Source organism: Pistacia vera, unplaced genomic scaffold (genome assembly GCF_008641045.1).
Source record: "Pistacia vera cultivar Batoury unplaced genomic scaffold, PisVer_v2 Contig564, whole genome shotgun sequence".
Taxonomy (NCBI): Eukaryota; Viridiplantae; Streptophyta; class Magnoliopsida; order Sapindales; family Anacardiaceae; genus Pistacia; species Pistacia vera.
The window spans coordinates 214,185-284,053 of NW_022196406.1; the positions used below are offsets into that span (position 1 = coordinate 214,185).

Consider the following 69,869-nt stretch of genomic DNA (forward strand, 5'->3'; position numbering starts at 1 on the left):
TTAATGCAAAATATCACCCTTACTTGAATTAGTGACTCTCTATTCTTCTTGATTCCAAATATTTCTATAATCAACGGATTATAAATCCATCACTCTATGATGTTAAACCAATTATTTAATAATATATATATATCAATCAGCTGAAAATGATGTCGTCTAAAGCAATAAAGAGAAACATCAAATCGAAAAAGATGGGGATCAAAACTGATTTTGACTTGTGTTACCCTCCAAAGTTAGTAAATTCGCGTTTTATACGCGAATTATACGGCTAGCCGTATAATTCCCGTATAAAACGCGAATTCACGTATGTTATGAGGGCTGCCGTATAATTCGCGAATTATATACCCTATCCGTATAATTCGCGAATTATACCCGAATTTTTGCCGAATTTTTGCCGAATTTTTGCAGACAAAAAAATAATTACATGATAAGGCAAAACGACGTCGTTTTGGTGGGGTTTGACTAAAATTAAAAAAAATCTCCTTCTCCTCTTTCTCGGTTCTCTCTTCCACAGTCTTCATCTCTTCTTCAAATCTTCAACAATTCAACTCTTTTTTCTTCATCTCTTGACTCTGAGTCTTAATCTCTTCTTCTCTTCTCTTTTTAAATTTTAACTCTCTTCTCCAAGCTTTAAGTCCAAGACTTCAACTCTTCAAGCCTCAAGCTACACACTTCTTCTCTTCTCTTTTTAACTCTCTTTGAATCTTGTATGTTGGTGATTTGTTTGTGTTTGTGTTGGTTGTGATAGTATAATAGGGGCTGGTGGTGATTGATGGATTTGTTATGTTGGTGGATTGATAGATTTGTTTGAAACATGTTTGATGAAATGCTGTGAGAGTTATATTTGGTATCGTTTTAACATAATATTTCATTTAGTTCTGTTGTTTTGTGTTGTATGGGTCAAAATGAAAAGACAAAGATCATCTATAAAAGCAAAAGGTAAAGGCAAAACAACAAAAAAAAGCATGAATTCATAAATAATATTGTCGGGCTTGGATTTGGAATTGGCAGATACTTAAAGAAGAAGAAAAGCAACAAACCATCAGTTTACAACCAACGCCAACTGCAAATTGTAAACCCATGTGCACTTTGTCATGTTTTTAGATTTCATAACACTATTATTTTTGACCTTTGAATGTACTGTCCATTAAATTCAGAAATAAAACAACTATACTAATTGGAATCCAAACTTTGTATGCGTAGCTATAAATTAAGGATAAAAATACTAGTCTTAGTTATTGTTCAATATACTTTAATTAAAAGGAAAATAAATTGTAGGGTCACCACAGGGATTTTTAAATGGGGATGTTTGAAAAGTGCTAAAACCAAGATTGCTATTGCCGTATTTTTCAAAACGTATTATTGAAATGTGTCGTATTAAACCCGTTATATCCGAATCGTATTTTTCTCGTATCCGAATTTTATGACCGAATTTTAACAAACGTATTTTTCACCATTTGCCGTATTATACCCGTAAAATTCCCGTACGTTTTTTTGCCGTACCCGTATTTACTAACTAGCCCTCCATTATTGAAATGATATACAATTTATATATTTTTTTAATTAAATTCTGATTTTTTTTATGTCTTGGCTTGTTTCCTTTTGTCATTTTTAAATTTTATTTTATTTATAAGTATTAATAATAAGGGTCAAAATGAAATTTTTAGTTATGTCTTTATTGATGTTTTTAACCCATTGGATTTGGAGCCGACTCAGCTCATGTGTTAAATAGCCTTTGTTCATTTATACCAAGAAATGGGACATAAAAATAAAATTATAATAATAACAAGAAACAAAAATAAATAAATTATCAAACTGAAATTCAATCAACATAGCAATATATCATTTTGGATTTAATATACTTTTTTATTTCTTTTCGTAAAGCAATATTCGCATGAGGTATAATATTTTCTCTTTTTAAAATTTTATGCGATTCCGATTTTAAATCCATATTTGTAAAGCGAGTTCAAAGATTTTCAAATATCAAAAAATTAATATTTTGATAGATAAAGTGTAGTTTTAATATGAAAATACTATGTAATTATAAGTTTTATATAAAGTTATTATCGCTCACCATTTTTTAAAATGTATTATTATCGTCTTGAAAACGGTTTAATAAAAATTCTCCGTAAAATATTTTAATTTGTGCATCATCCATCCGGCAGCATTGCTCAAGCTGAAGAATTCGTATTAGTAAAATCAATTAAGATTCCTTTTGCAGTTGAAATTACAAAAATTAATTATAATTGCTAATGTTTAATCATTTAATTAATTAATTAATTAATTAATTATCATTATGATGGCCGAAATGTGTAAATATTTTATGTAATAATAGTCAAAATAGAAAGGAAGTCACATTGTTGTTAGCCAAATTTTAAATAATATTTCTTATAATAAGAAAATTAATAAACTAACACTTCTATTAATTTAAATAATGGTGTATTTAGAAGCATTTTATACATAATTAAAGTTAATATAGAGAAAAATATTTTGAAGATAAAAAATAATTGTTATTAAAGGTTTTTTTTTTGTTTTAAATATAAAAAAAAAGGTTTTTAATGACATGTATTGTTGTTTTTTGGAATTAAAAAAAATACGATAATTGAAGTGTATTTCTTTTCATTAAGGAAAAAGACAAAAAAATATTTACATGTGGGTATTTTAAAAAATTCCATTGTTTTTTAATAAAAAAGGGTTATTGTTATTTTTTTTTTAAAAAAGGTTAATATTAATAATAAATAGAGCATGAACTGTATGAGTCAGGTATCGAGTTTTTGGGTTCTGGGTAATTTTACACACCCTACTTATCATAAGGGAGTACCCAGATGATATTTCTTTAATAGTTATATTAATGTATTAAAGAAATAAATTAAAGCTTTTTTTAAATTAATAAAATGGAATTCAATGTATTGAGTTAGAAGCAACAAAGCGTGGCCAGCAATGCCATAATTGGGAAATTTAATTTAAATGGGGTCAACATTCTAATATATAAACAAATATTTACTCAAAGTTTGCTCCTCAAATTCATGCCGCAAAAGGGGATTCAACTTATTTTATTTTATTTATTTTCTCAATTTGCTCAGTGGGAAAGGCATAAATTAATATTAATCACTATCATCAATATAACACCTGTTATTTATCTTTATACGGTGTGTTTTTCATACTTGTTTGATATAATTTTTAAAAATATTTAAAAGATTCCTTATGATAGAAAAATAATAATAATTATTTGTTGCAAGACTTTAACTCAACTTGATCATATAAACAACTGTATGTTTTCTATTTCAAGTTGCTTGTTAGAATTTGTTTCCAATCTAAGTTATTTTTTGTTACACATTTATTCATTCATAAAAACTATTATAACCACTCATAGAAAGAATCAACCAAATAACAACAGATCAAGAACAAGAATCACAATAAACACACACACAAAAACAAGCTACGTCCACGTTGAACTCGAGAATCACAGGAGCTCGCTGCACTATATCACTGTCAAGATTACAGATTACACACAGCAACACAAATCCCTCAAAACCCCCTTCTTCAACCCATAACTCACCCTAGAGATTACACCCTTGAATCCCTAAATACAGCGTATACAATACACCCTGAATGACCTGACCCAGTCACTCAATGAACAAGTTACAAGATTCACTCAGCCTAAATTGAAAACCCTAAAGACTCAAAATGGTGTTTAACGAAGAAGAGAGAGATTTGCGAAAATGACTCTGCTTTTATATGGTTGACATTAGGGTTGAATTTCAGCCGTTAGATCTTCTTTTCATCAACGCTCAAGATTGTTTCTTTCGTTTAGATCAAAACGACGTCGTTCCAGTTAAGTGTAAATACGACAGCGTTTCAAGCCATCATCCAACAATCTCCACCTTGATGGGTTGAAAATCAGCCCCTGTGCTAGTGCAGCTTGCCTTCAGTAAGTCCTTCATAGTTCTCTTGTTACTGTTGCTTACTGAATGGACAGTAGGTTCAAGCAATGCTTGAACTTAGCAATTGTAACAATCTTCATGCCCATATCTGCTGGATTGTGCTCAGTAGGAACCTTATTGAGTACTATCTCCACTCTAGTGATCAGATCTCTCACAAAGTGATAGCGAACATCTATTTGTTTGGTTCACTCATGGTACACTGGATTCTTACTCAGATGTATTGCACTTTGACTATCTGAAAAAATGGTTGGCCTCAGTTCAGACAGGTTTGCTTCACTCAGGATCCCTTTGAGCCATATTGCCTCTTTAAATACATCAGCTACAACCACATATTCAGCCTCGGTTGTTGATAGTGCAACTATAGGCTGTAATTGGGACTTCCAGCTGATGCAGTTGCCCCCCCAAGGTAAAGTAATATGCAGTGGTTGACTTCCTAGTGTCCCTGTCACTTGCAAAATCAGAGTCTACAAAACCATCCAGCTCAAGTGAGGCAGATCTTTTACAGTATTCTAGTCCCACATTTAAAGACCCACTAACATATTTGAGTACCCACTTCAGGGCTGTCCAATGTTCCATACCAGGATTGGACATGAATCTACTCAGCAATGATATCACAAATGATAGGTCAGGCCTAGTGCTAATCATAGTATACATCAAGGATCCAATCACATTAGCATAGGGTATGGTCTCCATTCTAATTAACTCAGCATCAGTATTTAGGCATTGAACCTTGCTTAATGTGAAGTGGTTTGCTAAAGGCATTAAGACAGTTTTGGACCCTGACATTCCAAATTTTTCTACTAACTTATGCAGATATGAACACTGGTGTATTTTCAGTTTGCATTTACTCCTATTTCTATCAATTTGCATACCTAAAATCTTCCTAGCATCCCCTAGGTCTTTCATTTCAAATTCAGCATTCAGTTTCTTCTTTAACTCATAGATCAGAGGCTTTGATTTGCTTATTAGTAACATATCATCTACATACAGTAGTAAGTAAATAGGTATTTCATCTAAAACAGCAAAGTAGAAACAACTGTCATACTTACTCCTAGTGAATCCTATACTTACTATAAAGGTGTCAAACCTCTTATACCATTGTCTAGGGGATTGCTTTAAACCATATAAGGATTTCAACAGTAGGCGGACATGATTGGGGGCCCTTTTATCTATGAAACCTAAGGGTTGGCTCATGTAGATCTCTTCCTCAAGATCTCTATGAAGAAATGCAGTTGTGATATCTAATTGTTCAAGCTCTAGATCCTGGTGAGCTACTATGGACATCATAAGCCTTATGGTTTTGTACTTAACTACTGGGGAAAAGACTTCATTGAAGTCTATTCCCTCTCTTTGGGTGAAACCCTTGGCTACAAGTCTAGCCTTATACCTGAGGGGATCCTTATCAGTGATTCCTTCCTTTAGTTTGAACAGCCACTTGCATTGTACAAGTTTCTGATCCTTAGGCTTTGGTACAAGCTTCCAGGTTCTGTTCACCTCTAAGGATTTCATCTCAGCTTCCATTGCACCCTTCCATTGGTCCCTTTCTTTTGTCTGCATGGCTTCCTCATAAGTTTTTGGTTCTCTTCTTTGTACTTCAGTACCTGTAAGGAGGGCAGTGTATATTAGATCAACATAGGAATATCTCATGGGTGCCCTTACCTGTCTTCTGGTTATGTCTCTTGTAAGCTGGTAGTCTTGCAAGTGTTCAGGTTGAAACTCAGTGTCATCTGTTGTTTCTATCTCATCCTTATGTTCTGGATCAGTTTGTCCAATTTCGTCTCCATGTTCAGTAACAGCTCCAGTTTCTTGGTTGGTTTGAGTTTGAACAGGAAGCTCCACCTCAATTGGTATAACTTCAGTTTGGGTGAAGGGATCATTTATACTTGACATGGGGTCAGTTTTGGTTCTAGTTTCCTTACAAGGCAAAACTCCCTCATTGAATATTACATCTCTGCTCACAATGATTCTGACCCCTAGAGTATCTCTATCCCAGAGTCTATAACCTTTGGTCCCTTCTTGATACCCTAGGGATATGTACTTGGTTGACCTTGGTTCCAATTTTCCTCCTGTGGTATGTGTATAAGCTGCACACCCAAAAACTCTCAAGTGGCATAAAGCTGGGACTCTACCTGTCCACATTTCCTTAGGGCTCTTTAAGTTTATTGTAGTAGATGGGCTTCTATTTACCAGGTAAGCAGCTGTTGTAAGAGCTTCTCCCCAACATGAGGTGGGAAGTTTGGAGGTTATTAACAGGCACCTAACCTTATCAAGGAGGGTTCTATTCATTCGTTCTGCCACTCCATTCTGTTGTGGGGTATAGGTTACTATCCTATGTCTTGAAACCCCGTGGTCACTACAAAACTTATCAAATTCTTAGTTACAGAATTCCAGCCCATTATCTGTTCTAAAAACCTTCACCCTTTTTCCCATTTGGTTCTCTACTAAGGTTTTCCAATCCTTGAACCTAGTTAGAGCCTGATCTTTGGTTTTCAATAAGTACACCCATACCTTGCGACTGTAGTCATCCACCAGAGACATAAAGTAGTTATTCGCTCCATAAGACTTCACTTTTCCAGGTCCCCAAAGGTCAGAGTGAATGTATTCTAGTGGTCTAGTGGCTAGGTGTATCCCTTTGGTGAAACTATTTCTATGTTGTTTCCCTAAAACACAATTCTCACAGAATTTGAGGGATGTGGTCTTGTCCTTACCAAACTGCCCTTTATTCTTCAGAATGTCCATGCCTCTTTGACTCATGTGGCCTAATCTCAGATGCCACTTTTCTGTATTGGACAAGTTAGTGGAAGTAATCACATAATTAAAGCAGTTTTGGGACTGATTCCCACAAAAGATATAAAGGCCATTTCTTTTCTCTCCTTTCAGTATCAAGTTGTTATCCCTATATATGTTCAAGCATCCATGTTCTGCTTTATAACAACATCTTGATTCATCTAAGGTGCCAAGGGATATCAAGTTTCTTTTAAGTTCTGGTATGTATCTAACCCTAGTTAGTTTTACCATTTTTCCAGTGTTAACCCTTGTGCCTATCCCTTTTACTATGCATGCATTATTGTTTCCCATGTAAACAGTTTCATTTTCAACATTTTTAAATTCCTGAAACCAGTCTCTCCTAGGACTCATGTGAAAAGAACAGCCTGAGTCCAGCACCCACTCTTCACCAGTGTCATTCATTGACATAGTAAGAACTTCAGGTTCCTCTACCAGGTTTCTAGTAGTGGCTAGGTTATTCTCAGTATTCCCTTGTTTCTACTTTTTAATCCACTCAAAATAGTTCTTTTTAATATGCTCATTTTTATTACAAAAGAAACATTTTCTGGACTTTCCTCTATGCTTGTTACTGCCCTTCCATTTTTTCTTATTTCTAGCCCCCTGATTATTCTGATTTCCCTTGCCAGTTTGACTAGGTTCTGGTCTACTCTTAACAAACATATTTGTTCCATTTCGTTTCTGTGTTTTCAACTCTAATTCTCTAGCCCTAAGTCCTGCTGTTATTAGGTCAAGATTTGGTACAGTACCCGAGTACCGTAGGGCATTTTTGACTACCTGGTAGTCTTCAGTCAGGGAATTCAGTAGAATCATAGATAGGCTGGTTTCTCCTAAGGCTTGACCTGTCCCTTTTAGGACCAAGGTCATTTTCAGAAACTCATCTAGGTTTGCATCTATACTCTTAGCACTATCCATTTTATAAGAGAATAAAGCCCCCTTTAAAAAAGCTAGATTAGGGGCAGATTGCAAAACATACAAGGTAGTGAGTTTACCCTAGAGTTCAATCGGTGATTCAATTCCATCTACCTTCCGGAGGACGCTGTCAGACAGATTCATGATTATCAGATTGTATGCCTCCTCATTGATCTCTTCTTTCTTTTTCAACTTCTCCTCCTTTTTCAACTTCTCCTCTGGCCATTTTTCGAAGTCCTCTTCCAGTGCGATGGCAACCTTGTTGTGAGAAAGCAATGCTTTCATCTTTTTCTTCAAACTCCCAAAATCGATCTTCCCATCATATTGAGAGATCTCCATATGAGTGGTACTCATTACAATATAATGAAAAATAAAGAAAACAACAAAGAATCTAAGAAGGTACGTGGCTTTGTTACACCAGAATTTGCCAATTACGGCCAGGCAGTTTTTAAGGCGGTTACTGGTTTCCAACCTATATAACTCTTAGAACTTAGCACTTACGAAGGTACGTGGCGTTGTTACACTAGAATTTGCCAATTACTGCCAAGCAGTTTTTAAGGCGGTTACTAGTTTCCAGCCTATATACCTTTAAAACTTAACCAAGATTTGACTCCCTAGATTCTATTGGAGACTAGAAGGAATCACAGTTTTGAAAAGCCCCAATTTCTAGAAACCCCAATTTTCGAAACCCTAATTTCATGAAACCCTAATTTCGCAACAAGAAACCCTAATCTTCCAAGAAATGGCTCTGATACCACTGTTATAACCACTCACAGAAAGAATCAACCAAATAACAACAGATCAAGAACAAGAATCACAATAAACACACACACAAGAATAACCAGATTTACCGTGGTTCACTTGCTCTATATTTGAGCAAGCTACGTCCACGTTGAACTCGAGAATCACACGAGCTCGCTGCACTATATCACTGTCAAGATTACAAATTACACATAGCAACACAAATCCCTCAAAACCCCCTTCTTCAACCCATAACTCACCCTAGAGATTACACCCTTGAATCCCTAAATAGAACGTATACAGTACACCTTGAATGACCTGACCCAGTCACTCAATGAACAAGTTACAAGATTCACTCAACCCAAATTGAAAACCCTAAAGACTCAAAATGGTGTTTAACGAAGAAGAGAGAGATTTGCGAAAATGACTCTGCTTTTATATGGTTGACATTAGGGTTGAATTTCAGCCGTTAGATCTTCTTTTCATCAACGCTCAGGATTGTTTCTTTCGTTTAGATCAAAACGACGTCATTCCATTTAAGTGTAAATACGACAGCGTTTCAAGCCATCATCCAACAAAAACGTTACGAACCTTCTTGTTAGGGTTTTTTTTTTTTTTTTTTTTCTTGTTATATAATTTTCAGAAAGATTTGATAGTTGAACCAACTTATAAGAAAGCAAAAAGTGTAATTCTTTCTTTAAAAAAATGGAAATTGATTAAATTAAACTATTGAAAGTCCACAATTGTGATCTCATTAATCAATATACAAAGTTGTATTAAATAATCCAATTGGAAGCGTGATAAGTGATATAAACGACAGGGATCATCAATCATCCCGAACAATCATCAACTTGTGCACAAAATTTATGTAGGGATAACTCCTTTAACCCCTCTGAGGTTTGTTTAAATCAATATACTAGTAATGATGTAAAACCCTCTGTCGTTTGTCATATGTTAACATAATTGACAATTTACATAGTTGTAGAGGTTAAATACTATTTTCATCCTTAACGGGTGTGTTTGGTTCACGAAATGTTGTATTATTGAGAATGTTATATCAATTGAAAGATAGATTACTTTAAAGATTACTAAATATGTTTAAAGAAATGTGTTTTGTTTTTTGAAAAAAATTGGTGGGTATGTTATATTAATATGTTTGGTTGGGAGGAATAAATTAGTGGGTATCTTATATAATTTACTAAATTGCCCTCGTTTTCAAATATTAATATAATAATTTTTTTAATATTTCTTTTAACCCCCTACATTTCAGATTTAGCTAAAACACCCCAGCAATAAAAAAAGTTTGAAACTTAACAAAACACCCTCACTCACCCCAAGCCACTGCTGGTGGCTGTGAAAGTGGAGATATGGCCATGAAAGACTAGATTTGACTGTTTTCGACCATGGATATGCTAGAAACAACCTTATTGCTGCATGGCCAGCTTGATATGGCCGGTGGTGCGCTATTCTATTGCTGGTTTTCGGTGGCTGATGGCCAAATTCAACCACCACCCTTAGGTAATTTTTTTGAATTTCGGGGGTATTTATGTCCTAAAAACCTTATATATAAGGATAAAATAGTCAATTGGTATTTTTGTAAATTGTTTTTAAAACAAGGGCATTATGTCCTAACATTTTATTAATGAAGGGTAAAATTGTAACAAAAATTAGATTATCAAGTAATTTTAAAATACCTAAGAAAATTGAGGTAATCAAATTACCTCCTATATTACCAACAGTAACTGCTATTAATATTAGAAGATTACTGAGATCTTATATTACTTGATAATCAAATATGGTAATAAAGTAATATAAAATGATATTACCTCAGTAATCATATATAAACCCCAACCAAACACATTGTAAGTATTTGCTTATAACAACGTAAGGGATAAGTTCTATAAACCCCCCAAGGTTTGCCCAAATATAAATCGCTCTCAAGTGTGTGTGTTATGACTATTTTACCTCTTATCTGACAACTTTGGCGGGATATTATTAATGTTTGACAGATGCATGGGGTTTTGCATCATTAATTCATTATCGCTACTTGAGGGGGTTTTAAAGTTTGATCAAACCTCAAGGGGTTTAAAGTTATTATTCCAATATATATATATATATAACACATCACGACTATATTATATATATATAAATGAGAAATAATAATTGAAGAAAGCGTGCATTGTTAGGTGAATATGAGATGAAATCCAATTGGATTGAAGTATGGTCAATGATATGAGAATTAATAATTAAATATATGGTATTTATTAAGCTTAAGCAAATTTATTTAAAAAATTGTCCCACGCCTCTCCATGTTTCCAATTACAATCTACAAGTAATCGATTAATTTTTATATCATATAGGTACGTTGAATTATCAGATCAGAATGATAGGTGGCCTGATCCACGTGATTAAAATATGTTCCAACACATTTTCCACGCGTGATTTCTTATCTAACATGAAAACAATGTTTTAACTATTAAATTACAAGATTTTCTAATTTCATCACTAACTCATTTAGACTATATAAGAATTTAGGGTTGTTTGATATAGGATTTAAATATAGTTTTTTGTTTTTAAAATAAGGGATATAATAAATCTTATGAAAATATGTTTGATAAATAAAAGTAAAATTGTTTTCAAAAACAATTTTTTAATATAATCATAAAAATTAATGTAAAATTAAAAAATGATTAAAAGTGGTTTTCACAACTTTCTACAACTTTTAAATTTTATATCAAACACATTTATAATATTGAAAATATTAAGTTACAACTCAAAAATTTGAATTATATTACTGTCTTTTAAAATTATTTTTGAATCACAAATCAAACATATAATTTTCCACGTTTCTTTTTAACACGTACACATCCAAAATAATGGGATAATACGACACAAAAATATTTGGTTAATGTTAATCTTATATGAGTAGACACTATAATGACATGGATCTCTTTAATAATCCACTATATTAAAAAAAAAAAAAAAAAAGTAATTGAGGGGACTAATTTTATTAAGTTTATTTTTATTATCACTGTAGAAGTATTTTATCTTTTTATTTTGTGTGGTTAAATTTATTATTTTAATAATTTTATTATACTAACTTGAATTTTGTATAAACATAATTGAACAGATTGACACGTAATTATTTATAAATGTGTCATACTTAGGTTGAAATATTTCACATGATTAATTAAACAGATTTAAAAACAAATACAATATGGACACAATTTGTTAACACGAAATATCACCCTTACTTGAATCAGTGACTCTCTATTCTTTTGTATTCCAAGTATTTATAGAATCAACGGATTATAAACCCATCATTCTCTATTATGTTAAATAAATTATTTAATAATTTAAAAAGAATAAAAAACTATATATATTGAAAATGACGTTGTTTAAAACAACAAAGAGAAATATCAAACTGAAAAAGATAGGGATCAAAATTGAATCGGACTTGCGCTAGCTTCCATTACTGAAATTGATATACAATTTATATAATCTTTTTAATTAAATTATGATTTTTTGATGTCTTGGCTTGTTTCTCTTTTGTCATTTTCAAATTTTATTTTATTAATAAGTATATAATATATAAGGGTCAAAAATGAAATTTTAGTTATGTCTTTATTGATGTTTTTAACCCATTGGATTTGGAGCTGACTCAGCTCGTGTGTTAAATAGCCTTTGTTCATTTACACCAAGAAATGGACACAAAATTATTATAATAAAAAGAAACAAAAATAAATAATTTATGAAACTGAGATTCAATGAACATAGTAATATATCATTTTGGATTTAATACACTTTTTCGTTTCTTTTTGTAAAGCAATATTCACATGGGGTATAATATTTTCTTTTTCTAAAATTTTATGTGATTCCGATTTTATATCCAGAATTGTAAAATGAGTTCAAAGATTTTTCAAATATATATAAAAAAAATAAAATAAATTGTGAGGTAACGTGTATTTTTAATATGGAAATACTATATAATTATAAGTTTGGTATAAGGCTATTATTGCTCATTATTTTTTAAAAAGTATTATGTATTGTCTAGAGAACGGTTTAATAAAAATATCTCCAAAAAATTATAAAATTAGATTATTATTTAGGGTCTATGTTGACCCTTAGATATCTTATAAATTATAGTATTTATAAAAGTTGATTTAAAACTGCTTGTTTTATTTATTTACTTTTTTAATTACTACAATTTATTTAAATAACTTATATTATTCTATTATAAGAGATCTGTTTAGAGTATCTCCAAAAAACTTTTGATATGACCGAAACTCTTTATTATAAAGAGTCTATCCATAAAAACAAGAGTACAACAAATTTTTTATCTTTTAAATATAAATTAAAAAGTGAGTTTGATTATCTATATTTAAAGAGTCAAATTTCACTTTCTATCATAATTTTAATTAATAAATTACAAATTTTTATGTATTTTATTTATTAATTATCTCTTCGATTAAGTTTTTTTTTTTTTTTTAAATAAGAGTATCTTTATTAAATTTAAAAAACGTATTGGATTTAAATAAAAATTTTATTCTTTATATTTAAAAATTAATAAATATATTTTTTATTTACACCAATGACGATCCTTATTTTAAAGAGCTGTTGGAGATTCTGGTAAGTCTTTATTGTTGCGGCTCTCTTATTTGATTGTGATTGGCTTATTTATTAGCTATTTATTACAGTTCAACTAGAACAAAAATCCTCCCTTGGTTTTTATGATATTAATTATTCCCCCAAAGTTTTGAAATTGACACAAACTTCCCTAAAAATTTGTGAATTGACGAATAAGAGTAACATTAGCATCATGCAAATTTTGTTAACATAGTTTAGATCAAAAAACAAACAAACCCGTAAATTGATAAAGGCAACTAAAATCATATTACTTCAAATAAAAGAAAATTTTGAAAAACAAAAAAATTATCGAACGAATTATCTCTATAATTAGATTGTTGTCTACGTTAATTACCGATAACACCTTTAGAATCATATAATACCATCTATGTGGTTAGTTGTTACTAAAAGGAAACACCAACCATTAACGGGAAATCGAGTTGTCTCTATCTTCTGTGTTCATTTATCACTATTAACACCATTGGTACACTAATATCAATAAACAAATTGACGTGTTGCTCCATGCGTGTCTTCTAGGTGTGCGTCAGTAGTGACATATCCAATTGTTAAACATTTGAGTTTTATAATTTTTGAAAAAAAATTAAATTAATCTTTAAACAATAAAAAATGAAAAAAAACAATTCTTTATGAATCTCTAAAACTTGATGGGTTGACCAGGGATCCTTCCCACTTTATCAAAGCTACTCTTTGCTCCCTTGTTTGATCAGCCTACTTTGTTGAAAGTCCAAATTTTATTAAACTAAGTTTTGATCGTTACAAGTTGAGATTATGTAAATTAGAATTTAATCAACACAATAAATTAATTACTTTCGGTTCCTTGAAATCCAATTGATAAAATTTGTATTAGTATTTATTTTCATTTTTAACCTTTTTAAATTATGCCCAATAGCACATAATTTTGTGTCTTATTGTTAGAACTTAGAACACGCATCTATTCGTTCTCCTAGAAGAGAGGCCTCTCTAGTGTTTGTATTTGTTATTGGGTTTGTCCTTGTACACGTGCGTGTTAGATGGGGAACACGTGTTAAAGTATGTTAATTGAATGCTCCATCAAGTTGGTGCGTTCGTAAACAAAGTAATGCAAGTAATTCTTTTGAGTTACGTGGGAATCAATTTAGATTTGGGGAAGATTCTCTTCAGAAGGGTAATTTCGTCATTTAGACAGAATCTCTCTAGATTCTTCTTAACCATTATTTTTTCAATTAACCTTGGTATATTCACAGAATATCCGAAAAGATTGGATTAATTTATTCCTATTGAGTCAGAAGAAAATATAATAATTTTGTTTTTAGTAATGTTTGGGATATTTTTACTTTTGAAAATCATAATATATATATATTTATTTTATTCAATATACTTGTAATTGTTATTTTGTAAATATTTTTCTTTAATCAATTTGTAACAACTTTTTAGTGTTCATCATTTTTATTCAATTAAGTTTTCTGTGTTAGATTATGAAAATAAGTAAGAAAGAAAAAATTCAATTTAGAATATTATACAAGTAAATGTACTTAAAAATTGGGTGTTGAAAATATTTTTTTAAGCCTTTTATTTTAACGTGTATCTCATGCTACATAGTACATACATACCTTTACGAAAAAAAATTCAATCTTATAACAATTTAAGCAATTACCATGAATGCAAAGGATCGTGTCGTTTTAACTTAAATTTTTTCTTTAATTGTCTCAATGCAATGTCAAAGGTAATATTTATTTTCAGTCTTTATATAAATAAAACAAGAAAACCAAAATACTTAAGAAGTAAATTACAGAAATACCCTTAGGCTTTTCAATTCAGAAATGTCGATTTCATGTCAACTTGCCAACTCTCTCTTTGTGGTCCATAAACATTTTAACTCAATGCTGTTTAATATGAATGGTACCTTCTCTGTACTGCTAGCGGAAAATATTTATTAGTTTAATATATTTTAATAATTTAGAGATATCGGAACTGCCCATATCATAGGTTATATTATATTTTATAATAATATAATAAGCTTGATACTGATACACGCACAGAGACTACTGTAGCGTGACCCAGATGAAACTCAACTGTGGAGTTAAAAATTAAATTAAATTAATTATTTAAACCTAACCAATTGAGAGTGAGTTATGAGGTTCACGGGTGGAAGTAGCAGACTGGGAGAGTTTTTCAGAGAGCAAGTCAATGCATTTATATTTTAGGGATTATTTTGACCCTCCCCTTAGGTTATGTTAAATAACATGTTCCCCCCTCTACTAATTAATATAACAACCATTACGGGCATTAGCCATGAAGGATTGGTTTGATGGTCAGGGTTTTGATTGGTTGGAATAAGGTTTCAAGTCCAAGCCGCTCCATGGGCATCTGTATGGTTAAAAGTCATTGTTTTCTGTTTCCCAAAAATTATAAGATTTGACAAGAGTTACAGTTTTGAATTAAATTGTCAAGGTCCCGTTTCTCAAATATAGATTATAAGATTTGACAAGGGTTATAGTTTTGAATTAAATTGTCACGAGTTCTCGTTTCTCAAATATTGTATTAAACTCAGGAGTTTCCATTTCTTAAATATTGTAGGATTTGATAGGAGTTTTGGTTTCAATCTTAAACTTATAAAGCAAGTTTGGAGGATTTTTAGGTCATAACAAAAAAAAAAAAAAAAAAAAAATACGATTGATGTATTAGAAAATAACCTAATGTCTACAAAACTAATTGATATTTTGATTTCATAACATATGATGTTTGATTTACCTATATAGTAAAAACTTCAATTCTTAAATCTTTTGTAAAACCCTTTTAAACTATGTTGATGCAACGATTCGCATTAACAAGAAGTATGCAGGATTCTAGACAAATTTGCGTAGGAGCATGTTTAAGACTTGAAGGTTTGATACATAAATAATGAATGTAAAGACGAACAAAAGAACAGAAAAAAAAAATAAAAAAAATAAAGATTTTTAAAGTGGTTCATATATTAAAAGCAAATACTTCATCTACTGTTATGTTATTGTACTTGTTACATAATGAGCTCACTACAATGTATTTATTATGAGTATTCTTTAACCTAATTTTGTGACGGCCACCAAAACTAATTATAAGGGGGTTTATGTAGGACCAATTACATGTTTGAATTGGAAATAAATATTAAATCTGTTAGAATAGGAGAATAGTACGATCTTCAACTCACACTCGGGAATCTATATCACCAATATTGCTTTACCATAGTAGGAATTATCTTTTCCTAACTTGTCGTTCCACTAATTGGAAACAAAACCAAACTTGATACATTAGGCGATGCAATCTTTTGCCTTGATTCACGAAATATATATTTCGTGCCAAATTAGGATGTATTCTTTATGGATTTTCCGCACATCATTAAATGATTTAGACACGTGACACAAATCTGTGCTTCATAATTTGACGCCCAACAAATTAAGTCATTACTAATTTATTTACAAAATAGATTAATAATTTATATGTAATTTATTTTTGCATAGAATGTGCCCATTCATTACTCATTAGTCATTAGGCATTACATTAGGGACCACTTTGCAAACGTACACTAACATTAAGGTACTTGCCTTATTTCGATTACTTCGAGGGGGGAAAATGTTATTGAAGCAAGGATTAAATTAAAATAATAAGCTAACATAAATTACTTATTACTTAAAAAAAATTAAACTAATTAATTAATAAAAATAAATTTGAACAAGTTAAAAGTAATTAACTAAAAAAATTACTATATTTAAAAAAGAAAATCTCAAAGATCTATAAAATAATTAATTTAATTTAATTTTGATTTCCTTTCCCAACAAGCTGTAAACGGGTCATGAGTAATAATGACCCCAACAACCTTGTAGAGCCAAAAAGGCCAAAACAAAATTAATTAACTTGTAATTAAATTCTAAAATATCTCAGCTAACCTCAATTAATGAGTCAAACTCTCAAACGGATAAAACAATCCCAAGCGTCTTGTCAGAACCGGTGTCGTTTTCTCCAAATGGACACACTCCTCATATTTCTCCTCGTGCTCCCACCGGCTATTCCCGGTAACCTTCTCTCCTCTCTTTCTCTTACAACATTTTTGATTCAGATGAATGACAGTTTTATTTTCTTTCCCTCTCTCTCACTATAAATACAACCACTTCTCAACATGTACTCTTTTTCTCTCTTCTTCCTCTTCTCTCTCTTATTACCGTTTTCCCCCTTCGTCCCCTCTCTTTCGCCGACCGTTTTCCGGCAAATCCGCCGGCGATTTCGTGCACCGCCGGTCGTCAAACTCTCTTGCTCCTTCTTCTTCATCTTCTTCGCGCTCTCAGGTTCGGCTTGTTGTTCTCCCTCGTTTTCTAGTCTCTCCTTTGAAGCTTCAGATCTGGCTCAATTTTCTTCTTTCTTGAAAATTCTTAATTTTAGATCTTGATCTGATTTTTGTAAATTTTTTTGTTTCTTTATTTTTTTTATGTTATGCGTGTTTTGTTAAGACGAAAAGATGAAGAAATTATATGGTGAAAGAGAAAATTCCGATTCCAGATAGGACAAATGGAAAAGTTACATCAGCTTAAAAATCATTTAATATTTTATTCTTGTTTTTTATTTATATTAAAGTTTGCTAGAGAAATACAGATTTCTTATCTTTTTTGGCTTTCGTGTTTTGTTGAAGACTTGCTGATAGAGGAGACTAATAGTGCTATAAATAGAAGAAGATTTCAATATTTCTAAAAATAGCTTTTTATTTTTTACTTTGTATGTATATTAGGTTGCAAATTTTATCAAGTGTTTGTTGTTGAATTGTTTGATTTATCATTTATATGAGAGTTGCTTGCAGGAAGCATAGTTTGAAATGGAGGGATTGGGACTGAAAAATGTGAGTTCGCATTGTTCAATATCTGAAATGGACGACTATGATCTGTCGCGCCTTCTTGATAAGCCAAGGCTGAACATTGAGAGGCAGAGATCGTTCGATGAGAGGTCGCTTAGCGAGCTTTCCATTGGCTTGGCACGTGGAGGCATTGACAATTATGAGAGCACTTACTCGCCCGGTGGCCGGTCAGTGGTGGACACGCCGTTGTCCTCTACTAGGAACTCGTTTGAGCCCCATCCAATGGTAGCCGAGGCCTGGGAGGCTCTTAGAAGGTCCCTCGTGCATTTCAGGGATCAGCCTGTTGGTACCATTGCAGCATATGATCATGCCTCCGAAGAGGTTTTGAATTATGATCAGGTAGGATTTTGATTATTTTTTGCGTTGGGGTTTGTGTAAATATGCCATCTTTTGTGAAATTACTTAGAGAAATTTCTAGAACTGATAATTATGAATTTTGAATTACGGCAAAGTAAGAAAAGAAGGGATTAAATTGCATAGTTTGTTTTATTACTCCTCTTAAGGAGATTATGAAATTTTATAATGTTTTGAATGGTTTGATTTGGGGTGAGTTAAAAAATATATGTCCAAGTAAATGATACTGAAACTTTTTTTAGTTTAAATTTGATATTTCTTTTTGTTTAAAATCTGACACGTTCCATCTTTGAGAAAATACGGAGAGGTTTTCATAGAATTGATAACCATGATCTGAGTTCAAGGAGTCATATTATGGAAACCATTATACTTTGAAGGCTGATGTATTGAAGAATATATACGTTGGAAACTTTGAGTGAAGTCAAAGGGTGTGTTAATTATGACAAAGCGAAAAATAAATTTGGAACTACACCAATATAAGAAAAAGAGAGGGGTTGAATTCAATAGTTTATTCCCCTTATATTTTGGGGATAATAAAATTTTATAAGTTTAAAAATATTTGTCCAAGTAAATAATATTGGAACTTTTTTAGTTTAAAATTGATATTGGTTTTTATTTAGGTTTTTGTACGAGATTTTGTGCCCAGTGCTCTGGCATTTTTGATGAACGGTGAGCCTGATATAGTGAAGAACTTCCTTTTGAAGACTCTGCAACTTCAAGGATGGGAAAAAAGAATAGACCGATTTAAGCTTGGGGAAGGTGCAATGCCAGCTAGCTTCAAAGTTCTTCATGATCCGGTTCGGAAAACAGATACTATTGTTGCAGATTTTGGTGAGAGCGCAATTGGAAGAGTTGCTCCAGTTGACTCTGGTTTCTGGTGGATTATTCTGCTTCGTGCATATACAAAGTCAACTGGGGATTTATCTTTAGCTGAGACACCAGAGTGTCAAAAGGGAATGAAGCTGATATTGACACTCTGTTTGTCAGAAGGGTTTGATACATTCCCGACGCTGCTTTGTGCTGATGGATGCTCAATGATCGATCGAAGAATGGTAAGCTTCCATCATGATCTTATTTAGCTTTTTGTGAACTGTGCATGTGGTTGATCTTTTATAGCTGTTGTTGGATCAAATAATATTTTGTCTGGGATATTATTGAATTTGTTTGCGTATCAATTTTGTGTAAGTGGGAACTGTTGAACTTGTATAAAGATTTACTTTGAGTTGCTTTATGACCATGCTTGCTGATGTGAGTGCTTGGTTTGATTCAAATATATGGACAGTTTAAAGCAACCAATGATCTTGTTACTGTGAAAATATCAAGGAGACGCTCATTCTTATTTATAATGTCTTAATAGTAAGACCAAGTATTAAACACTTATGGTATAAGTACTCCATTCTGAATAATTAAACCCTTGTTTTGTTTTTGTTTTTGGATGAATGACAGTTATCATAGATTATGAGCACTAAATTCATGTGACCTAAAACAGGATTGTGCTGTTTATTGCCCCTGATGTGAGATTTACTCCTCTAATCACATCACTAGGATTCTACCTATCAGAGGACTGGAGACTTCTTATCTTGTCCCTGAAATATGTCTTGGACTTGATCCTTGTGAATTGAAGGAAAGCTAAATTAATATGCATTTGGCTGGATAAATTTTGCATTTATGTTCTTTCATTTTGTTTTCTTAGTCTTAGTTATTCTACTCTTTGGTCCTGCACCTCTGTGCTTGGCTATTTAACATGTGAACTTGCATTTCATCATGAGTGGGGATGGGGTAAGGGAACTTTTCAATGCGAATAAAGGATCAAACAGTTTACTTTCAAACACTTTCAAGGGGTCAACATAAAATTTAAAACATTATGGGGCCCTATTGTCAGCTTTATTGCTAATTTTCAAAAGATTTACAATAAATGCTTATGTGAAGGAAAATGTAAATGTCTCTTCAAATTGCAACCTTTAATTCAACAACCGTTACTTAAAACTTACAGGTTTCACCTATCCCCATGACTCCAACAATATTTGTATAATTTGCAATTCATTGACTTTTTCTCGTTCTGTAAATCAGTAATGTTGTTACTGCAGGTCTTTTGGCTCATAACTATCAACTGTCATGATGACATTCAACTTTTTTATTCTTATATTTTTCATTATAAACATTTCTTAATATGTTTCCCATCAGCATTGTATTTTTAAAAATATTTCTTATTGTTTTTCTTTCTCATTATATTTATAATTTCAAATTGTCAGTAATTGTATGCAAGAAATCTTATATGCTTTTAAAACAATGTCAGTTTTTCTTCAATTAACACATAGTTTTCTTGTGTTATACTGTCCAATTGATGCAGAAATATTAATGCTTGTCATCATTATTAAAATGAGTTAAAAAATGAACATAATATTCATAAGAATAAACCACAATGTTCTGCTCATATTTGCCTTAAAGCCATTTATTTAAGTAAACTATTTAAGTGTTGTTGCCATGTTTAACTTCCTCATAACAAAGATTATACAGAAGCTAAATTATTATATACTATTGTTGACATTCTAGTTTGTTGTAAAGAGAAAGAATTAATGTGCTTACCATTATCTCTTATGTTATTTAACTTTTAGCTATAACTCTTGCTTTTTCAGTATTATTGGATTCTCATCTTTTTCAAGTTTCAACTGGTTTTATTCTTTTCTAAAGTTTTTAATTTCTTAAATTCATTTTGCAGGGTATTTATGGTTATCCTATTGAAATTCAAGCACTTTTCTTTATGGCACTAAGATGCGCTTTGTCACTGTTGAAACATGATGCTGAAGGGAAAGAATGTATTGAGAGAATTGTAAAACGTTTGCATGCCTTGAGTTATCATATGAGAAGTTACTTCTGGCTTGACTTTCAACAGCTAAACGACATATACAGATATAAAACAGAGGAATACTCTCACACAGCAGTAAATAAATTTAATGTTATACCTGATTCAATCCCTGAGTGGGTTTTTGACTTTATGCCAACACGTGGTGGCTACTTCATCGGGAATGTGAGTCCTGCAAGGATGGATTTCCGATGGTTCGCTTTGGGTAACTGTGTTGCGATTCTAGCTTCGCTTTCAACTCCCGAACAATCAATGGCGATTATGGATCTTATTGAAGCTCGCTGGGAGGAGCTGGTTGGTGAGATGCCATTAAAAATAACTTATCCTGCTATAGAAAGTCACGAGTGGCGGATAGTAACTGGTTGTGACCCCAAGAATACTAGATGGAGTTACCATAACGGAGGTTCTTGGCCAGGTCTGTTTCTTCCTCATTGATGTATTTAAGTTGATAATTTACTATTGGGACAAGCACTTTTTGTATGATTACCAAGGTCCTGAGGACAGTTGTCATAGTTCCCTTTATTGTTTTTTGTGTTATAATTAGGTTACAGTTTGATGCCAGAATATGTTAAATTTAGGTGGATTTCTAAATAACTGTGAATCTGGTGAGTGAAGTATAATAGGGCTGACAGGCTTTCATAAACTGATTAGTTATGTTTGTTGGTTTAGATGATCTTGGTCCATAATTTTGTTGCAATAGTGAAGTTTCCTTACGAGCATAAAAACATGATAATATTTTTATGGTGCTTATTAACAAATGGAGAGAATGTTGGTATCATTATGTGAGACTTTTTTCTTTTTAATTATTTATTTTTGCTTTGACGCTAATCCCCATTTCAGAATAAGCTGTCTTAGACAGTAATGATAGTCTTAGCTAGACTAGTGCTAGATGTGTTCATTTTGGACCGTAAATGATGAAGTTGTTTGCTCTGGTTTCGTATTCTTTTGCCATTTCTTATCATTGACTCTTCTACCTTGTTTCCTTTTCCAAACTATTAATTGGCAAGCATCCCTAATTTTTCGTAGTAAAAAATTGTATTTGATGGTTGTAAATTTTTGTATCATTCTACAATAAAATTTTCTTCTTGTTTATCTTAAATGCAGTGCTTTTGTGGTTGCTAACGGCTGCTTGCATTAAGACGGGGCGACCACAAATTGCAAGACGAGCAATTGATCTTGCCGAGACCCGTTTGCTAAAAGATAGCTGGCCAGAATATTACGATGGGAAACTGGGGAGATATATTGGTAAACAAGCAAGGAAGCATCAGACGTGGTCTATTTCAGGATATTTGGTGGCAAAGATGATGCTGGAGGATCCGTCACACCTAGGAATGATTTCCCTGGAAGAAGACAAACAGATGAAACCGGTGATTAGAAGATCATCGTCCTGGACATGCTGAAAAGCGTAAGTGGGCAAGAGCAAATTTGCCGGAAAAAGGATAGCGAACAAAATGGAAATTTCAAAACTTCTAATTGAAAAAAGCCAGTATTCTTTAGGGTCCATCATCCTTCTAGGTCTGATTTTAAGAATTCGGTTTTTGTGTACAATAGGATCTGCTAAAGACCAGACCGGAGTCTTTGCTTATAAAATTAAAGATACATTTTGCTGTTTGTTTTTAAATATTAAAAGTGGCATTTATCTTGTGAATGCCATTGTTGTTAAGAAGTTTCATGAGCTTTCGGTGGCGAAAATGAAGCAAAAATTATGTTTCATTCCTAAAGACTTGAGTGGATAATTTTTTTTTATCCATGGACACTTTTGGGATTCACTTCGGTGTGTATCCTTTCTGTTTACCCGTATTGGGCAGCTAAAGTCATTTTTGTGTTTTATTTTCACTTCTAATTCTAATTCTAATATACTATTTTCCAAAACTGGAATAATGTTTATGTAATTCATTTTATTATTCCAAGTTTTATATAAAAATAATGTTACATTTCTTGCAATACAATCTCAAGTATAGGCTAAAATAAAAAAATTATCCATTGAAGTAGGAAGTCAGTATTGATGAAAGATGGAAACTGGGAAATAAAAAAAAAAAAGGTAAATAAGGAAGTCAAATACAAATAAGGTTCAAGGGATGATGCATAATTTGGATTGAAGAATTGCAGCACTTTTAATGTGATTTTCAAGTGGATGCACCATGCTGATGTTGGTAATATAAAGGGAAGTGATTTTTAGCACCGTTATTAAATTTACCTCTATTTTTTTTTTTTTTTTTTAAGTTTCTTAATATTTGGGTAGTCAAGTGGTTCGATAGACATTCTTAGGTATATACTCAAAAGGTCTTTAGTTGAATCCTCTTCAGTTGCTAATAGGGGGGCCACTGAGTTTTATCGATTGGAATTAGAGTCCCAATGAATAATAGGTAACGTAGTTAGCCCCCACTAGTCATAACAAAAGTCTCTTAACCTATTTAATACGAAAATAATCATACTTAACTAGGGTTTTGTTTGCACTTCTTTTCTCCAATTTCAACTTAATATGGTTTTTGTATATACCATTTTTCCTTAATTACAAAATTAATAGGGTCTTCCCAATTTCTTAATTAGGTTTTTTTGTTAATACCCTTTTTTTCTAATTTTAAATTCAAAACTTATTTTGTCTTCTTCATATATATTCATCATGTTGTGTGATTATTTCTTCATAACTTAGCAATATATTTCATTAACAAAGAAATATTTAAAAAAAAATTCAATGATTTAAAAGATTCAGAGTTAGGGTTTATGTTAAGATAAAAGAAAAATATAAAATAGAGTATAAGTGTATTTAGAAATTATATTTTAATAGTTTTCTTAAGGTTAAAAGGGGCTAAAAATCACTTCCCGAATATAAGATATCAATAAAGTATAATTATTCTTATTAGACTTTTTTTTTTTTTTTTTTTTTTTTTACTTTTACAAAGACCCTAAATCCTAATAGGTATATATAATCCTTTTCAATAAAGTAGATAAAATGAAATCCCTAATATATACTGAAAAGAAATTAGAATTGGGCCGGGCCATTGAAACTTATTGGGTCCAATAGGATAAGTGGCCTAATAAATCTATAAAAATGGATTCAATTCTTACTCACCCATTACCGTAAGTAGCTTTGGAAAAAGGAAATGGCGTCTGTAATATCTTGTTCATCTTCTTCCCCTGTCTCGTTTGGATTACCCCAAACTCGCTTAACTGATTCAGATAAAATTAAACTTACTTCTCTTTCATGCCTCTCTTCATTTCCCACTCTCAATATCTCCGTCAAATCCCCATCTCCCACTCTCTCCAACAACAACAAGGTATCTCGTTTTTCTCACCATTTCTCCATTTAGTTCATTCTTCTGAACTCAAGTTTTGTTTGTTTATTTATTTTATTTTTCTTTCAAAAAGAACTATTATGAATACCAACTTTGTGCTGGATTTAAGCTATGTTTACAAGTCGTATGAAAAACTCTGTCCCCGCTTGGTTAATGGGGTTAGTTAGAGCTTGTTGATGTGGAAGAATTTATGAGATTTTGGGTAAATAGATGAGCTTTGGGGCTCTTCAAATGAGGACAAATTAGATATAGAATTTAATTTCAGAATGCCCAAAAAGAGTGCTCTTGTATGGTTCAGTTTGTTGGGTTTTTTTAAGATTTTATTTTGTGGGAATTTGGTTTTGGAAGGAGAGGCAGTTGTGAAACAGCTTTTGCTTGCTTCGGATTCACGATATTGTAATTGCTCTGTTTATCTTTTTTGAACACCCTTGCTTGAACTTATTCATGCTTTACAAGAAGTTCTTTATTTATTTATTTTTAAATATCATTTATATGTGGGATATGCAGTAATGCGCCTAATTTAGGCTTTGAAATCTTCGAACAATGCATACAAAATTTACTATTGGTTAGAAAACTTGGAGCTTTGATCTCCATATATAGAACTTATTATTTTAGTCATTGTGTTCCAAAAGATTTCATTGTGCACCTTCATGGCCATCAAAAACCATTCTTGATGTCTAGTTTGACATAAGTACTTTCCTTGATTCTTGTGATTGTTTACTCGGAGGATAATAATTTTTGTGATTGAATTTTGCATAAATGGCATGGTTGTTGATTCCAAAAAGAACAATTTACAATATGGTTTTGGTTGATTATTTTCTGAATAGTTGTGAACCTATATTCCTCAGTTTATACTTATAAATAGTTCCCATGTCTAGGCATCAAAACTAGAGTAGTCCTCTCTTTCTTTGAAATTTCCACTTTTTGGTGATGGCAGGATTTGATTCTAGGTTTCCTGTTATGATGCCAAGAGACCTTACCAGTAGGATAGTTGGGACCTTCCAACAATAAGTTATTTACTAATCTTTGCTGAATGAGGGATGAGAATTGACTAATGCTTATATATGCAATTTCTTTCAGGGTTCTTTTATTCAGGCTGCCTGGACCCGAAGATCTCGGGGTGAACTTGAAAAGAGACCCAACCGGAAATCATGGAAGCAAAGGACAGATATGTATATGAGGCCATTTTTACTTAATGTTTTCTTTTCTAAGAAATTTATTCATGCAAAGGTGATGCATCGGGCAACAAGCAAAGTGATATCAGTTGCTACCACTAACTCCAAGGATCTCAGGAACACTTTACCATCTCTAACTGATCATAATGCATGTAGAATCATAGGGAAGCTAATTGCTGAGCGATCAAAGGATGCTGATGTATATGCAATAGCATATGAGCCTAGAAAGGATGAGCGGATTGAAGGTAAGCTTGGGATTGTTCTTGATACCATTAAGGAGAATGGTATCATATTTGTTTAAGCAAATTCCTGATCATTGTTTCACACCTAGTAAATGAAAATTGAATCACAAACATGGATCGGTTCCCCAATGCATTTTATGCAGAAAATTGTTTGTAGAATTTCTGGTGATTTTTTATATTATTCTTTTTAAGCTTGTACTAGGATTTTTAGCTCTTCAAATGATATGGGGCTGTACAAAGACCACTTCAGGAACTCTATGATTAGATTATATGTATCCATATGATGTTTCAGTATTCCTCTCTCATCTTTTGTGATGGTTGTCAAAAAACTTCCTAAATTAACTTCAAATCTAGAAGGATGCATTATTGTAGTCACATCATGTATCTGTAGGACTTGTAAATTTCTTGTTCAAAGTGTCTAAATGGGGTTTTATTGCAGGATCAAATTTCGCTCCTATCTTATCTTACCTAAGCTTTTGAAGATTTCATGACAAGCTATAGTTATTAGATTCTATGACCCATATTTGTCGACTGAGAATCTTCCCATTTCTTTTTACTTGATTCTTATTCATAATTTTTAAAAGCTCTCTCTTGGTGTTTGGTCTTCTTAAATTATGAACAACTTTAACTTCTTCAACATAATATACCTAAATTTTTGTCTAGTTTGAACTTGCTTTGTTACTTTTCCTTTTCTTGAAATTGTATGAACTGTAACTGTATGATCTGGATCCAAATTCATATTGCAGACCACCATTAAATTATTGAATGTTGACATGGTTTCAAAAAAAAAAAAAAATTGACTCCTAATTTCGTTTAAAATGATCGGCTTTGTTTGTTACTTGTAATTAGTCTAGAAGTAATTTCAGGGACTAAGTTTTAGTTCCATATTTTGCGTTCATTTTATGATAGGATTAATAGTTTTTGGGACAAATTTAGTTTCAAATTCCAAAGGATTGGGAAATGGTAGAACTACTTGTCGAAGATGTTAGATTGATTTAATTATATTTTAAATATTACTTTAGACTACCAGAAGAAAAGCCTCGGACTCGGACAAACATCTCTAGCAATGCCTTGTGTAACAAATCCCACACTGGAAGCGTATTGGGGAGGTCTTGGGCTTATAAATGGGGGGAGTCCCTCCACCTAACAGGTTAGCCTTTTGGGTATGAAACTCCCAGCCCGTGACAAGTGGTATCAGAGCAAACCCAATCCGTCTTTCGATGTCCCACTAAGCACCCACGCAGGGACGTCCACGTGTGATTGTGGGTCCACACGAGAGTGAGGTGGACGGATAGACAGGGGGTCCCACCTGTGACGAGGGCGTCACAGGATTGGGTGGGGGAGAATGTAACAAATCCCACACTGGAAGCGTATTGGGGAGTTCTTGGGCTTATAAATGGGGGGAGTCCCTCCACCTAACAGGTTAGCCTTTTGGGTGTGAAACTCCCAGCCCGTGACACTTGGCAGTGCTTAATTCTTCATCCTGATCAGAACCTTAGTACAACCGTAACCTATAGGAAATGCAACTCACTGATAAGGCAACAGGATTACAGGACTGCAGTGCAAATTTTAAAAATATGATGAAAAACAACAGTAAATATCAGAGCATCTCTCCATTGCAGGGGATCAATGCACTATTTTGTTATAAAACAAAATGCATAACAAATGCATGACAAGCATTATTTGAGCCCAACATTTGACATTATTATTAAATGCAATATAAGAATTCCTATTCAACATTTACGAATGGAAAAAAAATAGGAGCAGAGCGAAGAAAAAGGAAACCCTTGAAATTGTAGTATTGTCATCAACTCAAATTCGTAACAACAATCAGCAATAGATGCATTTCCAAGTTGTTTCTATTATTGCAACCAAGAAACTAAAACATCATCACTCAGCCAGAAGCGGTCTTTTTCTGCTGGAAAATGACAGCATAAATGGGAACGCCAACACCAATGCTGAAGGCAGTGAAAACACCTAGAGACATCTTCAGCGCTTGATGTTTCATCCTATCCAAGTTATACATATGCTTTGAATGTAGGTAGTATGGTTCATCATGTCCATGTCCTCCCATTCTCTTCACCCCAGTTGAGTGGAAACCCCGGTTCACTGTCAATACAGACCTTAATTCAGGCAGGTTCACACATCATAGTATACCAGAAACATAATCTAACATGGAAGACAAGCATAGTTTTGATTTAAAGCACTAATGCTTCTTAAAGGTGATTTTGAAATTGTACATTTTCTACTAGTTTAGCTTGAGTATTCTGTTTTAAGTTTCAAAATATATCTAACAAGCGGCCTTAAAATGACAACTACAGGTACCCACGTGAACAATTTGCTCTTCTCTCTATTCTGTGGATCTTCCAATCACCAACAGAATCATGCTTCTTAATTTGGGATTGAATTATCCCAAATAGAATACTTATTTGAGCAATTTTATCTGGGTGCGCAAAAAATATAAAAAAAATAAAAGCTTTTGCGCAAGGTAATAAGCACAACCCTGAGAAAAAAGTCCTTAGGTCAAGGGTTTAGGATCAACAACCATATGACAAAATAAGCTATAGTGGCCATCACTAATCTTCATTTAGTACGATTTTGAATGCAAACTCATATAGCAAAAGAAACAAACATTTGCTGAAAATGGCAAGTTATGCCATGAAAATAACAACTTAAGAGTTATCTATCCCTATAAAATTAGCAATCATGCTAAACTTTGCAAACAAAGGACATTCAAAAATGATAAATTAATTCTTCTTCAAACTAAAAGTTCTTTCCCATCCACTTTTAGGTTGATGCAAAACCTTGAATCCAGGTTAGAAACAAGTCTTTGCAAAGAATCATTTGATATTAGCCACAGATATTTCCCATGTTTGAAATAAACAAACATACTGATGCAACTTCTTTTCTAAATTAGACAAATTCATATTGAAAAGAGGTTAACAATATGTTCTTTACAGAAAAGAAAAGAATTTAACCATTAAAAAGCTTGAACTTAACCAGAACACAAACACAAGCCCCTATATCTCTTCAGTCAAGCTTTAAAAGATTTTTGTAGAACCTGACTCAAGCTCAAGGGAGAAGACTAATATACAAACTAACCAGATTTGAGCAATAAAAAACCCAGCTTGTTTGCAGCCTCATGATAATAAAATCTGACATTATTAAGCATACATATTTTCACAATAACCAAGCATGACACTAAAATTGGTTTTAAATGGAAAAAAAAAGTATATGTTAAGAAAATAGTTTCTGATTTGAAAGAGAATGAAAATGAAAAAAGCAAGTTAATCTCGAAATTCATCAAACAACAGCTATCACAAAGAGCGCTAATTTGAATTTGAACTAATTAAATTGGAAAAAAAAAATCATTTTGTTCACCCAAAAAAAAAAAAAAAAGGCAAGAACCATTGATGCGCGCGAAAGGATAGCAACAGATACAAAGACATATAATGAAAAATAAAACACACATATAAACCAATACCGTAACAAAATTACATGAAAACTTTAAATCTAGGAAATGTTTGGCACACAAAATTAGACTCTATAGAACATTAAGTTACACTTGACACCAAAAATATGACTCAGAAACACATTTTCTAAGTACATCCACTATGAAACTCTCAAAGTTCAAACTTTTAACCCACATATTTTCATAATTCCAGCAAAAAAATATAATTTGATTAAGAAAAATCGTTTCAAATTTTTCAATCGGTTAAATCTTTATTCAATTGCAACGCAACGAGGGAACAAAATCCTCCAATAAGAAGATTCGAACATAACATTCCAACATCAAAATAAAATGAAGGCGAAACCCTAGGATTTATATCTGAATTGGAGGAATATATAGAAACCGATCGTGTAATGAAATTAGATCTAAAGAGTAAAGTGACCTGAGTTGGAGAGAACCGATTGAGAAGAGGAGATGAGCTTTGAGGCTGATCTGAGGCCATTGTTCAACGCCATGGATGGACGACGATGGATTTGTTTCAAAACAACCAAGACGTAAACAGATTATGTGTTCTCTCACAGTTAGGGCAGCGGATGTTATACTAGAAAGTTGCCAGAGGCCCAGAGCCCGCTATTGCACATGTGGTGGACCGCTTGTGTTTTGGGTCGAGCCCAATTTTTTTTGTTGTTTCGTCAGATTATTTTTGTATTAAAAAATAAAAATTATGCAAAGTGATTTTTAAACCCATTAGTATTCTCCACTTTTAAATGTATTTTTATTTTGACAATTTTAACTTTAATAACATAATAATTTCTAAACATGCTCGTTTATAATTTAATATTTCTGTTTTAATTTTAATTTTTTTTACTCTTACATACACCCTCAATTTAAAATTTCTAAATTATTAATTTTTTTCTATTTCAAAATATTATTTGTTTGATGAAAATATCCTGCCAAAGCTATTAAAAAAAAGTAATCACACAATAACACGAGTTTGAAGAATAACAAGTAAGTTTTATATTTGGAATTGGGAAAAAGGGGTGTAAACAAAACAGGGAAAAATGGTGTAAACAAATACCTTAATTAAATTTAAAATTAGGGGAAAATGATATAAACAAAAAACCTAATTAAGTTTAAAATTGGGGGAAATGGTGTGCAAATAAGGACCTATTTAAACCAAATTAAGTAGGGTTATTTTCGGTATTAAATGGGGTTTAAAGAGAATTTTTGGAAATATAATAGAGTTGTATTTAGTAATGAAGCTAGTGATCAATTAGATGGAGGCTGAAAATCACTACCCAAAATTATTGTTTGGTTTATATTTTATCACTCATTATGAAAAATTTAAAATCGAGGTCTTGTTCGATTTGCCGTTTAAAAAAAGTTAATTGCATTTACCCTTGAATATTAGGTTCGTTAGTTCAAGTCCCATAGTTTAAACTTGAAAGTACTAAATAAACTCGATTTTCAAATAGAAAATCCTCATAATCAACCGATTATGTAAAAATTAAATTCAAGAGAATGAGTATTTTAAACTGCAAGACCCAAAATAGTTTATTGAAACCTCAAGGTGAATAAAATCTTCCTCACGTTTGGACAAATAAAGATTAGGAATTTTGCTAGGGGCATTGTTGGACGAAACTAGAAATTAATTTTTGAGTGGATTAACAAAATTGTTAAAAATCCATAAGTTAATTGGTTTTTTTTAACCAAGAAATTATATTAATAAAAGAAGAAGACAGAAAACTTATTTTTTATTTGAATTTAAAAATTTATAAGGGGAAAGGACAAAAACAAGAAAAAGAGTGTATACTGCATTTATAAAAAAAATTTCAAAAAAATAATAGTTAAATGATAAAGATATATTTTTTTATAAAATAAAAATAAAAATATGAAATAAAAATGTTCCTTGTCCAAGAAGTTAATTACTGTGAGTGTATTTAGAAATGGGCTGGGGTTAATACAGGATTTTTGTAAAATATTATCCTGAACAAAATGGCCGAAAGCCTTTTCAAGTTTTGCCGCCAATCTCTCCGAGGGTTTTTCTCTAAAATCCTGAAAGAAGACCCCCTTGGTTTAATTTAATGGCTTCAACTACTAACACTAACAGTAATACTCCTCTACAGATCATCGATGAAGACGACGATGTAAGTTGAATTTCGCTTCTCTTTCTCTTTTCATTTTCAGTAAAGTGGGTGATAAATTAATTTTCTTTTAAAAAAAAATTGATTAGGAGTTTGATTGGGAAGCAGCTGTCCGAGAAATCGATGTGGCTTGTGAAATCAAAAAGCCTTTTACTTCAACTAATTTATGTTCTACGTCTAAGCAATCTACGCTCGATAAGTTTCTCGGAAAGGTTCAATTCAATCAACGTCGACAACAATTTAATGAGCCTGAGCCTGAGTCTGATGAGAAGATATGCTACGTTGATATTGATGCTGAGGCGGCTAAAACTTGGATATACCCGCGTTAGTCTGTTCAATTTTTTTTTTTTTATGTCAGAGTAGATTACTGTAGCAATCTAATTGAGTTTCACATTGCTAAGACTAGGCAATTGAATTTATAATGGGTACTATTTTCTGTAAAGCCAGTTTTTAATGCGTGTAACGATTGGCATCATAGATGCGGGGCGGGCCATCAGGGCGACTGAGGACTGCTAGCTAGTGTGTGCATAGACAGTTTTGAAAGAGTGGTGAAGTTTTAGTTTAGGAATGTGGGAGTGGGACTCAATTGGGTTGTGACAGGTAAAATTGATTAATTTATGGGTGATTGTTATTTCTTAATTATGTTTGTTTGTGTTGTGGCAGTTAATGTTCCTGTTCGAGATTACCAATTTGCTATAACAAAAAGGGCACTTTTTTCAAACACATTGGTGGCCTTGCCGACAGGCCTTGGGAAAACACTTATTGCTGCTGTTGTTATGTTTAACTACTTCAGATGGTTTCCGCATGGTAAGACTAACACTCTTCTATAAACCATTTCCTTTTTCAGTTTCATCTGTGAGGTTGGCTCCCAAAAATGCTAGGTATCCTACATTCTAAGTGATGTAATATTGATTTAATGTCACGTATGGATTTTGTGATTTTGTTGTCCATGATTTGTACTTCTGAATCATTTATCAGATGTCATCATTAATTAAATAAAAGGAAGATAGGAGGTTTAGGAGATTGAGGCCTTCAGTCACCAATTTGCAAATCCTATTTCCAAAGTTGGCTCAGATGTCGTCATTAATTAAATAAAAGGAAGATAGGAGGTTTGGGAGATTGAGGCCTTGAATCATAATTCTGCAAACCCTATTTCCGAAGTTGGCCGAAGAGAGTCCCAATGGTGAGTTTCAGCCTTACAATATGGTGTAGGAGGCTAAAGGTGCCCTTGAAATACAAGTTTTTGTTTAAGCTTTGGTCTATGATGTGTGGAAAAAGTGGAGACAATTCTTCTGTTCGTAGCCTTTACAATATGCTAGAAATTGTTTGTTTTGGATCTTGATTGCTATTTTGCACTGCAAGATTAACAGAGTTTTTCGAAACGAGTTTTGCTTATATGGGCAACGCTATTCATCATAAGCATCAAAAACTTCTCCTTCCTAGGCAATGTGATGTGTCACAATCACTCTCTCAAGACCTAAGCACTAGTCAATTCCTTTCTTAGTTGGTGGCTGATATTGAAATACTCAAAATCGAAAATCTAGTGTGCTGGTACTTATTTTTGCTCCACAATTCTGGTTGATGTCGTTTTCTGATTCCATAACAATGCATTGCCCACTAGTAAAGATTGAAATTTAGGTTCACATATCCTTTATGTCCGTTATAGACAGATTTTCCATTTCCCAAAGAAGGATATTGGATAATTTTGAAATAGCTTTAGATGGAGCCTTACATGTACTACGTCCCTGCAATGTGGATTTCTCTTGTTCAGTTGGAGGCTTCATCTATGATAAGACATCTGTTCTTGGTCTCTCTGTAACAGGGAAAATAGTGTTTGCTGCTCCTTCTAGACCTCTTGTCATGCAACAAATAGAAGCGTGCCATAATATTGTAGGGATACCACAGGTAAGATTCTTCTTTTTTTCTTTACACTGGAGTGACTTGCTCATTTATTTATTTTAATTGGGAAAATTACTTTATCAGAATCATTAATAGATTTGAGAAGATTCTGATCAAATGATTGCAGGAATGGGCAATTGATATGACCGGCCAGATAAGTCCTAGCAAAAGAGCTTGCTTTTGGAAAACTAAGCGAGTTTTCTTTGTTACTCCACAAGTGCTGGAGAAGGATATTCAATCTGGTGACTTTTTAACTTTTACATTAGTTTACTACATATATAGAAGATTATAAAATATGATACTCTTTTTTGTAAAATTAAATATCACCGTTGTGTTGTTTGTCCTATTACCACATTTTGCTCATTAAGGAAATTGTTTTAGGCACATGTTTGGTGAAATACCTGGTGTGTTTGGTTATTGATGAGGCTCATCGAGCACTTGGAAATTATGCATATTGTACGGCCATTCGTGAGGTTTGTTAGACCAAAATTTTCTGGTTTTTCTTAACTACTTTTGATTAAATTGTTCATGGTTGTTGGTTTAGAGATTTATCTTGGATGCATTTTCTGGCTCTTTATACTAGTGAATTTTTAAATTTGTAGTTAATGTCGGTGCCAATGCAGCTGAGAATACTGGCTTTGACTGCAACACCAGGGTGTAAGTACAATTATGTATTTGATTTTTGTGAGTTTTCTATATATTAAATCCTAAATGTTAAATGTGGTTATTTAGCGAAGCAGCAGACTATTCAGCATATTATTGATAACTTACATATATCAACACTAGAATATCGCAATGAAAGTGATGATGATGTCAGCCCATATGTTCACAACAGGAAGACAGAACTGATTCAGGTATATACTGGTTTTTTTACCTAAAAAGTGTTACCATGCAACTATGTTTTCTAAATGTGCTGTACTGATAGGTTCCAATGGGACAAGAGGCTGCAGAGATAAATAATCTGATGTTGGACATAATACGCCCTTATGTGAATAGGCTTTCCTCAATTGGACTTCTTCAGAATAGAGACTACCGAACTGTATGGTTCTGTATCTTCTGAATTCCTTCAGTGTTTATTTTGACAGTAAACTCTATTACATTAATGTGTTTAAATGTTGCTTACTGTTCCATTTTGTCATATTCTTTACATTTCATTAAATTTAGTTCTTGGAAGTTTTATTACAGTTCAAGGTACTCTTTAATTCTTAATAAAGTGTAATTGGAAAATCTTATTGAAATGCATCTTATCCTTGTGCATCTTCACCATTTGAGTTGATGTATATGTACATTGGTATAAAATTTTTCAGGTTTCTTTAAAATTATTGTGTAAATTGCTTTGGGTGCTATTTTATTTTGGGTGATTCCTAAATATAGTGCTTCATTGTTTATTAAGGATTTTTGTGAATTCGAGGTAGAAAAGCTGTTGGTTGTGACTTGTGAGTGATGACTGTTTTTTAGGTTATTTGACTAGAAGGCAATAAGACGAGTTTTGATTAAGGTAATGAGTAAGTGGTTGAATTTTGATGGGGATAAGGCTAATTTTCTTGCTTCTCTTGAGGGCTTCAGTTTTTACAGGGTTCAAGGATAATCCATTCTTTTTATAAAGGAGAATTGGGGAGTTATTAATTAATTGATTTGTATTTCGTAACTCTATATTTTATTTTTTGGATTGCTGGTTTTCTCCTTTCTAACTCTCCGTTTTTCAATAAAGTTACATGTTCACTATCAGAGAAAAAAAATAAAAGAAGGTGAACCTACAGTGATATTTCATTGGATAACAACAGCCCTGGAACTACTCTTTATTGTTATATTAGATGATTGCTTCCCGTAAGAGGATAAAGATCAAACTTTAATGTTGGTGAGCGACAGTGGTTTTCTGTGAGAACTATCTTTTGTAAACTGGATGATTCTGGATATCTGAAAATCTTTTGACTATACCAATCTCTGATCCTGAAAGGGACCCTTGAAAAAGCAGTTGGCATTTGTCTTACAAGGTTGATAAATTTGGAAGCATGTCTGATGAATGCTAAAAATTCAATCTATTTGATGATATTTGATGGTAGCTCCCAGTTCCTTGAATAATATCATTTCTGATCTTTGATTTATACCTTTAGATGCTGAAAAGAATAGAAAATAGAGCTAGCAAATTCAATGGCATGTCCAATTCCTTAGTGAAACTTCTAAAGTATATTTTACAGTATTATATGGTACTTATTTCGGCATTTTCTCAGTTTACCATTTCAAGCCATTTTGGATTTCTGATTTTAATCAATTTCAAGATGTTGTGTTGCATCATTATTGTTACACTACTTTCCTGAAAAACGTTACTTTGACCAAAGATGTTATTTGAAACTTTATCTTGGCTGCTTAATAAGACCTTAAAATATATAAAAAATTTCCTGCTATGATTTTGGGCTCTGATGCTATTTGATCTCTTTCTTGTTGTACTCTGTGAAATCATACTTTCTCTGTTTTTCTTACTTACATTTCATTTTGGCATTGGACAGTTGAGCCCAGTTGATTTACTCAACTCTAGGGACAAATTTCGCCAAGCACCTCCCCCAACCCTTCCCCACATTAAATGTGGTGAAGTAGAAACTTATTTTGGAGCTCTTATTACTCTCTATCACATACGTAGGCTGCTTTCAAGCCATGGAATAAGACCGGCATATGAGATGCTAGAAGAAAAGTTGCAACAGGGGTACGTTCTTCTGCGCCCTCCATTTAGACGTTAGGAGGCTGCCTTCAAGTGATAGGAGGGTACTGTCCTTATCAGTAAAAACATATTTCAGTAACTGTGCGTCCTTTAGGTATTATTTCATTTGAATAGAGCCTTTAACTTGCTCTTAGTGTATTGTAAAGCTGTTTAACTGTCAAATTAAGCTGAATACCAGAAGAATATGTTGTCTAGCTTTAGATTGAAACTCCTAAGTATGTTGGAATAGAGCCTAAATTGTTTTCTTATCTGGAGTCAGACAAATTCAGAGGAATATGACATGATGGTAGAAACTCCAAACAGTAAATATTTCAATTTTAGATTTTAAATTTTGAATCTTTTATTTAATTTTAGAGTCATACCATCCATTGACCAGCACTAGATTTCATTGTACAATGAGTTGACAGTAACATTAATATTTGATTTGAAAAGAAATACTCAAAACTGTTAATCGAGTTTGGGCTTCTGATGGGGATACTTAGTAGTTTTGTCTCCACTGTATTAAACGCTGATAATGTAAACATGCTAATGCAGTTTCAAACAGCATTTTTAAGTGTCTGAACTTAACTATTGCAGGTCATTTGCAAGACTTATGAGTAAAAATGAAGTTATTCGGAAAGTAAAGCTCTTAATGCAGCAAACTTTATCTCATGGTGCACCAAGTCCCAAATTGTCAAAAATGTTGGAAGTACTGGTTGATCATTTCAGTATGTAACATGTCACTTCCTCTTACTTCCATGGACATATTTTTGATTCACATGACCAATTTAATTTTTCCTTTGTGCTGCTGCTCAATGCTGGTATTATTTTTTTTTTATTATATTGAGAAATTCAATTTGAATACCATTTATTTATTCCAGATATGTTAACAAAACAACTTTAATATGCGAATTGGCTTTTATTATTATTATTATTATACTTGTTCATTTATTTCATTTTGTTAAAAAAAAGGGGGGGCTGTTTTTGTAAAGATTTCACTTAAAGAATGATAGGACTTCTCATTCTTTACAACAAAATTTGTTTGCAATTGTCTTAATACAAATTTCTGTAGGTTCACTGTTCAATGGAATATTCAGATTACTTCTCAATCCTACTGATTGTGGTGCTTTCTTTCATTTTCAATTGGCCATGGTTGTTTCTTTGTTGTCAGCACTCACCAGTTGGCTCTCGTAAATCTTAACATTTCATTTTCTTTATAGTCAAACTAAAAAGGTTTGACCTTAATTTTCATTCAGTTGTTACTTTGATGGGAGGTTTTGTTTTGACCTATGGTTTGCATCTAAAAGCTTGAAGAAGTCAAATTTCATCTCTATTATGACTCAAGAAATTATATAAGTAATTATGGCATGTCTTGCAACAACCTTGCTTACCAGTTGTTTGACCAACCAGTTCCAGATAATTTTCAGAAAAATTAGCATCTCAAGGCTTCCACTAACTCCCATTTCTTAATTTGTCATTAAACAGTTCTGTCAAGCATCAACCAAAATTTCATTATTGTTAATTTTTAATCCGAAGACATGATTGCTTCTTAATCAAGTTTTCTGCATTATTGTTGATTTTCTATTTTCTTGGCGTATTCTTGAGTTTGATTGTAAACAATGCAGAACTTTGTTTCAATCTTCATCCTGTGAATTATGTTTACCGTTATAATTAATCAGTGTATTGAAGTTTTTGTCTCAGCTCCTAATATTAAGTATGATTGAAAATGATTGAGAAATATGTGGTTGCAGAAACAAAGGATCCAAAGTGTTCAAGGGTTATCATTTTCTCTAATTTTAGAGGAAGTGTCAGGTGCAAAAAGATTTCTTTAACTCAATCTGTTTCTGATGCTTGTTGCATGATGGCTGAAATTAGGAAAACTTTCTTTGGCCTAATAATTACTCATGTTTCAGGGACATAATGAATGCATTAGCAAACAACATTGGTGATTTAGTTAAAGCAACTGAATTTATTGGTCAAAGCTCAGGTTAGTCAGTTAGTATTTTGGCACCTTTACTCTCTTCCCATAATAGCAACTTCCGTTGTTTCTTTTCCTGGTAAGAAACCTGAGAAGTGATTTCTGTTTTTCTGAAATCTATAAACATTAACAGTAGAAAAAATGTTGTTTTTGTAAAATTCCTTTCCTTCGGAATATATCTGTTAATCATGTTTCATACAGGAAAAGCACTGAAAGGCCAGTCACAAAAAGTCCAACAGGCTGTTCTGGAGGTAGCTATGCTACTGTGTATTGATTTTTTTTAGCTTCTTCTGCTGGCTTACTTTATGCACTTGCAGAAATTTCGGGCTGGTGGATACAATGTCATCGTAGCCACATCAATTGGTGAAGAAGGCCTGGATATCATGGAAGTTGATCTTGTAATATGTTTTGATGCTAATGTTTCTCCATTGAGAATGATTCAGCGGATGGGGAGAACTGGAAGGAAGCATGATGGACGAGTTGATATCCTTTTCTCATCTGGTTAATACAGTTGATGAAGTAGGCTGTCAGTCACATTGACATGAGCTTACAACAAACTCTAATAATATAATTTTTTTTACTTTTTGAAAACATTAAATACTCATCATTTTGTTATGTTCGAACACTTATTCTAGTGGATCCTTGACAAATGTTACTAGTTTTAGCTTGTGAAGGGTCAGAAATGAAAGGTTATATGCGAAAGCAAGCAAGCAGCAAGGCTATAAAAAAACACATGCATAATGGGGGAATGAGTAGCTTCGATTTCCATCCTAGTCCGAGGATGGTAAATTCTTCTAAAAGTTGCCTGGTCTTATCTCTTAGTGTTGTTTTGTTATATTGCTAAACCTACGAGTTTTATTATGTTTGGTTGTAGATACCCCATATTTACCAACCAGAAGTCCAATACGTTGAGCTGTCAATTGAGCGATTCATTTCTCGTGGAAAGAAAGTTAAAGATGATCATGCTATTGAGACTCCTGTTTTCAAAGAAAAATTAACTGTCACCGAGACTGATTTAATTGCCAAGTATTTCCAGCACACAAATGATACAACTTCAAGATTATCTCTTATTGCATTTCCACACTTTCAGGCATTTCCCTCCAGAGTTCATAAAGTAAATCATTCTTATAGAACAGGGATGCTGATTGACATGATGCAACATTTGCAAGGATTAACTTTTTCAAGTGACAGCAGAACATTCTTTGCTGAGGTTTCCTCTCTATTGCAAGATTAGATTTCTGCTAATATATTTTTATTGTGATTGCTTGTAACTTTACATAATGGATTCAGGATGAGGTTTCTTCAGGCAAGTGCTTGGGAGTTCAATCGTTTGTACAACGTGAAAATGATAACAAAGGTAATTCATCTTTTACTTCTAACATGGCATGCCCTCTCAAATTTGTATTCAGGAGGATTTCTGTAGTTTTTTCAGTTTAGTTACTGCTAGATCATATAAACCAAAGTGTTAGTGGGGTATTAAAGCTGTCCAACTATCTTAAATGTACTGCATTGCTGGAATTTCCATATGTATGATATCACAATAATGTAAATGATATGAGAGTATGTGAGCGATCTTATAAATTTGTTTATACTTGCTGTCAGTCATACCTCAGTTTGCACCTCCAGGCCGAATTTTAGCTATAAAGTGAGTGGTTGAAACATTTCATTATCATACCGACATTGAAAGTATTTTACAGATAATGATAGTTTTGCAGTTTGCCTCATTGAAATGTAACTGAAGTACGTTAAGCCTCAACTTGAATTCATCAACAGAGTCCCATGTTTATCATCTTCTCCAACCAGATAATTAGTAACTGTCGATGTTTAGAATACTTATGCAATGCAACAGTATATGTTTTTGATTGGTCTATAATGAAGTTCCCATAATGCTGTTGCAGATTCGTTCATTTTGGATAACTTTGAAGGACCCAAATCACCAAAAGAAGTAACAGAGCCTGAATTATCTCCTATAAGGACCTTAAACACTGAGAAGAAGCATAACATGCTTCAGTTCTGCAGCAAAAATTCTGCAGCACACTCTTACCTTTTTGGTTCAGATTTCGTATCTGTTGATGCTCTGGGAAAGGTCTTAATTGTATCTCTCCCTGCTTTTCGCTTTCAAGAATTATCACATTCTAAATGTATAAGTGGTAGCAGTACACTGCGGCTGAATCATTGGAAAGAAGATACCTTCCATTTGAAGACTTTTGACAAAAACTATGATGAACTTGATATGGGAGCTAAAGCTGTTGTAGAACAACCAATTTCCCAGGCACCATGCATAAGAAGTGTTAATCTCCAAATATCTAGTCCCAATTCTGAAGCCCAGCAGGAGAAAGCAGTTGATGGGTCTGAGAAAATCCTTGAAACTCCTATTTTGAAGAGAAATCAATTAAATGAAGAAGGAGATATGACTGATGAGATATTTGAAGTGGAAATTAAAGAACCATCCCCGCAAGCTGATAAATACAATGATGATCTAATAGATACTGAACTTAGTCCCAGGCTAACTAATTTGATCAAAAGTGGTGTTGTTCCAGAGTCGCCTATCAATGACAGAGGTCTGTTTGCACCCCAAAACTAATATTATTTTATATATCCTGAAGTCAAGGTATACTGTACGTAGCTGACTAACTCATGCTGAATAAACTTTTATTTTGCAGGGCGACTAAATAATGAGGGACGAAATGAATTTCTGATACCAGATTTTGCTTCACCTGTCAAATTGTGTTCTGAACAGCAAACTAAGTCTTTAAGTGTAGGGGAAAACAAATGGGGTATAGACAGTAGTGACAGTGGAAGAAATGTCCCTGTTTCTCCCATTAATATTGAATGTCAAACTCCTTTACTTAAGTTTAACCATATTGCCAGTGCAAGAAGATGTAACTTTGCTTCTCCAGTTGCTGAGGAAACCAAAACTTCCCTGAAAAGTATTACATCCCCTAGCTGTAGTAGGGATTGGCAATTGAGTTCTGAAGACAAGTCGCAAAATGTTAAACCGGTGCGTAAACTTAAAAGGCTGCGCAAAGCTGCAGATTGTGTAGAAACAAGGCATTTGCAAGACATGAAAGAAAAGACTGTAAGTTCTGGTGTGAATCTCGCCAGACCTTTTTCTGGTACCAGTCCTATCCAAAATAAGCATGGCAGAGGTAAGTTGAGTTTATTTTGTGTTTTTTATCTTTTATTTGTCTGTTTGTCTATGTGTTTGATGGAGTCCTGAGTTTTTGTTTCATGTCTCTAGTTGTTTGTACTTTCCAGCGCAGAACTTTCTAATTTTAAATTGACTTTTTCTCAGACTGAATTGTTCTAAACATTGGTTTTGTTTGATTAGAAACTTGGTTATGCTAGAATTATATTGCTTCCTCAATATGTTTATGATAAGATTATGTATGATACCTGGTTATTGAATTCAGGTAAAAGGAAACCAGTAGACAAGGTCAGATCATTCATTGAGGAGGAAGCAGAGTAAGTTTATTTATGTTATGAAGTTTTATTATTTAAGATAGTTCCTGTTAGCTTATATAGGCATATTATAATGAAAAATAAAAAGGATTTATGTTCAAAACCTTCCGCTTGGATAATAATGTCTAATTGTTTCTGTACAAAGGAATGGAGTAATATTAAATTTCTTGCCAAAGGTTCTAAGTTGGAATATTGTCTGGAATGCGTTTTTGATTGCCTCTTCAGGGTGTCTTCAGAAGCTGAAATTTCTGATGATGAGGAAGATGACCAGGACGACTTGTATGAGGATAGTTTCATAGATGACAGGATAAATCCTACAGCAGCAAGTACTCAAGCTGAATCTAGTGGAGTTGACATGGTGGCAATATATAGGTATTTGATTCTCTCTCCGTCTCACCTGCACATACAATGCACAATTCTGTTTGCTAGCATTTCAGACATATGTATCGAAGTCAATATATTATAATATGTTGATGGAACTTTTTAAATTTAACAATTAAAAAATCTTTTCATTTTTCATTTCGAATCCAATATTTCGTAGTGAAGATACCGGGCAACACTTCCAATATGAAATTGCATCAAATAGTGTCGGAGCAATGTTACTGTTTATGCTTAATTTGAAGTCCCCAGTAAGGGACCTAATTTCGCTTTTGTAACATTTATAACCATGATTTAATGTTTAGCTTATGAATTTCAGTTACATATCGAAACTCGAAGTGTGTTGATATGGGTATTTTGGGTTTTGGATTTTTGTTTGCGGAGTGTATTCTCTTCCTTTTTTCTTTGTTGGCTTCGGTGAAAACCAGGATTTTGTTTTTTTTTTTTTTTTTTTTTTTTTTTTTTTTATTTTTTTTTTTCTTAAGTTTCCATCAAATAATTTTTTCTATTTTTAGTTTATTGTTTGACTTTCCACACTGATGGAGCCACGATCTAAAAACTGATTGATTTCCTACAATAGGCGTTCTTTGCTCAGTCAATCACCGGTGGTGAGGCAGCCAAATTTTTCTGCCACTTATAGTCCTGATTGTGCAACTCCTATGACCAGAACAAGTGATAGCAGAAGCTCCTCAGGAAAGACATTGCCCTCTGTCCAGACACTTCAGACCGAATCTAAATATCAGCCTGCTTACAAAAATTCTGAGTCATTTCAGACAAACCAAGAGAGAATCACCTTAGAAGCCAGTGCTTGTAAACCATCTGATTTAAACACAGAGAATGAGAGGAAACGGAAATTGAGTTTCTATCAGTTAGAATCTATACCAGCAATCAACTTGGCGCGAAAATTTTCATTCCAGTCAGAGGCCACAGGCAAAGAACCTTGTCAGGAGGGTCACGCTGAGAACACAGAAGCAGATACACTTGATGATGACGACCAATTCTATGAGCATCTCGATCTAGACGCCGTGGAGGAACAAGCTGCCTTGCTTTTGAAGCAAAAGTCGGAATTTTCACTTCATGACCAAGAAACAATTCCTCCATCAAAACTGCAAAATATTGGTGTTCAAGGTTCACCATCTTTTGATCTTGGGATATAGACATAGTATACTTTTTTAGGGGAAATCTAGAATGTTTGTGCCGAAATTTAATCAGTACAGACGGGTTGTAAATTATCTGTGCAATTGTGAATAGATGTAATTATATAGTTAATTTATGTCAAGTCCGCCTATGACAGATGAAATAACGTATATTTATGTTACTTACCATTCATTCAATGAACTATGTTGATGCTTGATTTTGAACACCAACGATTCGCACGTACAAAGTGTTAAAAAAGTCCTAAAAATTACGCATGATAAATCCATGAGATTTGAATATGATGTTGAGATTATATATGTTGCAGAAAACATAAAAATAGGTTGACAAGAAAGGTTTTTATAGTGGTTCGGATACTTAAAGCAAATCTTACATCTATTGTTATTGTATTATTTTCTGGCTATTTTTATGATATTGCTCGTAAAGCATACAAAGATAGAACAAAGCTTTGTTTACAAAGAGAAATAATGAAGCTCAAATCTATGCCTAATTTTCATATGTCCAACCCCCCTTTTTTGTGAAGAGAAATGTCAATTTATACACCTCTGAAGTCAATGTAATGAGTGTTTTGCAAGTTGCCTTGACACATGAACAGCTCTCATCCGTTCTTCTCTTAAAATGAGATAGGGTTGGTGTAAGATATCTTTGAGGCGGTATGGGCTTGACAGGAGATACAATTTGTCTTTTAGGCACTTATTGAGCTGACATCAGCATGACTTTTTAAGCATAACAGAACGCTCCCAGTTTTTGGAGTGCGTAATCGCCCTTCAAAAACTCAGGTCTTTGATCTGAATGGTTGTCGCAGTATAGGCTGTAGTCTCGAATTGAAGAGCTCGAACTATGCTTGGCGCAATCAGGTGTTGAGAGCTAGGACTGCGATCAGAAAGCTTGGAGAGATCCGAAGCCGAGCGCGATCTGATGACATGAAATGTCGAATAGATGAATTCCTGGAAGGAGCTAGCGTCAAAAGCCCAAACGCACGGCTTAGAGGCCTTAAACGGATAGGCCAACTTAAAACAACCATAACTTTTAATCTGAGAGGAGTTTTAGAGCCCGTAAGATATCCACGGAAAGCTTGTTCCGAGCTCTACATCATGGCAATGGGGGAACCCAGTTAGGGCCATTTTCGAGGCCAAAATCTACTGTTTTGACATGTTTCGTGGCAGTTTTGAGTTTTTTATGCGTTTTTCTGACAAGGGCAATTGGTCGCGATTTGAGAACTGATCGCGATCTGAGAGTTGAGAACACGACCTGAAACTGTTCACAATATCAAAGCTAAAAGCTTATCGCGATTTGATAGGAGCTCGACCTGAGAGTCTGAGGCATGTGATCTGAACGATCTGATTCACACGATCTCAAGTAAACAAGCGAGCTTATGAGCTCAATCTGAGGGCATAAGGAGCTCGATCAGAAAGCGCAGAAGGAGTTTGATCAGAAAGCGCAAAGCTTGATTTGAGAACTCAAGATCAACGATCTGAGCGTGCGATTAGCGATCTGGCCACGCGATCGAAAAGCTAAAGATCAGTGATCTGAGCGTCCAATCAGCGATTTGACCACGCAATCTGAAGCTAAAGATCAGCGATCTGAAGCTGAAGATCAAGACGATCTGAGCGTGCGATCAGCGATCTGGGCAAGTGATCGGAGAGCTAAAGATCAGCGATTTGAGCGTGCGATCAGTGATCTGAAGCTAAAGATCAAGACGATCTGAGCGTGCGATCAGCGATCCGGCCACGCAATCTTAGAACTCTGATGCGTGCGATCAGCGATATGGCTATGCGATCGAAGAACTTTGATGCGTGCGATCTACGATCTGGCCATGCGATCGGAGAACTCCGACGCGTGCAATCAACGATCTGGCCACACGATCAGATAACTCTGACGCGTGCGATCTACGATCTGGCCACGCGATCGAAGAACTCTGATGCGTGCGATCTACGATCTGGCCACGCAATCGAAGAACTCTGACGCGTGCAATCAGTGATCTGGCCACGCGATCGAAGAACTCTGATGCGTGCGATCTGCGATCTGGCCACGCAATCGGAGAACTCTGACGCGTGTGATCTGCGATCTGGCCACGTGATAGGAGAACTCTGACGCATGCGATCAACGATCTGAAGCTGAAGATCAAGACGATCTGAGCGTGCAATCAGCGATCCAGCCACGCGATCTGAGAACTCTGATGCTTGCGGTCAACGATCTAGCCACGTGATCTGAGAACTCCGATGCTTGTAATCTGCGATCTGGCCACACGGTCAGAGAACTCTAACGCAAGTGATTTGCAATCTAGCCACGCGATCGGAGAACTCTGGAGTGTGCGATCTGGCCATGCGATCGAAGAACTCTAACCCGAGCGATCTGCGATCTGGCCACGCGAATCTGAAACACTGATGCGTGCAATCAGTGATCTGGCCACGCGAATCTGAGAACTCCGATGCGTGTGATCTGCAATCTGACCACGCCATTAGGGAACTTGGACACAGGTTTGAGACCTACATGGGCCACCAAACTGTTGATGCTTGATTTTGAACACTAACGACTCGCACGTGCAAAGTGCTAAGAGAGTCTTAGAAATTACACGTGATGGATCCATGAGATTTGAATATAGTGCTGAGATTATATATGTTGTAGAAAACATAAATAATAGGCTAACAAGAAATGTTTTTATTGTGGTTCGGATGGTTAAAGCAAATCCTACATCCACTGTTATTGTATTGTTCTCTGGCTATTTCTATGATATTTCTCGTAAGGCATACAAATATGGAACAAAGCTTTGTTTACAGAGAGAAGCAATGGAGCTCAAATCTATGTCTAACTCTCATATGCCTAACCCCCCATTTTCATGAAGAGAAGTGTCAATTTATACACCTCTGAGATTAATGTAATGAGTATTTTGCAAGTTACCTTGACACATGAACAACTCTCATCCGTTCTTCTCTTAAAATGAGATAGGATTAGTGTAAGATATCTTTGAGGCTATATGAGTTTGACAGGAGGTACAATTTGTCTTTTAAACACTTATTGAGCTGACATCAGCGTGACTTTTTAGGTATAACCAACTATAACAAAAGAGTTGTCAAAAACATAATGCGAGTATTAGTTTTTCACAAAAAGGAATCATTAATATTTTGTTGTGCTAGCTGTGATGAATGATATGGTTTTCTTATTTGATTGCTGATCCATTTTGGCAATAAATAAGGCCCTACATAGAGATTTTAAAAGATATTACAACAAAAAGTGGGGCTAAATATCCATTTCTACAAAAAGAATTGACTTTTTTTTTTTTCCAGTTTCATCAGATCAAATTGCTGTTTCAATTTATAATCCTGCAGAAATATTACAACAAAAAGCGGGCCTAATATTTGAAAGACTGGTGGCATTAGCCCCTACGAAAATATCATTGGGTGCGTTTAGTTTATTATTTTAGATAGGATTTTGGAAATAATATTGGGTAATTGGATAGAGGAGTATTACGAGGTAAATTTAAAAATTTATGAAAATGCCTCTAGGTTTATAATTTAATTAAACACCCTAATGTATAACATGACAAAAACATCCCCATCACCTGCAGTGCCAGATTCTGGCCGGAAAATCACGTTACGACACAGACCGATCGAATCTGTGTCGTAATGCATCGTTATGGCCTTTTCCGACCAGATCCACAATGGATCTGGCCAGAAAAGGCCAGATGCACGGCCTGCTGTGGTCGCGACGGCCCAAAAAGGCCAAAATGACGGCCAAAGATGTGGCTGTCGTTTTCGATCAACGATAGCCATTTCTTTGGCCGTCGTTACGGCCATATCTGACATTTTCCAGTCAGATCTGTGGTAGATCTAGCCGAAAAAGGCCAGATCGGTGAACTTCCAACCATTTCTAGTCGACAGGCAGGCCGTTGTATAGATTTCGACTACCACCGACGGTGGTTGCCAAAATCTGGCAAGTATGGATTGCGGAAGTGTTTTTGCTAATTTTTAAACTTTTTTTTCAGAAGGTATTTAATGAAATTAATAATCTTATAGGGTCTAAAAGTAATTAAAAAAATAGGATAATATTTCTAGAATAATGTGCCAAACATTATTTGGAGAATAAGATTGAGAATATGAACCGAAATAATAAGCCAAACATGTCCCTTAATATTATATTATTTAAAACTTTTTAATTTTTTTCTTTTTCAAAAGTAACAACTTAACTACACAATAAGAAATAAGTGATAAATTCTATTGTTTCACAAGCAGCAAGTAATATTCGGCAACCGCAAATCTCAAGCCACTATCACAAAACAGGAATTTTATATAACATAATAACAGAAAAGAACTTTCACAACGAATCAGCAGATCATCATAGCATTCACCGGTCAACAAATCTTTCTACATCTCTAAAGGTTAAGGGTTAACAACTATTTTACATTCACATGAGAACTAGCAGCTCCTACAGGCACATCCGACAAACAGGTACCTGTTCACATGAAACTGGGTCGAGGAAAACGGGCTAGTAACAACTTCATTGCTGACCAGACATGATCGACATGGCTCGTCTAAAGTCCAGAGATTTGAGGGCTGACTCTGGGAAATGTTTTCCATCCGGCAACCAAAATCCACCTGTATTGGGAAGCAAGACTTTTGGTTGGGTACCTTTTGCTCCACCTTCAGCAGGTTGCATAGGTTGATCTTCTTTCTTTTTCTTCACAAATTCAAAAAACTCGGCAACTTGGCGGGCATACCTTCACAATATGCAAATTTTGATGATTTAGTCTACAGAAATATGAAACTAGGAGTCGAAGTATACAGACGCTTTAGAGCATAATAATTAATAAACATTTCAAAAACACAGGGCCCGGTTTAAAACAATAAAATTAAGAATTGTGTAAACTTTGCTCATGTAGGCACAAGTCTGCTGGCATCAGATTTCTAAGAAACAATGTATTTACCTTGATTTTTTCTCTTTCTTGGGAACAAAGTATGGTGTATTGATGATTCATAAAGAAACTAAAAATTAAAGACATAAGCACCTGAAAATCAAGGATAAGCCGTCCTAAAACCCTGAATGGGTTCCAAAAACTATACAAAGGAAAGTATAGCCATATGACACCCAAGAGATATTTAACTTTTTAGCTTGATTATACCACAACCAATCAGCAGTTGAGCAATAAGCGTGACAACAAGGGAATAGAAAAAGTAAAAGGACCAAAATAGGTGCTTGTTCAAGCCCAGCAGAATTATAGACATCATAACCAAGACTGAAAAACGAAAAAAAAGACAGTGAAAGAGAAATAAAGTAGAATTCATTTTATAGCAAGACAAGAAACATGCAACTGTGGCCAGAAAAATCAATAGCCATTTCAAAACAATGGCAGCAACAAAAAAGAACTTATGGAATTAATACAGGAAAACACAGTAGATACGGACAAGTTGATGCATTAACACTACTGCGTATTGTCTTGACACATGACTATCAGCATATGATTGATATATACATGATTCTGCATACAAATGCTGATGAATACATTCTATTTAGGAATCTTTTTTCAAAAATGCGGTAAACTGCATACATCAACCAACAAATTGCAGACACCTATGCTACCATTACTGGTTAGAATGATAAACAATAATGCAAGCTTATCAATCTGCTTCGTCGAGAAACTAAAAACAATATTCCCCAGCTATGCAGCATATACGATAGGAAAAAGTTTGGACAGTATCATCAATTAATAGTCCAAACCACAGCAATGATTCAACAAAGCATATTCATGGTTATACTGTGTAGGACAACACCACAAAATGTGATTTGTGAGTACCAGTAAGGAAAGTTGATCAGAACAAATTGTTTTATTAATGCAGATAAGAATAAAAAACTTAAAAGGGCATAATTATCTTACTGCTTCTTTGCTTCGATATCTCTGCTGAAATCAATGTTGGGTTCACAGTCGAGAACTAAAGCAGGAACCTGGTCATAACCATAGAAAAGTAAGCCCAAATTCATTCAGAGAACTTATATGAATTTCACACAAAAAGACATATAAGCGATACCTTCTGAATACTGGAATGCATATGTGCACCCTCTAAATAGAATACACGGTCTCTTATCTCAGGATGTAAAGAGTTGTCCATATGCAGAGGGAGCTGACTGACAGACAACACCCCATGATTACCACTTTCAAATGGGAAAAGCCAGTTCTCATGCTTTTCATGCAAGGAACGCAGGTAGTCTAGGGAGACTCCACCCTCCTCTTCTCTCTTCCGCAGCATCATTCTCTTGTGGCATGTATCAGGGGTTGCCCTAAGATAGATGAAGCCATCTGGGATAAGACCAGGCAAGACTGATACAACAGGATCAAACCATGAATCATAAATGCTGATCTCCATCTCATTCATATATTTTGCTTCATGAACAGCTCGGACAAAAACCTACATTATGTAACCATGAGAGAAGATAAATACTCAGTAACTTAATTCATGTCTTTCTTCCTATAAAACCAGTCAACAAAGTAAAGACATATGGTTTCAGGTTCATGATTCCATGATGCTCAAGTAAATTGAGCAAAAAATATAGAAACTCTACCACAACTACGATGATAAGGATATCACAACATTAATTATTATATTTCTTCAATTACCGACAAAAGAATAATGAATTCTTACCATCCTGTCACTAAAAACACTCCTCTCCAGCAACCTGAGTGGCTTAATTCCAACAGATGACTGCCTCTCCTGCATAACCCTTGTCACGAATACATAATTCTGGAAGGTATAGGCATACCTTTCTGGCTCGTCATAATAAGCTCCCAATATATTAAAGTGGTCAGGTCCAACATTCTGCCACTTATCAATTGGCTCAGGAACGATCTCAACAAGGTCACGAAGCTCGAGTGTCTCATTCGCTATCCTCTGAAGGAACGTAGTTTTCCCAACACTTATATTTCCCTCAACGCAGAGAGTGATTCTTTTCTTCGGAGTGGGCTTATCATCTGAGTTTGAATCCTTTAGCTCTTCATCCACACTCTCTTTAATGAAAGTTGTAATACTCTCAGCATGATTTTTGTGGATAATCCCTACTGAACTCTGTAAATACTCCACCATCTTCCCACTAGCCTTCCAAAACTGAACTCAAAAAACACCTTCATCAGCCCCTCACTCAAATCTAGGATTTCAACATCAGAGCAACAATAAGACTAACTTTATATTCCAAAGGGCGCCAAAGTTAAACACAACAACAAAAATCAACACAATTCAGGATAAACCGAACCACCCACCAAAAGAACTCTCAAAACTCATTTTCCAATTACAGCACATCATTCAAATTTTAAATATTAGATTCTGACCACCCCATTTTTTTAACCGTATCCGAAATGCGTTTACTATCATTTTCTGAAACAATATAAGAAATTAAAAACAATTCCTTTATTATCATTTTTTCTCAAAATTTTAGTCATCCAATGTGATTCAGTATACAAATATTGCACATATTTCAAGAAAAAAATGTTTTTTAAAGGTAAACACTACCTTCTATCTTACGCTAGATTAAAACAATTAAAACTTTGTTTTATAAAAAGAAAAAGATTTTGTTATATAATTAATACATCTGAGTATTCTGACACTGCAAAGTTATACAGAAGCAAAAAAAAAAATTGAAAAATTTATTAAAAAAAATAACTAAACTTTATACCTTATCCTTATACAACTGCTTGAGTTCAGCGACTCCCCCAATTCCATTATCAACAAGCTTTCTCAAATTCCTCGGACCAACTCCCGGAATCGTCAACAAATCCGGGTTCCCCACTAACCCACTTCCACTCTTTTGCCTTCTACTATTCAACTTCAAGCCCTTCTCTTCACTCTTCTCCTCCTCAGCTTTCGTACCCTCCACGGCCACCGTGTGGTACCACGCCCGTCCCTCCTTCAAAACTACCCACGCCCTCGGCGGCGGTGTTTTAGCTCCCACCGAGGAACGGAAGTTAAAGCGAGAAGAGATTGTGGGTTTTCTAGAATTCGGCAACGCAACAGCGAAGACTGAGCGACCGGCCGCAGCGGCGGCTGCCGTTGCAGGCATTTTTGGAACTGGGCTGAAGTTTAGAATGGATAAAGAGTAAGAGTAAGGGGTAGACTTAGTGCAGAGAAGGGGGCTTGAAGGGTTTAGGCGCAGAAGCTTCTGCATACTTCAATAAGGGCATTTCAGTTGGTGTGAGCGGTAAGCTCAAGAGGGTTAGTGTGTCTGTCTCTAAGCTTTTGATGTTTTCAGGGAAGTTTCAAAATTGGAGGGTTCATGAGTACTGCTCACTGCTAAAAGGAGAATGATTTTAGGGTTTTTATTTTATTTTTTCTAATAAATTAATAGGGTTTTTGATTGGCCTCCTAGGGTTAAAACGTTTTTACAGTTCTGAAGTTTGGGGAAAACTGAACCCCATGTATTTAAAATTTAAAATTATGATCCTATTAGTTTAAAAAGTACAATAAAACCCCTAAAGGTTGGGTGGCCAAGTACACGAGATTATCTTTTGAATTTTGAGTTCCTTCACAGATTGCTGATAGTATTGAGTATTGACAGGAACTTTTTTTAGTTGTTGTATAGTTACTATTGTTTTGTTCATCTTGATCATTATACATACAATACAAATACATGAAATTTTTCAGGTGTAGACCTAAGCTAGAATATAAACTTAAAATTTGGACCTAAACTCAGGAACATTATTTTTGTCCTACAACGACAATTTCATTAATTTATCTCTAAACTAAACTTGGTTGAACTGAAAAACAAAAAAGTTAAAATTTGATCTTAGTTAAAAATCTTTTATCATTCAGATACGATTGAATGTGGCAGTTAACTTTTTGCGTTAACTAATACTACTAATGGGGGTTTAGTGTCAATTTTTTAAAATATGTGGGTACAACTGAACTTTTTCACAGCCCAAGAAAAGGTGGTGGACTACTGTGTACCGGACACCGTCACGAATTTAGGGAGAAGAGATTTTTGTCATTGTGGACAAATTTATATTTAATGCTCTTCCTTAAAAAGGTGTGAGTATCCCTTATGACACGTCTCCATCACCCACCATGCTGTGCGTTTTATCTCTCCTATCCTACGTCTCTGATTGGCTAATCCTGACCATTCGATGGCCCCACTAATCAAAGTATATGTTCCCGCCACATTGGATTCTATCCCTGTTTTGCACGTGTAACCATTTCTATTATTCTCTTTCTCATACCATCATCGTTTTTTCAGAAAATAAAATAATTAAATTTTTATAAATAAACATTAAAATATTTAAGTAAAATAGTGCACCTTAGAGAAAGTATATAGAGAATAATTATAATTTTTTTAATTATTTATGGTTTGTTATAAAGAGGTCAATTCATAATAATGGGCATCAAGAAGCCAATAGCCTTGAAAAGTGCCAATCAACTTTCCCGCCTTTTTTTTTTACAAATGCGGAAAAGGTAGTCAACATCTTTCTTTTCAATCTGTAAGTATCGAATGATTAATCATAAAATCATTTAAATTAGTTTTATTTTTTTCTTTAATATAGTTAATATCTAAATCTGTATATGTGGAGATTATTTTATATTATATGGTATTAACAGAATAATTAGAATGTACACTACATAACAAAAGGATGAACAAATCGCAACATCTTATTGTGATATTTTCACTTTAAACAAAAATTTAATATATTTGTGCTTTAAATTATTGCTATCAATAATTTGAAATTGAAATTGTTGGTTTGGGCTAGTTGGGCCTTCAAAATATGGGCTATTTATATGGATTTCACCAACAAGCCCATTAAGAGGAGTAAAATTAAATTTGGGCTTCTTCAAGAATTGATTGTGCAGAGTTTCATTTTAAAATGCAAAGTTTGTGCTCATATCTAGCGGTGAGCGGTTCTGGGTACCCTGTATTTTTCAGGAGAATCGAAACCACACAGTGCAGGTTCTCAAAAAAAGGAACCGGAACTGCACAGTGCAGATTCTTAAATTCAAGGAAACGGAACCTAAAATACAGGTTCTGGTTCCTTTCCCGGGTATCATGTAAAAAATCAATTACCCTCTATTATTTAAAAAATGACAAAAATACCTTAAAAGCTTACAAATACACCCCTAAAAAATTTTGATTACTCATTCATTTGTGTCAAATGTAAATCATAAATCCTCTAATCTCTAGACAACACTTGAATTCAATCAATTCATCACAATTCACATAAAATTTTTCAATCAAAACCAAGACACAAACAATTATTCATCTGTAAATTGTTAATTTAATGTTATAAATTGTTAATGTTATAATATAATATAATAATATTGTAATTAATTAAGTAATTATTTAATTAAAATGTAATGTTATAATTAATTAAGTAATCATACTATACATGTATAATATAATGTTATAATTAATTAAATTTCTAATTATTTAATTAAATATTGTACTAATGTTTATAATGTAATGTTATAATTAATTAAGTAATCATACTATAAATTTATAATGTAATGTTACAATTAATTAGATTTTTCAACCATTTAATTAAGTAATGTACTAAACTACTAATGACTAATGTAGTAAATTAATAATGTTTATAATATAATATTATAAATTTATAATTAATTAAGTAATCACTTAACTATGTAATGCTATAATTAATTAAGTGATCATAATATAATATAATGTAATAATGTTATAATTAATTACGTAACAATTTAATTAAGTAATCATTTGTTTATAATGTAATGTTACAATTAATTAAGTAATCATACTATAAATTTATAATGTAATGTTAATATGTTATAATTAATTAAATTTCTAATCATTTAATTAAGTATTGTGATAATGTTCATGTAGTAAATTACTAATGTTTATAATATAATGTGTATTGTCATAATCAATTAAGTAATCATTTAATTATATAATGTTATAATTAATTATATGATCATACTTTAATGTAATGTTGTAATGAATTAAGTAATCATATTATAAATCTATAATGTAATGTTATAATTGCAGCAGCTCAAACAAGAAATTGAAGGACTTCTGGAAGAAGATGATATCAAATGAAAGCAAAGAGCTAAACAACAATGGTTAAAAGATGGTGGTCGTAATACAAAATTCTTTCACTTGTGTGCTAACCAACACAGGAAGTCTAATGTTATCAGGTAAATTTCAAGTGATGATGGCAGGTTTGCTAATAAATCTGAAGAGGTTAGCAACCTTTTTCAATTATTCTTTCAATCATTATTTTCTTCGTCAATGCCTAAGAAAATAGAGGACTGTATCCGTGTGGTAAAGCCTGTTATAACTCCTGAAATGAACAGTGATTTGGTTAAGCAAATTTCTAACGAAGAAGTAGAAAAAGTTGTTTTCAATATAAATGGTTTAGGATCTCCAGGACCTGATGGATTTCCTGCCATCTTCTATCAGAAACATTGGATGATCATTGGACCTAGCGTGTGTGCTGCTGTGAAAGATGCCTTCTGTTCTGGGAGCTGGCCTCAGGACTTTAATGCTACTCTTATTGCATTAATTCCCAAGGTTAAAACTCCTTCTAAAGTGTCAGAGTTCAGGCCAATATCTTTATGCAACGTTCTTTATAAAAATTTTGGCCAAGGTCCTTGCTAATAGATTGCAAAAAATCCTACCATAGATTATATCTCCATCACAAAGTGCTTTCATACCAGACCAGTTGATTACTGATAATGCTATAGTGGCATTTAAAGTCATGCATACTATGAATACTAGTCTAAAAGGGAAGGATCGTTATATGGTGCTTAAGCTTGATATGAGCAAGGCTTATGACAGGCTTGAGTGGTCTTTCCTGCAAGCAGTCATGCTTAAGATGGGTTTTAACCCAACTTGGATCAAAGTCATCATGAACTGCTTCTCATCAGTTACTTACTCGGTTCTCATCAATGGGATTCCTCAAAAACCATTCAAACCTTCTCGTGGGATTAGACAAGGTGACACTTTGTCACCTTATCTATTCATTATTGGAGCTAAAGCTCTTAATAGGCTCATCCAAGATGCTGAAAACAGAGGAGTTATCAAAGGGGTTCCAATAGGGCGTTCTAAAATGAGTATTAGCCACCTCTTTTATGTTGATGACTGTCTTCTCTTCTGTAAGGCTGATCATTATGAATGAAATAGGTTGTTTAAGCTACTAGACACCTATGAAAAGAGTTCCGGGCAAAGAATTAATAAAGAAAAAACTTCTATATTTTTCAGCAAAAATACTAAAGGAGATGTCAAGCAGCAAATTATCCAAGTGGTTGGGGTAAAATCCTCTCATCCTTATGACAAATACCTTGGACTTCCAACGTTGATTGGGAGGGACAAAACAAGAGGTTTTAAGCACATCCTGGACCGAGTACGAGGCAAAATCAGTAATTGGAAGATGAAGTATCTATCACAAGCTGGGAAAGAAACTCTACTTAAGGCTGTTATTCAAGCTCTTCCAACATATAGCATGGGTGTTTTTAAAATCCCAAAAACCATCTTACAAGAGCTGAATAGATTGACTAAAAATTACTGGTGGGGCCAAAAGAATGACGAAAGCAGGATTCACTGGTGTTCATGGGATAAAATGAAGCTGTCCAAGACCAATGGTGGCTTAGGCTTCAGAGATTTAGAACTCTTTAACTTGGCTATGCTTGCCAAGCAGGGTTAGAGACTTCTTCATTATCCTAATTCATTTGCTGCGAGAGTTTTATCTGCTAAATACTATCCTGAAGGTTATTTCTTAGAAGCTAAAGTTAAAAGAACATCATCCTTTATTTGGAGAAGTGTAATGGCAGCAATGCTACTTTTGGAATCTAGTTTAATGTGGCGCATTGGTGATGGTTCCAAGGCCCAGATTTGGCAAGACAAATGGCTTCCTTCTCCATCTTCATTTAAGATTCAAAGTCAATGCCTTGGCATGGACCCGGAGGCTAAGGTGGCTACTCTTATAGATCCCCAATCAAAATCCTGGAAATTGGATCTACTCAAAGACTTGTTCTCTAAATTAGAAGTTAACACCATCTGTCAAATTCCCATCAATGTCTTCAAAAGACCAGATAAACTTGTTTGAAGATGCTCTCAAAATGGTCGATTCTCGGTAAGGAGTGCATATCACCTGCAAGTGGAGTCTCAACTCTCATCCCGAGGCCAATCCTCTTCTGCATCCAATGAGAATAAAAAGTGGAAGAAGTTATGGAAGCTTCCCATCACTAATGCAGAGAAGCTATTTTTGTGGAAAGCTTGCAAAGACATTCTACCTACCAAGTGTAACCTTGTCAAGAAAAGGGTGATTGAGGATCCTTTTTGCCCCTTCTATTGCTCACAAAAAAAGATATCTTGCATGCTTTATGGGGTTGCGCTGCGCCAAGGATACTTGGTCAAGTTGTTCTCGAACCTTCCAAAAGATGAATGACAATTCATCAACTTCAGAGAGCTAGTTATGTTTTTCTATCCAAATTAAGAAAAAGCATTTAGCTGAATTTGGAGTGGTGGTCTCAAAAATTTGGCAAAGAATGAATGAGCTTACTTTCAAACAACATCTCTCTACTCCATCCCAGATCATTCCCCATGCAACTCAAGAACTGGACATGTTAAACTCCTTGCACCAATCGAGACCTCTCCTAATGCTCATCCTCATTCCTGACCCAGCTCACCAAGATGGCAGCCACCACCTGAAGTATCTACAAGATACACTAGGAGGCAGTGTGAGAAAAAGATTGCACAATGGTGTTGGAATTGCAATTCGGGACTGGCAAGGCAGATTTATGGCAACTATGAGAATGAAGAAACCCATGTTCCCAGATGCATACTTGGCCGATCTTTCGCAGCTCTTCAAGCAGTCATTCTAGTAGTAGATATTGGTATTAACCAAATTATCCTGGAAGGGGACGCACTTCAAGTGGCCAATGATCTCCTTAGGGATGAAGGAATGGGGCCAAGCTGGTCTAATCTCTATGGATACTAAAGCGGTTTCTAGGAATTTTCAAACTTTTTTGGTTCATCATGTTAATAGAGCATCCAATGTGATTGCTCATCTTCTAGCTAAAGATGCTCTAACCATAGATGATGTATTGGTAGGCTTAAGATGTTCCAAATTGTATTGGATCCTTAGTCGATCCTATTGAATGATATAAGCTCATTTGATTTCAAAAAAAAATAATAATAATAATTTAATCTATAAATTTATAACTAATTAAGTGATCATTTAACTATATAATGCTATAATGAATAAGCGATCATAATAAATGTATGTAATAATGTTATAATTTATTAATAATTATTAACTATAATATAATGCTTAATTAATTAAATTTTTAATCATTAATTAAGTAATCATTTGTTTATAATGTATATTATAATAATATTATTAATAATATCATAATCAATTAAATAATCATTTAATTATATAATGTTATAATTAATTATGTAATCATACTATATGAATTAAGTAATCATACTATAAATTTTTAATATAATATATATTAATTTGTTTATAATAATGTTATAATTAATTAAGTAATCATTAATTATAATGTAAGGTTACAATTAATTAAGTAATCGTACTATAAATTTATAATGTAATGCTATAATTAATTAAATTTTAATCATTTAATTTATATTATACTATGTTTATATAGTAAATTAGTAATTACTGATATTTATAATATATATCATAATCAATTAAGTAATTATTTAATTAGTATATTATAATTAATTATATGATCATATTATATGTAATGTTATAGTGAATTAAGTAATCGGACTATAATTTTTAATATAATATTATAATTAATTAAATTTTAATCTTTAATTAAGTAATGTAATAATTAGTAAATTACTAATGCTATAATTAATGTTATAAATTTATAACTAATTAAGTAATCATTTAACTTTAATACTATAATTTTAAGTGATAATAAATAAGTATTTAATAATGTTTAATTTAATTAAGTAATTATTTAACTATAATATAATGCTTAAGTAATTAAATTTCAATTATTTTAATTAAGTAATCATTTGTTTATAAGTAATGTTATAATTAATTGTTATAATATAATATCTAATCAATTAATAATCTCTAATATATAATGTTATATTAATTATATATCACATATATATGAAATATTACAATGAATTAAGTAATCTTCTTTATAAAATATTATAATTAATTTGTTTATAATAGAAATATTATAATTAATTAAGTAATCGTACTGTAAATTTATAATGTAATGTTATAATTAATTAAATATCTAATCATTTATTAAATATTATGCTAATTTTTATGTAATAAATTAGTAATTACTAATTTTTATAATATATGTCATAATCAAATAATAATCATTTAATTATGAATGTTATAATTAATTATGTGATCATATTATAATAATGTATAGTGAATTATATCAACTATAAATCCTTAATATAATATTATAATTAATTAAATTTTTAATCATTTAATTATATTGTACTAATGTTTATAATGAAATGTTATAATTAATTAAGTAATTAGTAATTACACTATAATTAATTAAAGTTCTATTTTAATTAATAATATACTAAATGTTATAATTCATTAATTAAGTAGTAATCAATTAATGTAATGTTATAATTAATTATTCTATAAATCAATTAAGTAATGTTTAAAATTATAATTAATTAAGTAATCATTAACTATAATGTAATGTATAATTGATTAAGTATGATATTTAACTAGTAATTAAATTTATAATGTTTATCAATTTATCATTATATTAATTAATTGCTAATTTACTATAAATATACTTGAACTTGACATTGAAGTAAATATAAAATATTTATTCAATCATATATTATTTATTCAAAAATATTCTTTTAATAACATTAAACACTTTTAATTAGATCCTAATTCCAATTATACACTTAATTAATCAAAACTTAATATTATATTTATAATTATTAAATTTAATATGTGTAGTTTATATGTAATAAGTATCATTATATATTTATTTAATTAGGTTATCTCTAAAGTTTTAACTTTTTCTATTTTATTTTTTTATATGTAAAATAATGAAACCCCCATTATTCACAATTTTCATTGGAGCCTAGGCTCAAAAACAGGTTCCAAAATAGGTTCCAAAATCGGTTTCAAATAGGTTCCAACTCGAGTACCCGGTACAGGTTCCAGCAGTTCCAACTGGGTACCGTTTTAGGTTTTTTTTTTTTTTTTTTCCAGGTTTCGGTTCGGTTCCTCCATATCGGTTCCAATAAAATAGAACTGAACTTACCCGCACAGTACCAGTTCCGGTTCTACCCGCTACCCGTGCTCACCCCTACTCATATCTTACCATGTTTGTGCATTACAATTAAATAATATTGTTCAACATATTTCTCTCATGTGAATTAAGCTATATTTGAATCAATTAAAGTTCCATTAGTTCCGAGTAACGGCGAATTTAAGACAAAACACGAGTTTTTCTTATGGGTTACGGTGTGATAGTAAGATGTATATAAAATAATAATTATTCCTTAATTTGTGCTTAAAACTTTTGGATACAATATATCGTCATAGATTATAATAGTATTAGTTATTGGTTGAATAATATTTTGGTATAGTTTTTTCAAGAGGATCATGGGATTGTGGTGTTGATTTTATTTTAAGCAATTAATTGATGACTCTCCTTTAATTCAAAAGGGAATAAAGATAAGGATGGATGACACATTGCCAATATGTCCTTTAGATATCACTTTTTCTCTACATGAAAGTGTTGTTTAATATTGATTAAAGTAAAACCAATCATTTCATAATCGTACAAGAAAGCGACTTATAGATTTTTTTTAGATTATAACTAATAAATTATCTGAATTTAAATTTCTTATCCTATTATTCCAATTGATCAATATTATTAAATTTTAAAGTTTTTAAAATGTTATTATTATAACCCCTTTATAACATTATCAATTGTTTTAGCAACCAGTGTTTTCAAATAAACCTCTTTTTATATAAAAATATATTAGTTTAATTATCAAAAATCTTATAAGGATTCATTTCGTATGGTTTATGAAAAAATTTGTTAAGAAAACGAAAAAGAGTTTTGAAGTTTTAATACTAGAAAAGACTTGAATTACAGAAAGGATAGTCAATTTTATGAATAGTAAGGTGATAGTTTATGGAATTCAATACGTATACTAGTGGACTCAAACAAAAGGTTACAGAAAAAGTCAAAATTTGCGTTTTCTCATAACTCGTAAAATAGTTTATTTATAATAATTTAAAAAATATTTATGACTATAAATAAACTCTTTTATCCAATAAATAAACCTAACCAATAGGGCTCTAAAATTATATAATAATAAAAAGATGCCTTATAAAGTTATCAAAAAGTCCATGATAATGAAATACTTTTCAATAGCCGTGAATGTTAGAAAATAAAATAAATCTTATAAAAAGTATATGATAATAACCCATATATTGAATTTGACACTTATAATAAAGAAATATAAATAAAAAAGGATAATTCAAAATCCAAAACTTATGTGTTTGGAAAATAGCTGAAGGGTTAGTTGGAGAAATAGTCGATTAAACTTTCCTTCGCATGTGATTAGATTTAAATGAATAAATTATTGAACAAGAGTTGTCTCAATCTATAAAATAATTAGGCTGAGAAAGGCAAAGTTAGGTAAGAGTAACGTGGGTATTGCTTGGCGTTCTAGAAGCCAATTGGGTTACAAATACATCACATTAGGCCATTATATTATAAAGTAGAGCCCATAAATTGATGAGAAGCGACACAGTTAGTTGCAAAAAACATTGTAGAAATGAAAACGTCACTAAAGCTAAAGCTACCAACTTCTACCAAACTCTTCCTCTTTGTCTCTCTCACGTGGCTTGTCTCTTTGCACCTCCTATTTGTGTTTATCTTTTTTTCATCTTTATTTTATTTTTTGTGCCTTTCTGTCACATTGCTTGTCCCCATTCTCTCTCTCTCTCTCTCTCTCTCTCTCTCTCTCAATCTCATGATGATCATACGATAGGAAATCATTGGTGTGGGTATGTTGATAATAATGCTATCTCAATTATAAATTAAGAAGGTAATCGCTAGTTGATTAATATGTAGCATTATTCAATTCTTTGTTAAATGAGGTATAGGATAGAGTTACTATGAAAAGAGCGTTATGAAATAAACTCGAAGTTTATATCTGTCATGGATTTGGAATGAGAATGAGAATTGAAGTCTATGCAATATAATCTCTTGTTGCTCTTCAGTAACTTAATGATGGAACAGTCGAGTGTTAATTGAGTATAACGTTATCCGTACTAGTAATGTTATTCATGATATAAATGAGCTATTTGCTGATTGGTTAAGTGTTACTTAATTCCCTAAAAATTAAGAAGTGGAATAGAAGTATAGAACCACTATAAATAAAGTTCTTTAGTAACTTAAAAGCGATCGGCTATTAATTAATTGATCATAAATCAGAAGAAAGTGGGTTCATTGTGGCCATTAAAAGTAGTTAACCAATTCCGTATTATATTATATGATTGTAAGATAGTAGTGAGATTTCAACCTCTAATTTAGGATAATGAATGTGTATTTTAAGAGGAACGTGCAAGTTCATATTTAACGACATTTTGTATTAAGAAGAGAAGAATAATTTATCATAGTAGTTATAAGTTAGTTAATACTTTACAACTAAGCAATAACATTTGATGTATAAAATTAAAGCAAGAGTAACAGCAAAGCATCCTTCTGCCAATTGCATTGCAAGACTTCGCTGGATTAGCACATGTCATGGCAAAGTGTTACACAGCAGTTAGGTATTATCTAATATCCTTTCTAAATTTTACCCATAAAATATTATTGTTGATTGATGTATTTTTTTATTTTTTTATTCAATCATTGATGTGATATTAGATAATTTTGAAATAAAATATAAAAGAGTTTTGTTCAATTTATGATTTAAATATAATTTATAAATATTTCGATATTTATGAATTTGAAAAAAAAGTTTATATAATATCCAAGAGAGGTCGATATTTTCAGAAAGTATTACAAACCTCTTTGATTATTAAAATATTCTACAATTACTAAAAAAAATCATATAAAAATATAAAAACCTTTAGTGATAGAGCTTAAATAATATATATTTTTTTTAAAATAGTGAGTGTTTATAAAATTTAAAAATAAATTAGATAAGTTTACAACATAACAAATTTAAAATATTGTATTCGAAAACTGATTTGAAAAAACATTTTAATCAAATATGTATTCATAGATTTCTTTTTATATTCTGTCAAGATTTCTTTTATATTCTTTCATTTTTAAGGCGGAACAAAGGTTATAAATAATTTATTTTTTAATCGTATAAATATATTGATAACATGATATTCTATATTAAAAAAGAAAAAAAACTTAATTTATAACATGACCCACTTTAATCGTACAAGTGTTTGTCTCATTTTTGTAACAAATATTAAAATGGAGATTCGGTTACCTACCTCCCAAACACATCACATGTTTCCCCCCAATTAAAAAGATTCTTGAATTCCTTTTCACTCTTTTCTTAATTTTATTTTTTGGACAATGTTGTCCTTAGTTGACTTACTATAAATAATTTCATTAATATTTTCAAAGCGAAAAAAAAAAAAATGAAAATGAAATGCATGAGGGTGAATATAAGAAAAATGATATACGACACATTAAGAACAACGATAATTTAGAATATCTCATGTATACAAATTAGAATATTTCAATATTTTTTTAGTATTTAATTTGAAATAATATTGTGAAAACAATTTAATTTTTCAGAACATTTCACTGAAAGAATTGCTTTAAAATATAAACCAAATGAATTGGATCATTTTGTAAAGTGAATAATATAATGAATTTAAAGTGTTAAGTAAACTAACTAATTAATTGATTAAATCAGAAAGGAATCACACCATAACACCTTTTTCTTCTTCTCCTTCTTATTCGTCACTCAATCGAACACTAAAATTAATTTTAGTTGAATTATTGAGATGGTGGATAGAGATCCGTCATTCTAGTGGAACTGGAACCTATGCTAACATACCCACCACGTGGCTTCTTATTTTTGAAGGGAGAAGGAGAACTTATATCTTCCCACCCAATCTTTGACGAAACAATGCTTTTTCGCCCGTTCGTTAGATTTTGTTAGTATTTTCTATTAATATTTAATTAAAATAATAAAAATACTCTTAAATAATTTATTATAAATTAAAATTTAGTTAAGTTAAAATCTTTATTTGATTATTTATTAGTCCAAGTGTAAAAATATATATATTATTTATTTATTTAATTAATTAGAAATATTAATTTTCTATGTTAATTAGTAAAAATAAAAAACATTATAAATAATAGTAATGATATTATAAATAAATAAAATTTAAGATATTTTAACTTTAAACAATTCAAAAGCATTATTCATAACCTTTTAGATGGGGTTAACTCTTTTTTCTTTTTTGACTTTTTAATATTTAACTTTTTGGTTAATTAAAAATTAATAAAGTAAAATAATTAAGGGTATTTTTTTTTTCAGTAAAATATTAACGGAAAATATAACAGACTCTAACAAAGGTGAGAAAGTGTCATTTTGAAATTTGATGGGTGGGAAAGTGTCGTTTTCCCAAACCTTGGGTGGGAAAAGTTGTTCTCCCATTTTTTAATTAATAAATTCTCTACCTTTTCATCTNTATATATACTTAGAACTTGATAATTGAAATAAATAATTAAATATATTATTTTATTCAAAAATGATTCTTTTAATAACATTAAAACACTTTTAATTGAATCCTAATTCTAATTATACACTTAATTAATCAAAACTTTAATATTAATATATTAAAGTTTTTAATATGGTGTAGTTTATATGTAATAAGTATGATTATGTATTTATTTAATTAGGTTATTCTAAAATTTTAACTTTTTCTATTTTATTTTTTTATGTAAAATAATGAAACCCTCAATTATTCACAAATATTTCATTGGAGCACAGGTTCTAAAATAGGTTATAAAACAGGTTCCAAAAATCAGTTCCAAACAGGTTCCAAATCGGGTACCCGGTATAGGTTCCAAGTTGGATACCAGTTTCAGGTTCTTTTTTCAGGTTTCGATTCCTATTCCACCACACATAAGAATCGGAACCGGAATCGTACAATGTCAGTTCCAATAAAATGGCACTGAAACCTATCTGCACAGTACCAGTTCTGGGTAGTTCCGATTCTACCTGTTACCCGTGCTCACCCCTACTCATATCTTATCATGTTTGTGCATTACAATTAAATAATTATTGTTCAACATATTTCTCATCATGTGAATTAAGCTATATTTGAATCAATTTAAAGTTCAATTATTTCCGAGTAACGGCAAATTAAGACAAAACACGAGGTTTTTCTTATGGGTTACGGTGTGATAGATAAGATGTATATAAAATAATAATTATTCCTTAATTTGTGCTTAAAACTTTTGGATAAGAATATATCGTCATAGATTATATAATATTTATGTTTTGGAATAATATTTTGGTATAGTTTTTTCAAGAGGATGATATCATGGGATTGTGGTGTTGATATTAATTTTAAGCAATTAATTGATGACCTCTCCTTTTAATTCAAAAGGGAATAAAGATAAGGATGGATGACACATTGCCAATGTCCTTTAGATAGCACTTTTTCTACATACATGAAAGTAGTTGTTTAATAATTGATTAAAAGTAAAACCAATCAATTTCATAATCATACAAGAAAGCGACTTAGTTTTTTTTTTTTTTTTTTTTTTGTATTTAACTATAAAATTATTCAACTTTAAATTATCTTATCCTACTATCTTCAATGGTCAATATTAATTATTTTTTAAAGTATTTTAAAATTTTTATTATAATCCCTTTAAACATTATTCAATTTTTTAGCAACCAATGTTTTCAAATAAACCTCTTCTTTATATAATAAAATATTAGTTTAATTATCAAAAATCTTATGAAGGAGTCGTTACGGTTTATCAAAAAAATTGTTAGAAAAAATTAAAAAGAGTTTTGAAGTCTTAAAATACTAAAAAAGACTTTAATTTACGAGAAAGGATAGTCAATATATGATAGTAAGGTGATAATTTTGGAATTTCAATACGTATACAATCTCAAAAAGAGGTTAAAGAAAAAGTCAAAATTACGTTTCTCAAACTCGTAAAATAGTTTATTAAATAATTTAAAAAAATATTTATGACATAAATAAACTCTTTTAGACCAATAAAGTCTAAAATATATAATAATAAAAGATACTTACAATATAAAAAAGTCCATGATATGAATACTTTTCAATAGCCGTGAATGTTAGAAAATAAAATAAATCTTATAAAAGTATATGATAATAACCATATATTGAATTTGACATTAAATAAAGAAATATAAAAAAAAGGATAATTCAAAATCCAAAACTTATGTGTTTGGAAAATAGCTGAAGGATTAGTTGGAGAAATAGTCGATAAACTTTCCTTCGCATGTGATATAGATTTAAATGAATAAATTATTGAATAATTAGGCTGGAAAGGCAAAGTTAGGTAGAGTAACGTGGGTCTTGCTTGCGTTCTAGAAGCCAATTGGGTTGCATTACATCGCATTAGGCCATTATATTATAAAGTAAGCCCAGAATTGGAGAAGCGACGCAGTTAGTTGCAAAAAATTGTAGAAATGAAACGTCACTAAAGCTAAAGCTACCGACTTCTACCAAACTCTTCCTCTTTGTCTCTCTCACGTGGCTTGTCTCTTTGCACCTCATTTGTGTTTATCTTTTTTCATCTTATTTTATTTTTGTGCCTTTCTGTCACATTGCTTGTCCCATTCTCTTCTCTCCTCTCTCTCTCTTCTCTCTCTCAATCTCATGAGATCATACGATAGGAAATCATTGGTGTGGGTATGTTGATAATAATGCTATCTCAATTTAAATAGAAGGTAATCGCTAGTTGATTAATAGTAGCATATTCAATTCTTTGTTAAATGAGGTATAGGATAGAGGTACTATGAAAAGAGCGTTATGAAATAAACTCGAAGTTTATATCTGTCATGGATTGGAATGAGAATGAGAATGAAGTCTATGCAATATAATCTCTTGTTGCTCTTCAGTAACTTATGATGGAACAGTCGAGTGTTATTGAGTTAACGTTATCCTACTAGTAATGTTATTCATGATTAAAATGAGCTATTTGCTGATGGTTAAGTGTTATAATTCCCTAAAAATAAGAAGTGGAATAGAAGTATAGAACCACTATAAATAAAGTTCTTTAGTAACTTAAAGCGATGGCTATTATTAATTGATCATAAAAGAAGAAAGTGGGTTCATTGTGGCCTTAAAAGTGTTAACCCATTCCGATTATATTATATGATTGTAAGATAGTAGTGAGATTTCAACCTCTAATTTAGGATAATGAATGTGTATTAAGAGGAACGTGCAAGTTCAATTAACGACATTTTGTATAAGAAGAGAGAAAATTTATCATAGTAGTTATAAGTTGTTATACTTTACAACTAAGCAATAACATTTGATGTATAAAATTAAAGCAAGAGTAACAGCAAAGCATCCTTCTGCCAATTGCATTGCAAGACTTCGCTGGATTAGCACATGTCATTGCAAAGTGTTCACAGCAGTTAGGTATTATCTAATTCCTTTCTAAATTTTACCCATAAAATTATTGTTGATTGTGTATTTTTTTATTTTTTTATTCAATCATTGATGGGATATTAGATAATTTTGAAATAAAATATAAAGAGTTTTGTTCAATTTATGATTTAAATAAATTTATAAATATTTCGATATTTATGAATTTGAAAAAAAGTTTATATAATATCCAAGAGGTCAATATTTTCAGAAAGTATTACAAACCTCTTTGATTATTAAATATTCTACAATTACTAAAAAAAATCAATAAAAATATAAAACCTTTAGTGATAGAGCTTAAATAAATATATTTTTTTTAAATAGTGAGTGTTTATAAAATTTAAAAATAAATTAGATAAGTTACAACATAACAAATTTAAAATATTGTATTCAAAACTGATTTGAAAAAACATTTAATCAAATATGTATTCATAGATTCTTTTTATATTCTGTAAGATTTCTTTTTATTCTTTCATTTTTAAGGCGGAAAAAAGGTTAAATAATTATTTTTAATCTAAAATATATTGATAACATGATATTCTATATTAAAAAAGAAAAAAAACTTATTTAAACATGACCCACTTTAATCGTACAAGTGTTTGTCCTCATTTTGTTAACAATATTAAAATGGAGATTCGGTTACCTACCTCCAAACATATCAACATGTTCCCCCCAATTAAAAAGATTCTGAATTCCTTTTCACTCTTTTCTTAATTTTATTTTTTGGACAAGTGTCCTTAGTTGACTTCCTATAAATAATTTCATTAATATTTTCAAAGCGAAAAAAAAAAAAAAAAAAAAAAGAAATGCATGAGGGTGAAATAAGAAAAATGATATACGACATATTAAGACAAACATAATTTAAAATATCTCGTGTATACAAATTAAAATATTTCAATATTTTTTAGTATTTAATTTGAAATAATATTATGAAAAGAATTTATTTTTTAGAACATTTCACTTAAAGAATTGCTTTAAAAGATAAACCAAATGAATTGGATCATTTTGTAAAGTGAAAAATATAATGAGTTTGAAGTGTTAAGTAAACTAATTAATTAATTGATAAAATCAGAGGGAATCACACCATAACACCTTTTTCTTCTTTCGTTCTTATTCCTCACTCAATCGAACACTAAAAATTAATTTTAGTTGAATTATTGAGATGGTGGATAGAGAAATTAATTTTCGTGAATTATTGAGATGGTAGATGAGATCCGTCATGATGGTGGAACTGGTACCTATGTAACATACCCACCATGTGGCTTCTTATTTTTGAAAGGATAACGATATTTTCCCACCCAATGTTGACAAACGATGCTTTTCCACGTTCATTAGGTTTTATTAATGTTTCTGTTAATCTTTAACTGAAATGACAAAATACACTTAAATAGTTTATTATAAATTAAAATTTAGTTAAGTCAAAGTCGTTATCCCACTCAATCGAACACTAAAGATTAATTTTAGTTGAATTATTGAGATGGTGGATAGAGATCCGTCATTCTGGTGGAACTGGAACCTATGCTAACATACCATCACGTGGCTTTTATTTTGAAGGAGAACGATATTTTTCCACCCAATGTTTTGACAAACGATGCTTTTCCACTGTTCATTAGGTTTATAATGTTTTCTGTAATCTTTAACTGAAAGACAAAATACACTTAAATAGTTTATTATAAATTAAAATTTGTTAAGTCAAAGTCGTTATTCCTCACTCAATCGAACACAAAGATAATTTTAGTTGAATTATTGAGATGGTGGATAGAGATCCGTCATTCTGGTGGAACTGGAACCTATGCTAACATACCCATCACGTGGCTTCTTATTTTTGAGGAGAAATAATATTTTCCACCAATGTTTTGACAAACGATGCTTTTCCACTGTTCATTAGTTTTTATTAGTGTTTCTGTATATTTAATTGAAATGACGAAATACACTTAAATAGTTTATATAAATTAGAATTTAGTTAAGTCAAAGTCTTTATTCGATTATTTATTAGTTCAAGTGTATATAATACATTTTTTTCTGTATTTAATTAATTAGGAATATTAATTTTCTATATTAATTAGTAAAAATAAAAAACATTATAAATAATAGTGATGAAATATTGACGAATAATTAAAAATATGATCTTAACTTAAATAATTCCAAAGCATTATTCCTAACTTTAGGTGTGGTTAACTATTTTTCTTTCTTGACTTTTTGGCTATTAAAAAAATATAAAGTAAAATTTAAAGGATTTTGTTTTTTCAGTAAAATATTAATAGAAAAATATACAGAACCATACAAGGGTGAGAAAGTGTCATTTTGAAATTGATGGGTGGGGAAGTGTCGTTTTGCCAAACCTTGGGTGGAAAAAATGGTTCTCCCATTTTTTAATTAATAAATTCTCTACCATTTCATCTCATAATCCATATATATATATTTTTAGAAATATGGATTTGCTTATGATATTGGTTAACGACACATCTTAGATAGTTTGACAGTTCGTTTGACTCTTGAATGTATTACTTAAATTTCATGAGTTGAATATCATGACTACTAATAACGGATAGTCACTGGAGATTTGCTTAAACATTAACTTTACGGTCTCAGGAAAGTAGTTGAACTGTGTACGGACAAGCTGGCCCAAACACCTTCGGATATCAAAAAAAAAAAAAAAAAAAAAAAAAAAAAAGATATGGGTAACATTGATATTGAAAAACAAAATTTCTATATAATTTAGTCGTTTAGATTATATTTGAAATCTGTTTTTGAAACATTTTAACTAATTTTATCAAATATATTCAAAGATTTGGATGTTCATTTCGATTTCGTATAAAAATGAGCGTAGATTTGATATCTTTATATGGTGAGAAATTGTAAGGGTTTTTGATAAAATTTATAGAAATACTTTTAACAATTTAAAAAGTCAACAAAAGTTTTGGAAAAACCAGAGGCGCCGGAGACAGAAACTGAGGAGGATGTTTTGTTGAGCGTAAAAGAAGTTGGCAATAAAACAAAGCCGCATGTGTTTTTAACTAATCCCATGTGATTGAATTTTAAACGAGTTTTTGATATCTTTCCAGCCATTTTAAAAATATCAATTTACTATATGAACATATGCTATATAATTTCAAGATAGAAAACATTTATAGAATCAACATCTTTTTTTTTGGTTGGGTTTGATTTTTTATTTATGCTTAATTATAATTTCAAAGTAGAAGATTATGGATTTTATTTATTGTATGATAATTATAGAGTTGAGATATTTTCATAGAAAATTTTCTAATTAAAAATG

At 32.1% G+C, this 69,869-nt stretch overlaps 5 protein-coding genes across 6 annotated transcripts; 3 read left to right on the top strand and 2 right to left on the bottom strand.

Moving 5' to 3' along the window:
- Positions 1-17,130: 17,130 nt before the first annotated feature.
- On the top strand, positions 17,131-22,663 carry LOC116108444 (probable alkaline/neutral invertase D). Its single transcript, XM_031394693.1, has 5 exons — positions 17,131-17,326; positions 17,833-18,225; positions 18,861-19,292; positions 20,960-21,518; positions 22,208-22,663. The coding sequence occupies exons 2-5, from the start codon at positions 17,848-17,850 to the stop codon at positions 22,501-22,503; spliced, it is 1,665 nt and encodes a 554-aa protein (XP_031250553.1). The 5' UTR covers positions 17,131-17,326; positions 17,833-17,847; the 3' UTR covers positions 22,504-22,663.
- A 1,526-nt stretch (positions 22,664-24,189) lies between these two features.
- On the top strand, positions 24,190-26,107 carry LOC116108456 (50S ribosomal protein L18). 2 transcript variants are annotated; one of them, XM_031394705.1, is made up of 3 exons: positions 24,190-24,381; positions 25,480-25,910; positions 25,941-26,107. In XM_031394705.1, exons 1-2 carry the CDS (start codon positions 24,208-24,210, stop codon positions 25,873-25,875), a joined length of 570 nt encoding a protein of 189 aa, XP_031250565.1. In that variant the 5' UTR covers positions 24,190-24,207; the 3' UTR covers positions 25,876-25,910; positions 25,941-26,107. The 2 variants fall into 2 exon arrangements, with proteins under 2 accessions (XP_031250565.1, XP_031250564.1); XM_031394704.1 differs by having other exon boundaries at positions 25,480-26,107.
- A 1,478-nt stretch (positions 26,108-27,585) lies between these two features.
- Positions 27,586-29,865, bottom strand: LOC116108426. The gene is made up of 2 exons (XM_031394676.1): positions 29,710-29,865; positions 27,586-27,925 (listed from the first exon to the last, which is right to left on the bottom strand). The coding sequence occupies exons 1-2, from the start codon at positions 29,780-29,782 to the stop codon at positions 27,711-27,713; spliced, it is 288 nt and encodes a 95-aa protein (XP_031250536.1). The 5' UTR covers positions 29,783-29,865; the 3' UTR covers positions 27,586-27,710.
- Positions 29,866-31,290: 1,425 nt separating this feature from the next.
- On the top strand, positions 31,291-43,101 carry LOC116108436 (DEAD-box ATP-dependent RNA helicase FANCM). Its single transcript, XM_031394685.1, has 23 exons — positions 31,291-31,414; positions 31,501-31,735; positions 32,075-32,218; positions 33,234-33,316; positions 33,438-33,552; positions 33,692-33,783; positions 33,913-33,967; positions 34,043-34,164; positions 34,236-34,349; positions 35,818-36,011; positions 36,603-36,733; positions 37,757-37,817; positions 37,919-37,992; positions 38,185-38,234; positions 38,301-38,466; positions 38,640-38,767; positions 38,858-39,193; positions 39,274-39,340; positions 39,882-40,544; positions 40,647-41,132; positions 41,397-41,448; positions 41,671-41,817; positions 42,404-43,101. Exons 1-23 carry the CDS (start codon positions 31,352-31,354, stop codon positions 42,978-42,980), a joined length of 4,155 nt encoding a protein of 1,384 aa, XP_031250545.1. The 5' UTR covers positions 31,291-31,351; the 3' UTR covers positions 42,981-43,101.
- A 4,144-nt stretch (positions 43,102-47,245) lies between these two features.
- LOC116108454 lies at positions 47,246-51,273 on the bottom strand. The gene is made up of 5 exons (XM_031394703.1): positions 50,638-51,273; positions 49,614-50,072; positions 49,002-49,379; positions 48,851-48,918; positions 47,246-47,695 (listed from the first exon to the last, which is right to left on the bottom strand). The coding sequence occupies exons 1-5, from the start codon at positions 51,124-51,126 to the stop codon at positions 47,476-47,478; spliced, it is 1,614 nt and encodes a 537-aa protein (XP_031250563.1). The 5' UTR covers positions 51,127-51,273; the 3' UTR covers positions 47,246-47,475.
- Between the last annotated feature and the right edge of the window lie 18,596 nt (positions 51,274-69,869).

Excerpts from the sequence above, each read along its gene's own strand:
- LOC116108436 (XM_031394685.1), top strand. The coding sequence starts at position 31,352 with ATGGCTTCAACTACTAACACTAACAGTAATACTCCTCTACAGATCATC. Across the intron at positions 33,968-34,042 it reads TTTGACTGCAACACCAGGGT|CGAAGCAGCAGACTATTCAG; the intron begins GTAAGTACAATT and ends GTGGTTATTTAG. Across the intron at positions 34,165-34,235 it reads GGAAGACAGAACTGATTCAG|GTTCCAATGGGACAAGAGGC; the intron begins GTATATACTGGT and ends CTGTACTGATAG.
- LOC116108456 (XM_031394704.1), top strand. The coding sequence starts at position 24,208 with ATGGCGTCTGTAATATCTTGTTCATCTTCTTCCCCTGTCTCGTTTGGA. Across the intron at positions 24,382-25,479 it reads CTCTCTCCAACAACAACAAG|GGTTCTTTTATTCAGGCTGC; the intron begins GTATCTCGTTTT and ends AATTTCTTTCAG.
- LOC116108454 (XM_031394703.1), bottom strand. The coding sequence starts at position 51,126 with ATGCAGAAGCTTCTGCGCCTAAACCCTTCAAGCCCCCTTCTCTGCACT. Across the intron at positions 49,380-49,613 it reads GTGTTTTTAGTGACAGGATG|GTTTTTGTCCGAGCTGTTCA; the intron begins GTAAGAATTCAT and ends TACATAATGTAG. Across the intron at positions 47,696-48,850 it reads GATATCGAAGCAAAGAAGCA|GTATGCCCGCCAAGTTGCCG; the intron begins GTAAGATAATTA and ends CATATTGTGAAG.
- LOC116108444 (XM_031394693.1), top strand. The coding sequence starts at position 17,848 with ATGGAGGGATTGGGACTGAAAAATGTGAGTTCGCATTGTTCAATATCT. Across the intron at positions 18,226-18,860 it reads AGGTTTTGAATTATGATCAG|GTTTTTGTACGAGATTTTGT; the intron begins GTAGGATTTTGA and ends GTTTTTATTTAG. Across the intron at positions 19,293-20,959 it reads CAATGATCGATCGAAGAATG|GGTATTTATGGTTATCCTAT; the intron begins GTAAGCTTCCAT and ends TTCATTTTGCAG.
- LOC116108426 (XM_031394676.1), bottom strand. The coding sequence starts at position 29,782 with ATGGCGTTGAACAATGGCCTCAGATCAGCCTCAAAGCTCATCTCCTCT. Across the intron at positions 27,926-29,709 it reads ATCGGTTCTCTCCAACTCAG|TGAACCGGGGTTTCCACTCA; the intron begins GTCACTTTACTC and ends CTGTATTGACAG.